Source organism: Lissotriton vulgaris, chromosome 5, assembly GCF_964263255.1.
Source record: "Lissotriton vulgaris chromosome 5, aLisVul1.2, whole genome shotgun sequence".
Lineage (NCBI taxonomy): Eukaryota > Metazoa > Chordata > Amphibia > Caudata > Salamandridae > Lissotriton > Lissotriton vulgaris.
Genome location: NC_141693.1, coordinates 1,845,049,972 through 1,845,122,060, shown reverse-complemented (window position 1 = coordinate 1,845,122,060; position 72,089 = coordinate 1,845,049,972).

Here is a 72,089-nt window from a genome sequence, read left to right as displayed (position 1 = left end):
AAAGTCATTTGATCTATATTTTTCAGAAAATGAGGGCTCTGTCTCGTCCGCAGTGTCTCTTTGGGAGGCCTTTAAAACAGTTCTCAGCGGTCAAGCCCTGTCTTTGATTGCTGGTGTTAAAAAACTGAACAATGAGGCGGTGGTGAATGTTGAAACCGAAATAGCGGACCTTGAGTTAGACCTGGAACAGGAGGTAACCCGTGCGAAGACGCATATGTTAAGATTGAAACAATTGGAATATAGGGCTCTAGTTACAGATGCTGCTAAGGCCATGATTCAAGAGCAACAGGGTCGTCTGTATGACGTGGGAGATAAAGCAGGTAAATTGATAGCATGGTTGGACAAGAAGGACAGGGCGGGTTGTGCCTGAGATTGAGAGGGTGAGTGGTGTGCGGGTCTCAGAACCAGTAGAGATTGTTGAGTGCTTTGCTGATCACTTTTGGACGGTATACTCCCCCGTGTCAGATAGGCCGGAGGAAGACTCATTTGTTGCTGCGTGATATTGCATTGCAGAGTCTCTCGGACGTTGATAGAGAGCGAATTGACAGCGCACTAACCGCCGATGAGGTTGCCCTCGCGATCCGCTCCTTGCGGTCTGGTAGGGCCATGGGTCCTAATAAGCTGCCGATAGAGCTATATAAGTTGCGACCCGATAAGATAGCTCCCTATTTGAGAGATATGTTTTTGAAGTCTCGTGAGTGTGGTTCTCTCCCCCGAGACCAGAGACTTGCGACGATTGTTCTTATACATAAAGAAGGGAAACCAAGGGACAAGTGTGGGTCGTATCGTCCTATATCTCTTTTGAACGCCGAGCCTAAGATTCTCGCAAAGGTGCTGGCCAATCGCTTGATCACTGTCTTTAGTGACCTGGTCCATCCGGATCAGTCCGGTTTTATTCCCCATCGTAACACCGCGTTGAATCTCAGGCGTCTGCATGGAGTTCTCGCGAGGGCTCGGACGTTGCGCGAGCCGGCCATCTTGGCGTCCTTGGATGCCACAATGGCTTTTGACACCATTGAGTGGCCTTATTTGTGGGCTGCACTAGCTAAATTTGGTTTTGGTCCTGGATTTATCGGTAGGGTCCGGCTTCTTTATGAAGACCCGCTTGCTCAGATCATTGTCAATGGTCGAGTTTCGGTACCGTTTGGTCTTGGGCGTGGTACCCGTCAGGGATGCCCCTTATCACCGCTCCTATTTGCCCTGGCCCTGGAGCCCCTTGCCACCTGGATCCGCTGGGAGCCCTCGATAAGGGGTATCCGGTGGTCTACTGATTATGAAGATCGCATTTCGCTCTATGCGGACGACATATTGCTATATCTCACGTCGCCCAGGAAATCGTTGATGGTTTTCTGTGATGTCCTGTCGGGTTTAATTATCAATTGGGCCAAATCCTATCTATATGTTGTTTCTGGCGATAACTGCCCCATACAGGTGACACAAACGGGATTTAAATATCTGTGTATTTGGGTCGCCACAGACCCTGTAGCCCGGTATGAGCTGAATCTTCTCCCACCTTTAACTCGACTGCGGCAAGATGTTGCGGGATGGCGTAGGCTTCCACTCTCGCCGTTGGGACGCGCGGCCCCTTTTTAAGATGATGTCTTTGCCTCGCTTCTTATACGCCCTCCAAAATACGCTTGACATAGTCCTCGCCAGTTATTTTCGTAACATCGAGCGTCTCCAGAGGAAATTGATATGGGACGGTCGACCTCGCATTGCGCTTTCCAAACTTACGCTCCCATGGTATGATGGGGGTATCGCCCTCCCGGACATCAAGCGATATTATTGGGCGTCTCAGTTGGGGGCCATTAACCACGGTATGTATGGTCCTGAACTGAAACCCGCGTTTGCTATGGACAAATGGTTGTTGCCGGGGGGCAATTACAATAGGGCACTGTACTTGAAATCAGCAGTCAGGTCATTATCTGGGCCTACTAGGACGGCGGTTAGTGTATGGCATGATGCAACTGCTTCTATGGGTTGAAAAGACCGCCTGACTTTAGCGACCCCACTTTTTGACTCAGATAGGCTTGATACTCTGTGGAAGACAAAAGGGTTCGATAGATGGGACCTCATTGGCATTAGCATGGTGGGAGACCTATGGGTCAAAGGACAAGTGAAGTCGTTTGATGCGTTAAAGAAGGAGTTCAAATTGGGGAACTCAGAATATTTCCTCTATGTTCAGGTCCGCCACGCTTTGTTGTCAGTCTTTTCGGTGGGGGAGGCGATACCCGAGTCGTCCCCGCTGGAAGATAGATTGCTAGATGGACACGTTCCGGATAGTACAATCTCCCTTGTATATAAAAAGCTGATTAATGATAGATCGGATCTCCTGTTGCCTTTGCGTGATCTCTGGGTCCGGGACGGTCTTGAATTAGATGATGAAGACTGGCAGTCGGCGATTTCCTCTCCCAAGGAGGTTGCTATCCCAGCGAGACTTCGGCTGGTCCAGCTTAAGATCCTTCATAGGGTGTACGTCACGGGCCCCCATCTGGTTCGCATGGGCTTCTCCGAGGAGGGTTTGTGTAAGTGGGGATGGGGTTTGGTGGGGACATTTCTACATATTATCTGGGAATGTCCTGACGTGGTGGATTATTGGAATGGGGTGTATGATGTAATGGAAGAAGTCACGGGTTTCCCTCTCCTACCGGAGGCCAGGCGCTGTTTGCTAAACGTCTGGGAGCCCACGGATTACAACGTGGCCCAGACCCAATGGGCGACCCTGGGGGCCATGATTGCTAAACGTGATATCGCACAATTGTGGGGGTCCCAAAAACCGCCTACGGTTGAGATGTGAAAGGAAAACCTGGATTGGTGCATGTTTCGGGAAAAAACGGTGTATCTGGCCCGGGGCCGCCACCGGAAATGGGGGAAAATCTGGGGGCAATGGAATAGGTTTCGAGGTGACATATGTACACCACCCGCAGTAGATGACATGGATATTCCACCTTCCCCCTGACCTCACATTCACTGTTTTTAATATCATCTGATTATCGTTTCTCCCCTGTGCCCCTCCTTCCCTACAATGATTGTTTATTATTTGATGTACTGTCTACCTGACCTCATGTAAGCGAAGCGCTGTACTATCGGAGTGGGATGAATATCAAATACAAACTCCATCACCATCACCATCTTCTCCACCTTCTGCGGACTCTCCGCCTGTAGTTATTGGGGGTTTCCATCTCATAATGGAAAGAACTACAAAGAGGTTTCTAATTCCTATGGAGACGAAAAAGGACAACTGTTTCCTTTATGATTTTAAGAAGCAAGTGAGAGCCGTTTCCATCATAGACTTCATCTGGAAAGATGGGCTGAAGATCATGTCAATGCCCAATTCTCTCCCTGCAGTCTTGCCTTGCTTGGACAAAAAGTATAGGGCACCAAATACCTCACCTGCATGCCTTATAGGACACTCTAAGACTGATTCAGTCGTCACTCAAGCGGCTCAGAGATGGGCCAGGAACCTCTTTTCACCGGTAAACTGAAATTGCGCCCCATCCTCGACCTGCGCGCCCTCAACAAATACCTAAAAAATTGTCCTTCCGGATGTTAATGCTTCAAGAAATCCTCCAGCTTCTTTCGGTAGGGATCACATGGCCACCCTCGACCTTCAAGATGCTTATTTTCATGTGCCGATCCTCCCCAGGCACAGTAAGTTCATACAGTTCAGAGTGGCTGGCAGGGATTTTCAGTTCAGAGACCTTCCCTTTGGACTACAGTCAGCACACCTTCGCTTGGAAGGCGTTCAAATCTTCCCCTATTTGGACGACTGCCTTATCAAAGCAAATTCCTTATGAAGGGCAAACACACACATGCAAAGATGTCTATCGCTGTTCCAGTCTCTCAGTCTTTCCATCAACTTCGACAAATCTCATCTAATTCCGTCACAAAGGAAGACTTTCTTAGGAGCCATACTGGATACCCAACTTACGCAGGCTTTCGTCTCAAGAGAGAGGCAACACATGATCCGAAAATTAGCCTGCCTTTTGCAAGAAAAAGAGTGTGTTTCAGTTCTACTATTCAAATCTTTTCTGGGGATGATTTCATCCTGCATCCCGTTGATACCAAATTGCCATCTCAGAATGAGACCTTTGCAGGAAGAACTCAACCGCCAATGGTTGCAGGTTTCAGGGTCGTTCGACGACATCATTCTCATAACTCCTCGAATGCAAAAAGCATTGCTTTGGTGGACTCGGATAAAGAACTTGCGAGAGGGATGTACATTCCTATCGGAAGTACCAAATTTCGCAATCACCACGGACGCTTCCCTCGAAGGATGGGGGGGCACACCTTCCGGGAATGACAGTCAATGGAAAATGGACTGTACAAGAAAAGAAATGGCACATCAACCTTCTGCAGTTGCAAGCCATTTTCTTGGCTCTGAAGTCCTTTCGAACCATCATACTAGGGACGTCGGTGCTGATTCAGACGGACAACACGACAAGTATGCACTACCTAAATAAACAGGGCGGTACAAGGTCGGTCCTTCTCTCTCAGCAAGCCCAGGAGATCTGGGACTGGGCACTATGTCTCGGGATCACTCACTCAGCTGTCCATGTTCCAGGGTTTCCAATGTCCTAGCGGATTCTCTCAGCAGATCTCAAATGTCCAACCACGAGTGGGAAATACATCAACCAACATTGGGTCGAGTTTTCCAGGAATGGGGCAGTCCCGAGCTGGACCTGTTTGCGCCCAGCCAGAACCGCAAATGCCCATACTTTGCAAGCTGACTTTCCCACAGGGACAGGTGCGGGAATGCGCTTTCCATGAACTGGTCACAAATATATGCCTACGCCTTTCCTCCGATTCCACTGATTCCCAGAATCATCTCCAAGATGAAGAAGCAGCCTTGTTGCCTCCTTCGCATTGCCCCAGATGGCCTCGCCAGTACTGGTTCACCAAGCTTCTCCTCCTTTTGGAGTGCGATCCCATTCAGTTTCCACCAATACTGAACCTTCTGTCCATTCAAGAGGGTAGTATCTGTCACCCTGACCCAGGATCTTTGAAATTAGCAGCATGGCTCCTCAACACCTTGAATTTGCACACTTAGATATCCCTGCAGAGTGTAAAGAAGTTTTAGCCAATTCTCGAGCACCTGCAACAATCAAGACATACAAACTCAAATGGAAAAGGTTCTGCACTTGGTGTCAATCTGTCAATTTACATCCCGTTCATGCCAAGCCAGAACAGATTTTACCGTTCTTTCTTCAATTGACAAAGTCTGGATTATCTCATTCCACGTTGAAGGGGTTTCTGGCAGCTATCTCAAGATTCTGTCCTGATGGTTCTAACTCTTTCTACTCTACTTAAGTTATTAAACAATTTTTTAAAGGGCTGTTTCGTATGTTTTCCCCTATTCGGCGTCCACATCCATCTTGGCATTTGAATGTGGTACTCGCTCAACTCATGCGACACCCCTTTGAACCTATTCATAAAGTGAATCTTAAGTTCCTTTCTTGGAAGGTATCTCTGCTCCTGACGCTGACATCAGCAAGAAGGGTCAGCGACATTCAAGCATTCACGATTAAGTCACCTTTTCTGCAATTCACATCTAATTCAGTGGTGCTTCGTATCAATCCCAGCTTCATGCCTAAGGTTCCTACGGATTTTCACCTCAATGAACCGGTAATTCTGAAAACATTTTTTTGCAAATCCTCAAACAGCTTCAGAAAGAGCTTTGCATTCGCTTGACATCAGGAGGTGTCTCAAGTTCTATCTGCAACGAACTGCTACAATTCGAAAATCAGATCAACTTTACGTAGCGTATGATAGACTACGTCAAGGTTACTCTGTATCCAAACAGACCATAGCTCGCTGGATGTCCTCGACGATTAGTCTGTGTCATCAACAGGCGGGAAGACCTCAACGCACCGCGGCAAGAGCACATTCTACGAGAGCGATCTCCTCATCCACCGCTCTCTTTGCTGGTGTGCCTCTCGCTCAGATCTGCAGAGCGGCAACCTGGTCCAGCAGACACACTTTTACCAAACATTACTGTTTGGACACTGCAAGAGATGCAGATTCGTCTTTGGGACGGACAGTTCTCCGCAATCTTTTTTAATTACGGTGAGCCTCTGTTCTCCCTTTTCCACTATGCTCTTTTTAAACGCTTATAAGTAGATTGTTTTTGATTTCCTACCCAGTATGCATATGTAAACACTATTGTATTTGTATACGTTTAAGATTTTATTTATTATGCATTGATATGAGTATGTACATATATACTGTGATACAACGAGCTTCTAATGAGCATTATGGTTTGTACTGCTATCTACTCTGATTCATGCTTGTGAATCTATGAAAGGCACCCCAATACTGGAGAAGAACAATAGTTACTTGCCTGTAATCTGTGGTTCTCCAGTATTGGTGTCTTTCATAGATTCACATGCACCCATCCACCTCCCCTCAGAGGCTCCTTAGGCTATGATGTTGGCTTCACTCCTGTGCGAGAAAATCTGAGAGCCTGAGCCTCTGGGGAGAACATTCTGGGGGGTGCTGTCGCCTGATTGGCTGCAGTTTGGACTATACAAAATGACTGATGGTCATGAGTGTGGAAGTTTTTACTCTTGTAGCTTAGGGCTACTTTACTTCCTGGTTGTTTATTACTAAGGTTTGTTGTAACGTATCTAGGGCTCTAGTGTAATTTTCCCGATTCATGCCCTTATATAGGTATAACTTATCATATCCATATATAGGCATAAGAATCATAACTATATTTAGGCACAGCCAATGCAGTCCAAATACGGCATGGCTACTTCCACTAAGCTCCTAGAGTACAATGAGTTCTTGAAGACAACCAGCCTTAAGCAGTATGGGACTTCCCCCTGCTTCAGTATTGATTTGTCCCAGAACTCCTGGAGCGTGTAAAGAACTTCGAGTTCTTAGTGACGTTATTATGTCCACCCTTACGTCAAACTCGGCACCTTCCAGGTATAAATATACCCACATCTGCCCTAGCGCACACACAGTGGTTTGGAGCAGATCGACTAATTACTTGCCCGACGCCCTGCTGTAGCAAGTGCCGAAGGAAGCTGACCCTCCAGCTGACGTACTGAGAGAGACGCTGTCTTTTCTCCTGCCGAGAAATCCAGCTCCAGTGTTTCCCTGCTACCCTTGCGGGTTACTGGTAGATCGAGTCCTGAGAGAGAGATACAAGACCTCCTTCATTCTATAACCAAGGTACGGAGCTGATTAGACCCCTAGAGAATTCTTGGATAGATTCTTGGCAGAAACTATTTAACTCAAGCTACACCTCACTTACTTCTTCCCTTGTACTAGGCTTAGGTTAGGTACACCGGGGTAGGCATATTTTAGATGCACCAGTTGAGTACTTTTAGTCATTATTTATCATTGTATGTATTTTATCTATTTTAAGTATCTTATGGCTTAGAAACATACAAATGCTTTTACAGTATTATTTCATAATACTCCTTTTACTGTACGCACTTTACTTCATAGCAAGTATTACGATTGTTGCAATTAACTTCTCTTGCATGAGAAAGAAGACTGCTCAATAAATAACCTTTTTATTGAAAACGCCCGTCTCTCTATTTCTCTGAAAAAACCCTGGTGAAACGAAGCATGCACGATTGACTGAGTGAAATAGCCATCTATTGTTTCCGCGACTCTGAAGATATATTTCTTATTCTTGGGGAACAAAGTTGTCATGTTATATGGTTGTCAGAAACTAATCCCTTCTTGTGTATTCGAGAGAGTTTCTAGTGACCTCTGAGCTAGCTGGAATTCACAATTAAGTCTAACATACTCAGTAGAGACCTAGTCGACTTCAGTCCTACGTCTAAAACTATTGTTTATGTTATTCCAATGCGCAGAGCCTATTGGGAATATAGGAACTACACTACATGGCGCCCAACGTTTGGTAAGGCGATAATTTAAAGCTAGATACTAGGGTAACTCAGTCGTGCTTTTCACACAGACCCCTTTTTCCGTAAAAACTCCAATAGACGTCTGGAGTGGGTAAAAGGTTAGTATACGCCAGAACTAAATATGACGAGAATCCTATGTATTAGTTTTTTGGTTTATTCAACGTTGAAGGATACAGTGTTCCAAAATATTGTGCACTTAATCTTTGTTTCCTTGAAACTTGCTCTACAAACTTTCTGTCAGCAAAATGACGGAGAGTGACGACGAAGGGGAGAGAGCTAGAATAGCAACTCAACTATTAGCAGATGACACAAGTCTTCAGCAAAATGACCCGGATGCAATAATCATCCCGGTAAATGTAAGAAATAGTGTAACTTACAAACTAATAAATAATGGTGTATCATCGAGAGGTGGTACAGTCATATTTGTGGTAGAGGCACATGGGTATCGGCAGACAGAGGTATTTTCCAGCAGCAAATGCTGTAACACACGAGTTCCACTACTACAAAGCAGAGGAACCTCCAGCGGAATACGTTCCTTTCTAGGACGTCGAAATTCCACTAACTTACCAGGAGCATCAGCTCTGGTTTAATGGCGCCCTAAAACATAAAAATCACATTTCCAGGCTCGGTCCACTAGGTAGACCAGGAGCCACATGGCCGGTTCTAGCCAGCTATACACCACATCCTGACATTGAAGTAATGTCAGACAGAGAACTGTTAGTTCAACTAAAACAATTAATTAAAATACATAGACAATTAGTCTAATATGTCATGCGGACTTTAACAGTCCAACCAGCATTAACAATTCCACAGCAAACCCCTCACCAGGGGAATACATAAAAATTACACCACAGACTATACAATCAGTCATTGGTAAATTACCCGCAAAACGGGAACAAATTCCGTTCTGGCTGGCTCAAAAGATTACTCAGAAGCAGTATTCCCTGATAGTACACCTCATGAAAAACACATAATTCTGACAATCTGTTTACCAATGGGGAGTGCACCACATGTGGAAGACTGTGACACTTGGGGAACAGTCTTTGCTTCAATCTACACAAAAACACCAGACATACTAAGACAGATTCAAAATGAATACGGTCCAGAGCCTGCTTTAAATCTAGGTATGAAATTACTGAAAGATTTTAAACAAGTCTCAGCTATTCTACTAGCCAACATAAAAGGAGAAGCAGCATCAGTGGCAATCCGCCAAAAATGAAAAGAAACAGATATAGCAGAACAACCTTTTCAACTTGCCAGAATAATTGAAAAATCCTATGAAGAATTAGGTAGAGATAGTTTGGGTGGGAAACCACTAAAACCACAACTAACAGAAAATCCCGAAAAAACTTTCATTAAAAATAGTTTAATTACTCCTAAAAAGAAATGGGAAACTACCAGACAGACGCTTCCTAAAGAGAAACTGTTTCAGTCCAGAGGAAGGTCTCCCCAACGGAGAGATAGATCCCCAGAACGGGGGGGGGGGGGGGGGGGAAGGTCGCCACAACAGGAGCCCTCTGAGAAAAGATATAACCTCAGAAATAGGGATAATTTGAAAAAACCTGACAGATATCAAGATAATGATACACGTTCCTCTCGATCTTTTCAGACTTCAAATCAGAAAGAAGAGGACGGTCAGAACATAAAGAAGAGCGCGTCAAGTCCAAAGACAAGGAACCCGTTCACCAAAGTAAAAAATCTCAATTTCCCAAAAAGAAAGTAGCAAGCATAACATGCCGAGGATCCTGAGGACACGACTCAAGGACGGAGAGTGGGCCCAAACAATGCTAGACAGCGCAGCAGAAGTGACCATAGCTCGCAAGATCCTGATGAATCTTCTGGAGAAAGTGGACACGAATGAGTACATTCAGGTGGAAACTGCAGACACCAGAGTTAGTGTACCCCATAAATTATATGAAATAACATTGCGTATAGAAGGGGACATAACTAGGAAAATAAAAACTCTCTTTTGGGAGAAGCTATCTAAAGGCTATGATATTCTTCTAGCTGAGAAAGACTGGCCACCCGAATTTATTAGGGAGTGCCCACATGGCGGAGAAATGATTATGCCTGCCTTCTCAAATCATATTCCAATTCATATAAAATGTACATATGCAAGAAAATCGGCAGTGGCCCAAGCCCCTGCATTATATAAAAATCATGTAGGATGGGATGAGGAATCCCCTCTCCATAAAATCCAGTTAAAAAATCAACCTACTGCACAAAGGCAGTATCCTGTTAAGCAAGAAGCTAAAAATCAAGTCTGGGAGATCTTAGATCAACTTGAGTACCAGGGGGTGATTGAAACATGCTCCTCACAAATGAACAATCCTTTGTTTCCTGTCTCCAAAACCAGACAATTCATATTGTCTAGTATTGGACTACAGACACTTAAACTCTTGTTGCAAAACATTTGCAGTACAAAATTCACACAGTGCAGCACTGATGAATAACATCGTGCGCAAAAAATATAAAACAACATTAGATATTTCAAATGGTTTCTTCTGTCAAAACATTGCACCAGAAAGCAGGTATTTGACCGCTTTTCCAAGTATGGGGGCCCAGAGGCAATTTTGGCCCAGAGGCAATTTTGCCGTCTCCCCCAGGGATTCAAGAATAGCCCAGGATTATTTTCAGCCAGAGTAACAGAGTTACTACAAATGTATGATGATGAGGCATTATCTTATGTCGATGACATCTATCTAACAAACGATGATTTGGACAGGCACTTGAAAAGAGTGAACACCATTATACTTGGGTTCGCATCTGAAGGGTACAAATTCAACTTTAAAAAATCACGGATTGCCCACCTCACTGTCCTATTTCTAGGATATGAGTTATCAAGTGAAGGGAAAAGCCTGGCAGCCAATTTCTTAGAGAAATGTGTGCTGCTCCAAGAACCAAAAACGGTGAAAAACTTACAATCAATTCTAGGTTTCCTGAATTTTGGAAGAACTTACGTTCTGAATTACGCAGAGAGGGTTAAACCTCTCTACAAATTAATAAAACCTGATTTCAAACCAACCAATTGGACTCAGAAACACAGAAATTTTACGTTCAATACAAACAGACATGTTAGCTAAAACAAAGCTGCAAACATGCGTAAACGTACGCAACCTTGAAATCCGAGTCATCCCAGGAAGATGCGGATTCACGTACCTGACCTATAACGAAGGTGAAACGGTACCAATAGCTTACAAATCACACTTGTACACATAAGCTTCAACTGAGAAAATTCTGACAGCGGTTCAAACAGCTATAGCAAAAGAAAGAGCCCTCGCACAGGGAAAACGCATACCGATCGTTACACCTGTACCAGCCTTAGAGGGAGTGACAAGAGCGAGCATTCCAAATGCTAAAGCTTTACATCCAAGATGGATACAATGGTTTAATTCTCTTGCTGCAACAGACGTTGAATACGTTTTTGACACTAGCTTGAAAACACAAGAATTTCTCCAATACGAGTACGAATGTCCTCTGCCGACCAAAATTCTGCCTCTTGAACATTACGGCTGTATAATATATACAGATGGATCAGCACAGCCAGCAATTGGGGGTAAACAAGCCTATAGTGCTGCTTGCGCGATTGTAAAAGGTCGCTGGCGCGAAGGTAAATTCAGACCTATGGTCACAAAAACTCAATCACTCGGAGACTGCACAGCTCAGCGAGCTGAACTACAGGCTTTCAAGATGGCGCTTGAGAATACTGATTGCGAATTCCCAACACTCATAGTGTGCAATTCCTATTACTGCGTCCAGTCTTACAATGAATACTTGCAGAACTGGGTTCAAAACGGTTTCAAAGATGCGAAAGGTGGCACAATAAAGCATAAAATGCTTTGGGAACAAGTAGTTCTTTTACAGAAAGAACTACAAAAGACTTGCGTGATCCATACAATGAGTCATCAACATGATGGCGTTCACGTTGCAGGGAATTCATTGGCTGATGAAGCCGCAAAGGCAGCCGTCCACACGGCTTCCGTAGCTACAATTAAGCGTTCTAAAAAAAGAATAGACGGTGAAACACTACTAGCAGTAAAAGCCTCAATGAAAGGCAATTATGCGGCGTTACCTCTAAACTATCCACTCGGAAATACGTACATAATTGATGCAAACTCTGTTCCTTTTGCTCAAATCCCTGGAGTGTGGGGACAGAGTAATTCAAAACAGGAAGCGGAGAGTTTTCTTGATTCAACTAGCACACATGGGAGAGGGTCTGAGGCACCAAGGGATCTTACCTTCTCTAATAGAATTACAACTAAAGTACTGGTGGCCGGGAATGAGCGTGCAAATGTATAACTTTGCAATGGATTGTCAGAACTGCAACAGAGATCGCAGTCATAAACCGGACCAGGCAACTGACAATAGCACAGTCAGTCCAGCCCAGACACCTCTGTTAGATAGCATTAGACTGTCTACACGCAGACGTCCCTATGGACGGATGCGGCCCCACAACTACTAAGACAAGATTCATTTGGATGTGGCCCCAGCGCTCGGCTGACGCCAGAACTGTTATAAAAGATTTGCGAGTCTTTATCGGCACATACGCAATCGGCACTCTACATTCTGACCAGGGTCCTGCGTTTAGCTCTCGGGCTTACAAGGAGGCCATGGCGAGAAGTGTGGCTCACTGGGTAGAGGAGGCAGACCTGGAAGCAGAGGTCAGCCCGGGACCAGGGTTCAATTCCCAGCTTGGCGGGGTCTTGAGTCCTAAAAATGTCCATGGACTCGACAATTCTCGCTCCGGTGCTTACTCGATTCACGGGTTCACACTCTGCAACTCTGGGCAATAGCTTGCTTAATCTCCACAACGGCCCCTCGCGGCGGGATGCCTGGCTTTCACCTTGCGTATACCCTGCCGGGGTTATATCACAGGGGAATACCAGGACGGGTTCCCTAAGCAAGTGCTTAGAAACCGCTCGGTGATTTGCGCTATATAAATTCCTGTACATTTACATTTACACATTTACATGGCCAGCTTGGACGTTGCATTGCGGTACTCTAGTCCCTTCCATCCTGAGGGTAATGCGGTAGTGGAAAGAAAAAAACCGTGACCTAAAGCAATCTATAACAGCGAGTGTATTAGGTTCGGGTGATGGGTGGGTCAAACATCTAATAAGTGTCCAACGTAGTCTAAATAATCTGCCAAGACATTTTCTGGGTGGAATCACTCCGTATGAACTTTTGTTTGGTACTAGAATGATAATCGAAGTCCTCGATAGTCAGACTTCAGTGGTGGAACAAAAAACCTTTGGTATCAAAGATCGTTTGTCTGTTTTACAGGACTTAAATGAAACAAGAAGAAGTCTGAGTAACACAAAGCTAAAGCCAACGGCCACTGAAGAAAAACCACCTGTCCCAGCAAGACCTGTCTGGATTCCAAAGATTGGGGATCTGGTCACAGAAAGTCGGTGAAGAAGGACTTTGGGCCTTCTCATAGAAAAGCAGTACCTGTCTTAGCAATCAACTGAACAAGATCAGTAGTACTACCGCCCCTTGCTGGTAAAAAGGAGAACAGATTTGTATCAATCGACCTGGTAAAACCACAACCATGTGGCCAATAATAAGTAGTAGGCCCAGTGGACTCCCAATATGTAGCAGAAGACCAAACCTTGCTACAATTCAAGAGGTTCAAACTGAGAGATTAATCACATTTGATAACCCTGCAGTGAATAAAAAAGGACTATGCCACAAAGCCATGGAACTTGTGCCTCTTGAAACCCAAATTGCAACAGTTCGTCTAGAAACACCTGTCTACAATGATGTAGCCTCTGACTATACTAATATGACAAAGGAAGAAGCAACTACAAAGATTAATAATAATCCTGATGCGATTCCAACAATTGACAGAACTGCCTCTGGCTATTTCATCAATTTCGATGACTTTTCTGAAGATCCTAGTGAACATGAAGAAAAGCCAGCAAACAAAACTTTCAAAGAAACAATAACAGAACTCTTTCATCAACTAGGAGAAATATATCTGATTTCACCATGGATTGAATTGTGGATTGTGTTAGGTGTACTTTTTCTCCTGCTCTGGCTCATTTTACTTTAAGCTTGGGAAGAATGATTGATGGAAAATACAGTACAATGGACACAGCAAGTCAGAAAATCAACTTGGTCCTAAAACCTCAAAAGTCATCTCATGTTGAAAAAAGAGACCTGTCATCAGTAAACATCACAGCCATTCCTATACCTGGTGGTTTAGCATGGGACGCTACTGATTACGACATCTATGGCCCGTTTGAACTCTTGGAAGTATCCACACCAGTTCAAGGTTTCATTAAGTGACTTTGTCTCACCAAGCACTTTATCTGATGATTGGGACTTTGAGACTATTAATAATATGATGTCTGATTTAGAAATGTCAGCAAAATTTACAGATCATGATTATTTAGAAGGTTCATCTGATTATGAAGAAATGTATTGCTTTAATCATTTTGGGCACCACTATTTGCATAAATCTGCAAAATCTAGAAATGTTTTAACTTATAATCAATGGGAACATTGTCCAACACAGCCAAAAGGCAGCTCGAAAACATTTTATGCGAAATTTCCGTACTTCTCAGGGTTTAATGTCACAGATCCAGAAACTTTTTATTTAAAAAATGTGAATAAGACAGGAATGAAAAATATGTTGACCAATACAAAACATATATTCTGCGAAATTTTATGAACAATTGTCTACATTTGGTTTTGAATTCTGGAAAGATAACATTGAAACAAAAACAATCTGGGGTTCAAAAGATTGGCAAGTACAGGGATTGGAATCATTATTCAGAGCCTGCATGATCCCAGAACAAATAATGTTCCTAAATGACACCATTCAACAAACAACCTGTCTTGGCCTAGCCAAGATAAAAGATTTAAACAACCCGTCTATACCAAAGCCTATGCCTGATAGAAATAACACTACAGATGAGGGATTAGACATGTTCCATATTTAACACCAAAACAGAACTAATCGTGATTGGTAAAAATTGTTTATCTGGCCCACAGACACTAATAACTGTCAAGATAGATTCCTGGACAAAACACAGGGGTTCAAACAGAACAGGTCAGACCCAAGATATTCCCAGAGACAACATCCAGGGATAATAACAACATACAGTGTAGGAAAACTATGCATCCAATGGCTACAGAAATCCACACTACCTGAAATTAACCAACACTTGACTTTACTTAAAGAAGGTGCTGACTTGCGGGATTTCTTTTTGGGACCTCGCAAACAGTGTCAAAAACGTTTCATATACGCGGTATATAGGCTGCTTACAACGAAGCTTGGAAAGTAACGCAAATTGAAACTGCTGAAAAAATACGAGAAATTGATCATATTCATTTGGAAAAAACACTGTCTGTAGTGGACAATGGGTTAACGACTCTGTCCTCCAGAATTTATTCTTTGGACAGCATTGTATCATCTGCTATTGATATAATAGAACAGGATATGCTAATGTTACAACATGGCCAGTCCCAATTACGTTCTATTGTACAGTTAGGCTGGACGTTACAAAATCTACGTTCAGGCCATGAGCCTTGGCGTCTAATCAACACAACGTCATTATTTTCTATCTTTAACCTTACAGATAAACAAATCTCTTTGGCACAAAAAGGAGCAGACTATACGGTGCTGAGCATTGAAAAACTAGAAAGATTACCATTAACAGTTTCCGAGAGGCCTGTTATTGAATGGATAATACATGGTACCATAACAATACCAATACCGACATTCCAGTTTCAATACTGCCTACAGCCTATACCAGCGGGCCTGTATGAAAGGTTGGGTAAAGAATACATTAAGTCGACCTGGAATTTGCCTTACAGACAAAGATGTTGGAGTGGGCGTAACAAAGAAGTATTTCTTAGTGGGAAAAATTGTGAAAACTCGCTAAGTGGTACACTTCTGTGTCAGGAAATTAATTTACATGGAGCCTGTGAGGGTTCATCTAATGACCCTTCTTGCCACTTGCACGGCACCCCAGTCACACAAATAGAACCTGTTTTCAGGCAGCTTTCCAACGGCAGCTACTTTATGTTAAGTGACCATAGCTGTTGTGGCATGTTGCCAGGAACTGCCTATCTCGTCAGTGTTACATCCAGTGTCACTTGTTGTATGCAAGTATTGTATCCAAACAGCAAGCCAGACAAGGAGGCAACAATTTGACCTTCATTGAATATCTCTTCTATTCGAATTGATACATTAAGCAGAATGAAAGCCATTCTTTTACAAAAAACTGTGCCTTTGACCTCGTCTAGAGAAACGTATGATCTGCAAGTTGCAAGGACCTCAGCAGAGATACATACATTATTATCATCAAACTGCCCCGTACATTTCATAGAAATGTTAGGTCAAATTTTAAACATGTCAGATACCAGTGGCATCGCACATGTATTTAAGACACTTTTTTCGGGATTGTTAACACCCTTTGAAGCAGTCCTGAGCATTTTTCCGAATTTCGTGCACTCTGTGTTCAGCGGCCTGCCTCTCATTTTGGGACTCGTAGCAGGAATTCTATTTTTATTTCTTCTGCTCTGATATGGCAAGTCCAGTCACCAGGGATACCCAGATTACCATGGAACAAATGATCCAGGCAATGCCGTACCGAAATAAGATTCATTTGTCTGTTAAAACCATTGGACCCCTCTTGAGGCGAGTAGCCGGGAGGTAGACTGCCCCTGTACTGCACTTTATATTTTCTGTTTGATTGCTGATTGCAAGCATTTTTAAACGGCGAAATTTTAACATTTGATTATTTTGACTGCACTAGCATAAATCTTGCCAACTTTAAAACGAAATCCTGCACATAGTCGGTAACAGCCGATTTACGGGCTGAATATCGATCTATTTGCCTTTGAGTTTCAGAAACGGCGGACATTTTGGGTGGGGGCGTGAGCTTGAACAGCGCTCCCTAATTAAGGAGCCCCCTGCTAAACAGCGCGAGATTCATTTGTCTGTTAAAACCATTGGACCCCTCTTGAGGCGAGTAGCCGGGAGGTAGACTGCCCCTGTACTGCACTTTATATTTTCTGTTTGATTGCTGATTGCGAGCATTTTTAAACGGCGAAATTTTAACATTTGATTATTTTGACTGCACTAGCATAAATCTTGCCAACTTTAAAACGAAATCCTGCACATAGTCGGTAACAGGCGATTTACGGGCTGAATATCGATCTATTTGCCTTTGAGTTTCAGAAACGGCGGACATCTTGGGTGGGGGCGTGAGCTTGAACAGCGCTCTAGCCATCCCTACTTAAGGAGCCCCCTGCTAAACATCGCGAGATTCATTTGTCTGTTAAAACCATTGGACCCCTCTTGAGGCGAGTAGCCGGGAGGTAGACTGCCCCTGTACTGCACTTTATATTTTCTGTTTGATTGCTGATTGCGAGCATTTTTAAACGGCGAAATTTTAACATTTGATTATTTTGACTGCACTAGCATAAATCTTGCCAACTTTAAAACGAAATCCTGCACATAGTCGGTAACAGCCGATTTACGGGCTGAATATCGATCTATTTGCCTTTGAGTTTCAGAAACTGCGGACATCTTGGGTGGGGGCGTGAGCTTGAACAGCGCTCTAGCCATCCCTACTTAAGGAAACGGAAATTCTCCGCGATAGCGGACGCGAATAGTGGACGCGCCTGCATCAGCGCCGGAGTCACGCCTAAGTCAGCCCGTCTGCGCCCGTCCGCGCCTCGGACGCGCCCAGTGGTCATGGCTCATTTTCCTCAGTCATCCTCACTGGTATGTGTCAGCAGCCCTACAACTATTGATACTATCACCACTTCTCCTATACAATATAGTTCGGAACAACTATTAGCCTTAAAAGGACCTAGACAACCAGGCTGTTGTCTCTTCGAGTTAAATAGAAACTACAACATCTGCCACGGCTGCTCTCTGGCAACAAACTCTGTTAAGACTAAACAATTTGAGACTCAAACAAAAATGAGATGCTCTAACTCTGACCCTAAGCTATTTACCTTCTTCAGCTTAAACTGTCGTCCCTTGACACAAAACTGAAATTTTTAACTTGCTAATAGATGAGGCTCCTGACGCTTTGTTCATTACTGAAACGTGGCTTCATGTAAGCTCCGGGCCCGATGTGGCCATGGCCCTCCCCGATTCATATGCGATCATACGCCTTGATAGGATAAATAAAGTAGGAGGAGGCATAGCGGTGATTTTTGAAAAAATCTATATTTGTGAGTTCTCAAAACTCCCCTGTCCGGGGTGTGAAGGTGCTACTTTTAAAATTATACTTTCCTCCAATTTTACTTTTTCCGGTGCACTTATTTATCGTCCACCTGGAGCAGCATCAAACTGGTTAAATAATATATCGGAACTCTTAGGCCCTTTCGCCATGAACACTGCTAATTTCACAGTCATAGGCGATTTAAACCTTCATCTGGACAATGAGCACTGCATTAAGGCCACTGAACTCATTGCCGACCTTTCGTCCCTCAATCTAAGCCTAAAAAACTCAGGCCCTACACATACCGCAGGTCATCTATTGGACCCGATCTTTTCCAATATTCATAACTCGAACACCTTTCTGGCTCTGCCAATTCCCTGGTCAGATCATTTTCCTATCAAATTCTCATTTCAAACGCAACCATCTAATAAAGATTTTCCAATGGCCCAAATCCCCACTGTTAGGAAATGGAAACAACTTGATATCAACATTCTTAATACTTTACTAGAAGATACGGTACCATGCACTAACTCAAGAGTGCAAAATCTATCAGCCTCTATCCAAACATGGCTTTTGGCAGCCATCGACTCATGCCTGCCCCAAACAAAGTTAAAAGGTATAAATCAACGTTTACCTGCCCCATGGTTTAACGACTCCTTAAAGTTAGAAAAGACCAAATGTAAAAACGCTGAGCGTCAGTGGAGAAAGTCCTATTCCATGGAAGCCAAAAAAGAATATAAAAATCAATTAACACACTACCAAAAGTTGTGTGGTAGAGCCAAAGCCAATTTTGTCTGCACTAAAATCACTTTTCAAAACAGTTAAAGAGCTGGCCGGCTCAAATACCTCACCAACTCCACCTGATTTAAATAAAACACAATGCGATCAACTAGCTGCCTTTTTTGTAGACAAAGTTGATAAAATTTACCAGGCCATCAAACTCAATCAGAATAAATACGACGACGCTCACAGTGACACACGTAATACCCCTCCAAACAGATCATGGATCCAAGAGGCCATTTTAGACACCAATATATGCATAACCTCCACCTTTTCATTAAACACTTGGCCTACGCTTAATGTTGAAACTGTCACCGACCTCTTAAATACGATTAAATCGGGCTCACCGAGAGACCCTTTACCATGCCCCATTTTAAAATTACTCAGCAAAAAAGCCTTATCTACTATCACGGATCTTTTAAACAGCTCTTTGCAGGAAGAATATGTGCCTCAGGATTGGAAACATGCAATGATTCATCCACTTCTGAAAAAAGCTGGCGCAGACCCTAAGGTACCTTCGAATTTTCGGCCAATATCTCTCCTCCCTATTTTTGCCAAAATTCTGGAGAAACATGTCCATCGCTGTCTCACGCATTTCATAACCACAAATGACCTGCTACCTCCCCATCAGTCTGGCTTCCGGGCTGGTTTCTCAACGGAGACCACCCTACTAGGTGTGACAGAGAATATCTGTTCTATGATAGATAAGGGTGAAACAGTGGCACTAGTGCTTCTTGACCTCAGTGCCGCATTTGACACTGTGTCACATGCGGTACTAATAAAAACTCTTCACTCACTTGGCATTTGTGGTTCTGCCTTAAATTGGATTAAATCCCTACTCGAGAACAGAACATTTCAAGTCTTTTCCCAATCTGCTTGTTCTGAAACCCACACTTTCAAACACGGAGTTCCACAAGGCTCAATTTTAAGTCCACTACTTTTTAATTTATATATGAGCCCGCTCGCAAAAATAGTTGAGGAGACCGGCTTAATGATGTTTTCCTATGCTGATGATTCTCAGCTTCTCTTTTCCCTTCCACCATCAGGCAACAATAATCCCTCCACATTAAATCTAGGATTAATGAAAATTGCAGGATGGATGCAAAAAAACTTCCTGAAACTAAACGGTGAAAAAACCGAACTCATCATTTTAGGAAAAAATAAAGAACTCTGGGGACCCCAGCATTGGCCCTCTGTAATGTGCTCTCCTCCAACTCCGACTAACCAGGCCCGAAACTTAGGCTTTGTTGTCAATGACACACTCAGTATGCACCAGCAAGCTGTCAAAACATCGGCCACCTGCTTTGTCATCTTGAAGTGGTTAAATAAAATTTGTTGGATGCTACCGGACCACACTAAAAAAACTGTCATTAACGCCCTAATGACATCAAGGTTAGACTACGCTAATGCGTTGTATTTGGGGGCCAACAAAGCCACAGTCCGCAAACTGCAAACTGTGCAGAATGCAGCTGCGAGACTGTTAGGTAAAATTCCTATCCACTCGCCCACCACCAAACTCATACGTGAGTTGCACTGGTTAAAAATCGAGGACAGAATCAAATTTAAATCTTTATGCTTCATGCACAAGATCTCCACAAACAAAGCCCCTAAATACCTACAAAATCTGGTACAATGCTACCATCCATCTAGGACCCTGAGATCTGCAACAGCTAATACATTTGTTGTTCCTAAAATTAAACTATCACGAATGGGCGGCAAATCCTTTGCCTACCTTGGTCCCTCCTTGTGGAACTCTATGCCACAAGCTCTGCGCTCAGAAGCTAATTACATCAAATTCAGAAAGGCCTTAAAAACCTGGCTATTCAACATCTAAGTCAGTCGTCTGATTAACTAACACTGGATCACAGCGCCGGGAAACCCTTTGCTGGGTAGCTGTTTGCGCTATACAAGATAAATAAATAAATAAAAGATAACACAGGTTCTCGGCTTGGCTCGTCTAAGAGATCTGAATACCACATGGTTTCTATCATTCAGACCAATCTGGCAAGATTGCATCTTAGCTGTTCTACGATGCCTGCTCTGCAGAGAAGAATGCGTGTTAGACATCTGTCTCTCACTTCGATCAGCAGTACCTATGGATGTCGATTGTTTGCTTGGTTCAGTAACGGCTCATGCAACGTGTTGTCCCCAGCGGCTACCAATTCTGATGACTCTTTAAAACAACAGTGGTCCCATGCAATTTTCAATTCACACTCAATAAATATAGACGAAATCAAATCTATATTTTTAGAATGATATGTCCAGCCGGACAGAGGTCATTCACGTTTACTTAATAGACAAAATTCATAGATAGAACAGGGATACCTTCCACAGAGCCCCTGTGAGGTACACAAGCCTGTGCCCAACACTAGCGGGGTGATTTACAGTTGGAGGGGATAGGAAAGGTTTTAAGGCAAACAAGCGTTTTTCTGTTTACATATACATTGCACAGAAAATATCAGACAGCACCATTACATCAGTTTCAACAACCAGATATATATGTATAAGGTGCATGAGCAAGTCGACGGCGTTTCGGTTCCCTTAAAGGGTCATGGGAACCATCATCAGGACAAACAAATAATTGCCTTATTACACTCAACCTCAAATTGCCTAAGGAAAAATAGGGGAAAATAAGAAAGGAACAATCTTTAAGAACAAGACATCAATATTTAAAATTACAATAGAGTGACTCTTAGTGCAAGGTGCAAAAAAAGGGGCTTACTATTCCGAAAAATTATCGCATTCTTACTGCATGTGAAAAGGTGGAGGCAGCAGTGAGTTTAATTAGGCTTTGCTCGCGTGTTCAACCATGCTATATAGTGCCTCTTATCAATGTTATTTCAAGGCAGAAGCCAGTGGATATGCGAGCATGCACACGAGACGAGGTGCACGTGATGTGTTAACCCTGCTAGTGAGCGTCTTAGAGCGAAGGGATTGCAGCAGCAGGCACACGGAATGAGTTGCGTGTAACGTTTGGCCCGGTGGCAGTAAGAATGCGATAATTTTTCGGAATAGTAAGCCCCTTTTTTTGCACCTTGCACTAAGAGTCACTCTATTGTAATTTTAAATATTGATGTCTTGTTCTTAAAGATTGTTCCTTTCTTATTTTCCCCTATTTTTCCTTAGGCAATTTGAGGTTGAGTGTAATAAGGCAATTATTTGTTTGTCCTGATGATGGTTCCCATGACCCTTTAAGGGAACCGAAACGCCGTCGACTTGCTCATGCACCTTATACATATATATCTGGTTGTTGAAACTGATGTAATGGTGCTGTCTGATATTTTCTGTGCAATGTATATGTAAACAGAAAAACGCTTGTTTGCCTTAAAACCTTTCCTATCCCCTCCAACTGTAAATCACCCCGCTAGTGTTGGGCACAGGCTTGTGTACCTCACAGGGGCTCTGTGGAAGGTATCCCTGTTCTATCTATGAATTTTGTCTATTAAGTAAACGTGAATGACCTCTGTCCGGCTGGACATATCATTCTAAAAATATAGATTTGATTTCGTCTATATTTATTGAGTGTGAATTGAAAATTGCATGGGACCACTGTTGTTTTAAAGAATTGTTCCCCGAGGTCCCTAGCTGACTGAATTGGGGTCCCTTGTTGTTAAAAAGATGACCAATTCTGATGACGGCATTCGTTGAGACCTCACCATTACGACTAGGTGGCGGTGAGGTACGAGATGAAAGCGGCACACAGGTACAACTTTCTGTGAACATTACTGATCCAGATCACGCTGACGGTAATGCATCTCACATATGCACTATTTCTACTTTTTCGGAAATGGCCCAACTTTCACCTACTGTGGTAGACAAATTCTTTGCCAGCCTATCTGAGTTAATGTTTTCTCCTAACAACGAGAATAACTCTTGAGAAACAAGCACACAGCGTTCCCTGAACTTTAGTTTCGGCCTTCTGTTTTGATAAACAGAACTTCTAAAATTTGGAACTATTTTTTACTACAACGAAATTATTTTTTCAATACCATAATATTTACCTTTTTTTTGGCACAGAGTAATCTGCTTAATGTAGAACTATTCTTAGAGAACAAGATTTCTATTTTTGAAACCTAGAGACAATATTTAAACTTAGCCTCTAGCACATGTACAGTATTATATAAATCTGTGATGAAATGTTCTCGAACTTCTCTCTGTATTAAGAGCCATTTCATAAATGTAATTTCGTGAATCATTCAGCCAGCATTTCAAATGTAAAACTATATGCATTATTTGAATGATACCACTGCTTAGAAAAGTACAATACAATACTCATTTTTTGTGTACAAACCATTTCAAATGCATTTTATGTATTTTTGGGGTGGGATTGTAAACATATGCTTAGAAATGTTATAACTGCTTAGTATTTAGTAAAGATGGACATTCTACGTGGAGTGGGTGTTGTAACGTATCTAGGGCTCTAGTGTAAATTTCCCGATTCATGCCCTTATATAGGTATAACTTATCATATCCGTATATAGGCATAAGAATCATAACCATATTTAGCCACAGCCAATGCAGTCCAAATACGGCATGGCTACTTCCACTAAGCTCCTAGAGTACAACGAGTTCTTGAAGACAACCAGCCTTCAGCAGTACGGGACTTCCCCCTGCTTCAGTATTGATTTGTCCCAGAACTCCTGGAGTGTGTAAAGAACTTCGAGTTCTTATTGACAATATTATGTCCACCCTTACGTCAAACTCGGCACCTTCCAGGTATAAATATACCCACATCTGCCCTAGCGCACACACAGTGGTTTGGAGCAGATCGACTAATTACTTGCCCGACGCCCTGCTGTAGCAAGTGCCGAAGGAAGCCGACCCTCCAGCTGACGTACTGAGAGAGACGCTGTCTTTTCTCCTGCCGAGAAATCCAGCTCCAGTGTTTCCCTGCTACCCTTGCGGGTTACTGGTAGATCGAGTCCTGAGAGAGAGATACAAGACCTCCTTCATTCTATAACCAAGGTACGGAGCTGATTAGACCCCTAGAGAATTCTTGGATAGATTCTTGGCAGAAACTATTTAACTCAAGCTACACCTCACTTACTTCTTCCCTTGTACTAGGCTTAGGTTAGGTACACCGGGGTAGGCATATTTTAGATGCACCAGTTGAGTACTTTTAGTCATTATTTATCATTGTATGCATTTTATCTATTTTAAGTATCTTATGGCTTAGAAACCATACAAATGCTTTTACAGTATTATTTCATAATACTCCTTTTACTGTACGCACTTTACTTTATAGCAAGTATTACGATTGTTGCAATTAACTTCTCTTGCATGAGAAAGAAGACTGCTCAATATATAACCTTTTTATTGAAAACGCCTGTCTCTCTATTTCTCTGCAAAAACCCTGGTGTCAGGAAATTAATTATTATAGTTGCTTTAGTTGCACTTATTAGCTCCTTGTTTTGCCGCCAAATATATTGTTGGGTATACCTTCTGATAACAGCCTTACATGTGTCCCTCACTGTTGTAGGGGAAGCCGATCCTACATTTCCTTACAAAAAGTCTTCAGCTGAGATGTTTAAAATTCTTTTTATAAAGTACTAAACACTTTCGCAAGTCTTATCAACTCTTTGTGACTTGCAGTCTGCCATGGATGAGTTATTCTCTTTCTAAGCAAGGTATTTCCCAATGGATCTCAAGTTCCATTCGCTATTGTCATTAAGCAGCCGGTAAACTACTACTAATTGCGTCAATGCACAATCACTCTTCTGGAATTGTTTCTGCCTCAACTGCGCTGTTTGCTGCTGTGTCACTCCAGGACATCTGCCGTGCAGCTACCTGGTAAAAAAACACACACCTTTACAAGGCATTACTGCGTCAGCGACACAGCAGTGGGTCAGACAGTACTGCAACATCTTTTCCAGTAACGGTGAGCTTTCCCTTTCTTCAGAACCCAACCTTTACTGGCTATGCACATTTTTTTTCTGTACACTCGATTCTTGTTATGCATGTATATACATAATATATACTTTGTGAATAAAGGTGTTCATGTATCTTATCCATTCTCGACACTTTGAGAAAAAATGAAAATGTGCTTTATAACTGCTATCTAATCTGATTCAAGCATGTGAATCTATGAACGTTCCAAAACTGGAAGTAAGAAAATAAGTTACTTACCTGTAACTGTACTTCTCCATTATTGGAATCTTTCATAGATTCACATGCGACCCACCCTCTTCCCCTGGAAATCTCACCTTCTTTTCTCTCTTTCCCTCCCTCCCTCTCTCTCTCTTTTCTAGGTGTATCTCCTACACTTGTGCTTTGAAAATCTGAGGTACTAGAGCTTCTCACTGGAATTTTCTAGAAGGTAGGGCAATCTGATAGGTTCAAACCTATGTTTGGTCTGTTTTTTAAACAATGAATGTTACGTTGCAAAATTATAGGGCCTAAGGCATTTCTAGGCTATGTTTAACTTTGCATTGCTACTATAATGTAGTGTGAGACTCCCATCTCGATGACAGGGAAGGATTCAAGCATGTGGATCTATGAAAATTCCAATACTGGACAACAACAGTTACAGGTAAGTAACTGATTTTCTTCCCCGGAGTTTACTCGTTGGATTGATTTCTATGTCATAATATCTCATTGTCCGCCAATCATTGCCTTGACATTGTGCTATATGTTTCAATGTTGCATTACGTTGGGGCATGATGTTTTACTGCCCTTACGTGCTCCAATATGCGTTTTTTAACATGCAAATTGTACTTCCCACATAGCGTAGACCACAGGCACATTCAATTATATATATACTGCCTATTGTGTGTTGCATGTTATTTTTTTGGGCTTTAGATAGTCTTATGGTCTAAGAAGGATGCTTGTTCTTTGTGATTTTGCAAGCTTTGCATCTATTGCATTTCCTGAATCCACACTGTCGCTCTTCTAACCAATTTTTTGGTTGAATGTCTTGAAAATGACTCCTGACCAATTGATCCTTTATTGATTTCCAATAAGTCACTTATGGAAGTTATCCTAAAAGAGTATCAATATTCAGATTTTTAGATATTAAATGCCATTGTTTTTAAATTATATTGATGATTTTGCTACTCTCTTTGCTGTATGTCAACATTAATCTCTGAGCCTCTTGTTTTGTTGTTATTATCGAGAGCTCTTTCTGAGTGATTAACGTTTCTGCACTGGATTTTATTTGTACTTTTTGCAAATTCTTTTGTAAGTCTCTGTTTGTATCCTCTTTGCTTCAAACGTTGTATTGTTTCATCAAATCTTTCTTCTGCCTCTGTATCTCTGGAACAGTTCCTCCTCATCCTTAGCAGCTCCCCATAGGTTATGCTTCTAATCAGTGTATTAGGGTCGAAGCTTGTCCCATGCAGGATACTATTTGTGGACGTTTCTTTCCTGTGTAGTGTGGTGTGATTTTGCTTGATCATCCAGAAAGTTGATACTTTTTTGTATTTCTTTTTATTGGCATTTAGTGCATTAATACAATACGAGACAACAGCCTCAAAGGATTCACAATAGGCTGGTAACTGAGGAGGAAGGAAGGGGTGGGAAAGGGTAAGAAAAAAAGGAGGGGGTAAAGGGGAGACAGAGCGAACATATCAGGACATCGGAACGGAATACATATTATGGACTTTGCTTTGGGACTGGCATTCCAGAGTTCAGATAAAATCTATGTAGAGGGCAACGTTAAAGGGTATGTGTTAGAAATGGGATTTTTGGCAGGCTAGGGCAGGTGCCAAAGCCAGGCAGAAACCACCATTCTAGTTAGGATAAGGGAGTTACACTCCTAAAATAACCCCTGCTCACCCCCTTGGTAGCTTGTCACGAGCAGTCAGTCTTAGAGGTAGTGTGTGTGAGAAGTTGGCCTGATATATGATGCTCACTAGTTCTAGTGATCACCTTGTATCAGTCCAAACAACCCTTATGGTGATTGGTTGTAAGTCAACCTTATAGACCAGCTATCCTAATGGTAGCATGGACAAAGCAGTCTTAGGCTAAACTCTTTTGGCATGTGAAGCCAGCTGTTTTACCACATATAACCCCTTGAATTCCAAATGAAAGGACACCACACAGGTAGTTATGAAAATAAACAAGATATTTATTAACTAACATACACCTCTGAACTCTTTATGAGGTCAGAGAGCTAAGCACATGACAAGACTTTTAAGAAAAATACGTTAAGTTGCACGAGTTACAATGTTGCCCTAGGGGCGCAACAAACCAAATACTAAACAAGTGGTATAAGGAAGTCGATAGAAGGAATGGAGCTGTCCAGAGGCTGTAGAATCGCTGGGACTACACTACCCTAACTTTAGGTAAGTAATAGGATGCCCACGGAACGCATGTGCAGAGTGTGAACTCACACGCGAGATGTGGCCTGATATATGATGCTCACTAGTTCTAGTGATCACCTTGTATCAGTCCAAACAACCCTTATGGTGATTGGTTGTAAGTCAACCTTATAGACCAGCTATCCTAATGGTAGCATGGACAAAGCAGTCTTAGGCTAAACTCTTTTGGCATGTGAAGCCAGCTGTTTTACCACATATAACCCCTTGAATACCAAATGAAAGGACACCACACAGGTAGTTATGAAAATAAACAAGATATTTATTAACTAACATACACCTCTGAATTCTTTATGAGGTCAGAGGGCTAAGCACATGACAAGACTCTTAAGAAAAATACATTAAGTTGCACGAGTTACAATGTTGCCTTAGGGGCGCAACAAACCATATACTAAACAAGTGGTATAAAGAAGTCTATAGAAGGAATGGAGCTGTCCAGAGGCTGTAGGATCGCTAGGACTACACTACCCTAACTTTAGGTAAGTAATAGGAGGCCCACGGAGCGCGTGTGCAGAGTGTGACTCACACGCGAGATGCGTAATAACGTCTATGGACAGTACAGTTCAAGAAAAAGGTGAGTATGGACAATCCTGACTAGTTAGGACTAAAACAACTGTGAATCTGGACACTAGGAGAGTCAATCTACCCTAGAGCACCGAAATACTCTTGTTACCTCACCCACTGGCTGCAGGTGCATTGGTGTGCAGCGGTTGGGATTTGAGCTTGCTGTTGTTTTTACCAAATATAATCTTGAGATATCATTTGAAAATCACATAAGGTACCATAGGTACATATAACAAAGCTTAGAAATACTCTGTGTTCTACTGAACCAGCTGTTGTATTAGAAAGGGAGTAGCACACCCTGACTAAAACGCTTAGCAAGGGATCAGTAGGAAAACACATAGTGTAGGTAAGTGCACCACTTACACCTCACTAGAAAGCATGTCTGCCACAGGAGAGAACACAGTGGCTCCCCTTGTGGCTATTGACCCTCCACAGGTCATTTCAAGATATGCAGCCCTCCGCTTCCAGGAGATGAAACAATTGTGTACCTCCAGGAAACTGAAACAGGGTTCTAACCCTACCCTTCCTTTTCTGATGGGTCTCTTAGAGACATATGATGCTAGAAGGGCTTCTAATCCAGGCCCCTCTAATCCTACAGATGGAAGCATACCCCCTGTAGAAGATGACTCTAACCCCCCTGAAACAGAAGATGTAGAGGAGGAGGATGGAGAATCATCTGAAGGAGAGGTAGAAAATGGTCCAGTGATAGTCAGTAGACTTACCAGGGCCAACTTAAACCTGCATGGGGATGGAACTGGGGGAGCCCCAGACCTATCCACAGGTAGGCCTAACCTTGGGATTAGACGAGTTAGGTCTCACTCCAGAGGCTCTAACAGATCTATTCATACCCATGTCTCTCAAGCATCTTCTCAGAGAGGGATGACATCCCCTCAGAGAAGAGAGCATGAAGCTAAGATGAGGGAAGTGAATCTGAGGATTGAGAGGGAAGAACTTGCCCTTGCCAAAGAAAAACTTGCCTTTGCCAGAGAGCAGAAATTGAGTGGGTTAGAACCCACTGGTGGCAGCATTATCCCTAGAGATAAAGACAGGAGTTTTTATAATAGACACCTGAGTAAAATAGTGCCCCCCTTTAAGGTAGGGGATGACATCCACAAATGGATGACTGCTCTGGCGAGGGCCTGCAAAGTACAGCAGGTACCCCAGAGTCAGTGGGCAGCTATATTGTGGCTCTCCTTTGAAGGTAAAGGAAGAGACAAGCTCCTAACTGTTAGAGATGAGGATGCTAATGATTACCAAGTCCTGAAAAGTGCCTTGATCGCCTAACAACTGAACAGTACAGGTTGATGTTCAGAGACACCCAGAAAACTCAAGCTCAGGATTGGACTGACTTTGTTGATTGTGCCACTAAGGCTTTGGAAGGCTGTCTACTGGGAAGTAAAGTTACTGACTTCACAGGATTGTATAATCTTATTATGAGAGAGCAAGTCTTAAATAATTGTCAGAACCAGTTATTACACCAGCACCTGGTAGACTCTGATCTGACCTCTCCACAAGAATTGGGTAAGAGGGCAGACAAATGGGTCAGAACCAGGATTAGGCCTAAGAACCAGGGTGGTGACCAAAAGAAAGAATCAACCAAGCCTCAAGAGAAGGGTGGGAATAAATCTACAGATCAAACCACAAAAGGGCCCCAAACATCCTCTGAAGGGGGTGGGTCCCAGAATCATTCCAATACCCAAAAGAAACCTTATTGCCATGCCTGCAAACAGGTAGGCCATTGGAAAACTGACAGCAGTTGCCCAAAGGCCGACAATAAGGAAAATATTCCTCCAGGTAATATTCAAACACCTCCTGTTACTACTAGTAGTAATCCCCCAAGTGTTGGGAGTGCCCCCAAGAAATTGGTTGGGTATACTTGGGGAAATCAGGTGGACTATGGCCTAACCAGGTCCCCTACCACAGATACTCCTGTTTGTGAAAATGGCATGGGGTTTTCCAACTTCACTGCATGTCCCAACACTTTGGACAAGTACAGACAGGAGCCCCTCATCAATGGTCTAAAAGTTCAGACCTATAGAGACACAGGGGCTAGCATCACTATGGTGACTGAGAGCATAGTCCCCTCAAGGCAACTTTTACCTGGTGCCACATAACAGGTGACCAACATTGATGGAGTACAGAGAGATCATCCCATCGCAGTGGTAAATCTCAGCTCGGGAGGTGTCACTGGTCCCAAGAGAATGGCAGTGTCATCAAACTTGCCTGTAAATTGTCTACTGGGGAATGATTTAGAGATCTCAGCCTGGGCTGAGTTAGAGCAAGAAACCCATTTTAAAATAGTAAATCTCCATGGAAAGGTTAGTGGGGATGTGATGGCCACAGCCCCAATCCAAGATGTCCTCCCTGAACAGGTCAGGAGGGCTGTGCCAGTCACAGTCCAATCTCAGACAGATTCCTTCCATAAACCGGTTAGCAGGGCTGTGATGGTAACAGCCCATACCCAAACTGAGTCCCTTCCTGAAAAGGATGGTGGGGTTGTGATGGCCACAGCCCAAACTCAGACAGATAATAGTGTTGTGAAGCCTGAAACTGTGGATCACTCCACTCAAACAGAGAGCATTGAGGAGGAAGAGAAATCTCCCTCCCACCAGACTTTAGGAAAGGATCAGTCTCCTCAGGGAACTGATCTGACCCCTTGTGAAGAAACTGCCCCAGAGGTAGTCAGGCCTAGCCTGGCAGACCCCTGATGTCAGTGGACCCTTCCAAGGTGAGACCCAGTCTAGAGCAGGTAACCTGCCCCTCTCTAACCTGCCTCAGTCAGCCCAGGGCTGTAGAGGTCAAGGAGGCCAGTGGTGTACCCCAAAGGGCCCCTGTCAAAAAGAACTCCCCAATCAGCAGATTAGGGACACCAAAGCTAGCAGTCCTAGCCAGGTGAAAATAAAACAGACTCCTGAGGGAACCCCCTTAAACTTAGTTAGGGACCTCCCACAGATAGACACTGCTGGGCACAGCCAAACCTGGGACCTAAGGGCCCCAAACCTGACCTGTCCCCCCAGTAAGCCAAACAGAGGGACCCAGCCTCCAGCTTTAGGTAGCCAGAGGTTGACCCTGAGAGCACACTGCCACTCAGTCCTGGAAAGAAAGGCATATATGGTGGATAGTGATTGGAGGAAGTTGAGCCCAACATTAGTGGAGCCTCACTTCAGTACTCCATCTCAGCACAAGCCTTTTACTTTGCCAAAACACACCACGGGTAGAGATTCCCTATGATGGAGACCCTCAGATACCCTTAGGGTGAGGGATTGCTTAGTGGACCATGAGATAGGGGGTAACCATGCCAGAGCATGCACCTCCTCATATGGCCACTCAGGCAATATAAGCTTACCTGGTCAAGGATAGCCTTATCTCCTTTCGTTTGGGGGGGCGGAGGGGGGGGTATGTAGGAAGGTGGATATCTGACTATGGTTGCCCCCAACTTTTTGCCTAGTGTTTTGCTGGTTTTCGACTTAGTTGGCCTGGGATCCTGCTATTCAGGACCCCAGGATTCCTGTTCTCTCTGTTAAAATGGATTCCATGTACCTTAGGTACATATCTAATTGGTATTGGGTCACTCTTGTAAGTCCTTGTACAGTGTACCATAGGTACCCAGGGCAAATATGAACTCAAGGCCTACCAGGGGCTGCAGCATGTATTATGCCACCCCTGGCTGGCCATCCAAATCTGACACAACTGGCTGATCAATCAGCTGGGGCGAGGTGGTGTAATCACCCTTTGCTTTAGATATAGTATACCTATATCTAAACCTAAAATGGACACATATACTCCTATAAGTCACTCCTATGGCAGGCCTTAACAATCCTGGAGGCAGAGTGCTTGGAATTATGTGAAATAGTGCTCTAGCAAGAGCTGAGCCTGTCTGCAGCTTTCGGAACCAAGTCCTTTAGCTGTTTCCATGATAACGCTATACCATATACTCTTAAGTGCATTATAATCCTCGCGGTTATTGCTAACATTGGCATAGCATTATCAAAACATGTCGGGTAAGGTGTCATACGAATTGGAATACTACCCCCTCGCCAATTCTGCAATGGGGGGACTTCTGAGGTATCCTCGACGAAGTGCTTTGGGGATTGAGAAGCCCCAGCCCCGAGTAGCTCCTGCACAGAAGACCAGCCCTCCAGCATCCACAAGATCTGCGTGGGGCCCTTTTGCTTGATTGCTGCTCGATCGTTGTCTGGTCACTTGCCGGCTGGCTAGTGGCCTCCTAGGCGTCGGTTCCGGAGGTCGGTGCAGGAGTCAGGAGCGTTGATGTCGGCAGGCGTCGTGTGCTGCGGTGCGAAGTACAGCGGTGCGGCAGGCGGTGCCCTCAGGTCGCAGTGCGAGCAGAGGCTCAATGATGGCGCTGGATGGCGTCATTGTTGATACCAGGGTCACAGTGCAAGATAAAGGCGGTGCTCGTCACAGTGCTGGCAGTTCACGGTGCAAGCAGCGGCGGCGTCGTTGCTGAAGCGCTGACGTCAGCTGACGAACTGGAGTCGATGGCACCCGCCTCGGTAGGCCAAGGTTGCGGTGTGGGATGAGGGTGGTGCGTCGTGTAACTTTACGAGCGGTGTCCCCGAACCACGGTGAAAGCAGCGGCATAGATTTCGGCGTCGGGTGGTGTCGTTGGGGAGGCCAAGGTGTTGTCGTGTAGCGAGGCAGTGCGGAGTGTGGTGTCCATAGGTCGCGGTGCGAGCAGCGGCTCAGTGGCGGCGTCCGCAGGCGTCCTCGGTGAGTCCAGGGTCGCTCTCCCACGTTGCGGTGGTGCCCTCTGCTGTGCCAAGGGGCCATCGTGCAGCCAGGCGGTGCGGAGTGCGGTGGCCACACATCGTGGTCCGTTCAGCGGCTCGTGGCGGCGTCAGCAGGTGGCGTCGGTGAGACCAGGGTCGCGTAGTGGCGTCGTAGATGTTGCCGAGTTGCTTTTCTTCCATTGCAGCACCAAACACACAGTCCCCAGTGCTGAGGGCTGAAGAGCTTGAAATCTTTGCTGATCCTGAGACTTCTTGACCAGGGGGCAAGCTCTACCTCAAGCCTTTGGAGAAACTCATAAGGTAGATTGCAGAAAGTTCAGTCCAGTCCTTTCACTGCCCAAGACAGAAGCAGCCACTGCAGGCCAACACAGCAAAGCACACAGCAAAGTGGTAGTTCCTCCTAATAGCTTCTCCAGCTCTTCTTGGCAGTCTTCTTGATCCAAAAGAATTCTAAAGTTCAGAGGTCTGGGCCCAAATATTTATATTCCCAAATCCTTTGATCTCTTAGGCAGAGAGTGTCTGTGCCCGGCCAAAACCAGTTCTACCTTCTCTGGTGTGATTTCCTGGCAGGAGGTGGAGACGGCATTGTCAGAGGCAGACCAGGCCCTTTGAGGTGCAAGGAAATCACCTCCCCCTTCCCCCATCGCAGCCCATGTTTATTCAGCCCTTTCCTGACACACATAGACTATCTGGAGCCACTCCTGCTCCCCAGCCTTCTGTCATCCAAAACCCAGACAGGCAATCCACATTTCAGCAGAGGCACATGGGATGACTGAGCAAGAAAATACCTACTTTCTAAAAGTGGTATTTTCAAACACCGAATGTAAAAATCACCTTCACTAAAAGATGCATCTTTAGATTCTGAGTTCAGGCATACTAAATGTTATTTTCCTACCTGGTTCCCAGGTCCAGGTATGTTTATAAGATGTTATAAACAAACTTCCCATTCTGTCCTTTGGAAAACAGGTAGCCTTGCAATAGTGAAATACGAAATAGGCTGTAATTCACTATCAGGACATGCCACACACACCAGAGCATGTCCTACCTTTCTCATACACTGCACCCTGCCCACAGGGGTACCTTGGGCCTACCTTAGGTGTGACTAACATGTAGAAAATGGAAGGTTTAGGGACTGGAAAGTGTGTGCACTTGCCAAATCGACATGGCAGTTACAAACTGCACTCTGACTCTGCAATGGCAAGTCTGAGTTCACCTTTTTAGGGCTACTCATGTGGGTGGCACAATCAGTGCTCCAGGCCCACTAGTAGCATTTGGTTTACAGACCCTGGCACACTCAGTGCACTTTACCAGGGACTAACAAGTAAATCAAATACCCAATCATCGAAACACAATCCATACCACAATTTACACAGAGAGCATATGCACTTTAGCACTGATTAGCAGTGGTAAAGTGCCCAGTGTCCTAAAACCAACACAAACACATCAGGAAAAAATAGGAGAAAGAAGCAAAAAGTTTGGGGATAACCCTGCAAAAATGGCCATTTCCAACAGTATGGCAGAAGGACATGAACCTCGCTAGGCAATTTAAAGTGAGTGATGAGAAGGCAGTGCAGGAAGTTGATGCTTGATCTGCTGGTGGCACAGGAAAATTGTAATCCTAGTTCATTTTCATTAAGTCTTCTAAAATATTCCATGAACTTACTGGTTTCTCCATTCCAAATTAGAAACAAATCATCGATGTACCTGACCCATAGAATTATTTTCTCTAATTCCTGTTGATTATCTTGTCCACCTCGTTGCCAAGACATGGAACACCCTCCCACTGAGCCTACAACAGACCCAAGACCTGCCGACCTTCAGGAGGATACTAAAGACCTGGCTGTTCGATCAGTAGAGGCCACCACCTCCTCCCCTAGCGCCTTGAGACCCTCGTGGGTATGTAGTGTGATTAACAAAAGACTGATTGATTGATTGATTGTCCCCATGTGTGTTCCTTCTCCCACCACCCCATTACTACATTTGCATAGTTTGGAAAAAATTATATGCCCATGGCAGTCCCAAATTGCTGATGATACATGTCTTGGTTGAAGATAACACATCATTGGTTAGGCACATCTGTATCATGGTTAACAGCATGTGTGAATGTGATAATTTCTCTACATGTCTTTGTTTAACCCGTTGACCGCGGCGCAAATTCTGATGCGGTGCGGGCAAATTAATCAGTGGACGGGGTTTGGACGGCCCCCGGACGTCATCCGCACACGCCCACTGTGACATTCGACTCATCAAACGGGTTAATAAAATATGCTGATACTTGTAGACCTATTCCATGTTTGATATTTATTTGTATTTATTTGAGGAGTTTTATATCGCTCTAACATGACCTGAAGGTATCGGAGCACAACCAGATAACACAAGAAACATAAAGAGTAAATAAAAATACATAGTATCGATAAAAAGAGTATCCGATGTACAGAGGGATATGTAAACAAAATAGCAGCAATTACTCAGGCTATATAATTGTAAATAAAAATACAACGTAACAGACTATAAAAGATGTTTAAAAAAATGTGGAATATGTGTTTGCTAGGTTCTGAGGTAGAAGAGGGCGGAGTTACAGGGCGGGTAGAGTAGAGGCATAGTTCTCCCCAAGGTAGTGATTCACCGGTTGTGTTCGAGGTGTGGAATAAAGGTACCAGTGGCCTAGTCCTAATGAGAGAGGGATTTGTTGGTTAGCAACATTTTTTCTTCTTTCTGAAGAGGAATGTGGATGGGTTGCATCTGATCTTCGTGGGTATAGAGTTCCAAATGTTTGTGGCCATTCCAGAGAGGGAACGGTTGTAGGTTTTATTTTTCTTTAATTTTTGTGGCTTGGGAAGTAAGGAGCTCTTGCTTCTGGAGGATCTATCTCCTCCCGATAGGTACAGTTTCTAGGACAGGTAGGAGGGGGTATTGTGGTGGATTGCTTTATGGGTCATGCAGGCGATTTTGAAATGCATCCTGGCTTCAAGTGAAGACAATTCAATGACCGACAGTCAGGGGTGATGTGATCACTTTTTTTTTTAACCCTGTGATGAACCTAGCAGCAGCATTAACAGTAGCCTTCAGAGGTCCACGTGAGGTTTTTGGGAGTCCCAGAAGGGTAATTCTACTGTAGTCTAATTCTGAGAGCACAAGTGTTTGGGTCGCGGTTGTGAGATCAGACACAGGGAGGAAAGGTTTTAGTTTCCCAAGGATATGCAGCTGATGGTTAGCTCCTCTAGCGATGGTGCTAATGTGTTGTAGCATGGAGAGGTCTTTGTCTGGTGTTATATCTAGGGAATTGGCAGCGCAGACAATGTGTGGAGTACAATTCAAGGCAGAGAAAAGAGGGAGCCAGTCGTGATGTTAGGTGTGGTAGTGGGGGGGAGCGATCAGTAAGAATTACTTTTTACGGTCATTTAGTCTGAGGTGGTTACGAGTTAGCCATTGTTGTGCTTTTGTTAGCGTGAGGATAAGGGTGTGGATGTCCTTGATGGAGGTTATTCTCATGTACAGCTAAGTGACATCATCATACAGATGGTAGAAAATGTGTGAGAGTTTGAGGACTTCAGTAAGGGGCTCCGTATAGAGGTTGAACAGTGTTGAGGAGAGGATAGAACCTTGGGGACGCCCAGCGATAGCTGAGACTGCTCAGAAAGAGTGTGATTGATTAGGAAGCACTGCGATCTGTTGTGCAAAAAGGAGGAGATCCATTTTAGCATTGTGCAGAAGAAGACAATCCTATGTTCTAGGACGACAAGTAGGGTAGCATGGTTCATGGTGTCGAAGGCTGCAGACATATCCAGCAGGATCAGATGATATGATTAATTTTGGTCCAGTGAGAGCAGGGCATCGTCGACAATGTGGACCATGGCAATTTCAGGGCTATGACCCGAACTGAAGCCGGATTGACAGTGGTTGAGGAGTAGGAATTGTTCAATGTGATTGTGGAGCTGCAAGCTTACACATTTCTCAAGGGGTTTGGCCAGAGTAGGGATGTTGGAAATTGGGCATTAGTTTGGTCAGAGCTGGGGGTTTTTAGGATGGGGGTAACCTAACCAATTTTGAGGCAGTTGGGTAGGAAGCCCTGGGTTAGAGAGGCATTGATTATCCTGGTCCTTCATGAGGGTATGGGGTGAATGGACTCATTAAGGAGTTTGTAGGGTAGAGGATAAGTGAAGTGGTTTGAGTATTTCAAGGAGGTCAAAAGATTGAGAGTTCAAGGACTATGAAGCTAGACCAGTAGTGTTATTTTTTGGTGAGATAGGGCGATTATACAGGCATGCTTCATTATCCATTCTGGAGGGGCTGGTGTGGGAGTAGATTGAGAGCGATCTGGATGTTGGTGATTTGCGATGTTTTCTCAGCGAAAAAGGAGGCAAAGGTTTCACACTTGGGGGGAGGGGTGCTAAATTGTTAGTGGAATCAAAGTTGCTCCTGCAAGAAGATTGGTTTCTGATAATTTCGAACAGTTTCTTGGGCCTGTTAGAAGCATTGTCTAGTTGGTTTTGAAAGAAGGCTGCTTTGGGGTGCCTGTTGTAGCTGCCGCACCTTTGACGCAGGAGTAAGAGGTTAGCAAAGGAGGTGGAGTGTCTCCACGCTCTTTCACAAGACTGAGGTGTCGCTGTTCTTCAGTCCCCTCACCGCCACGCAGCCCCCTGTGTGTCCTGGTTCCTGCTGCCACTGCCGCCCTTGTTAGCTGCCTCTAACTCGGCTAAGTACTGCGTTTGCCGTTCTTGATTGTCTGCTCGTCTTGGTTGTTGTTATTATTGTTCCCTTGATTGCCCCCCTGTGCCACTCTTGCCTTTTGTACCCTTTTGTACCCCTGTGCTATGTTTCCACATTTGTGCCCCCTTTGTCGCTTTCCCCGCTGCCTCCGTTTCCCCCGCTGTTTTTCTCTCCTGCCGCTGCGTTCCTGCGGCCCGCCCCCTCGACTCCCATTGGCCGCCCCGCTCCCACCTCCCAGCTGCTACTCCCTCCCTCTGTCCCTCATATGGAGGCCACGCAACGGTAGAGAGAGCGACCTTTGACCCTGCCACTAGGTAGGTCTCTCCCCTCACCGCCACGCAGCCCCCTGTGTGTCCTGGCTCCTGCTGCCACTGCCGACCTTGTTAGCCACCTCTAACTCGGCTAAGTACTGTGTTTGCCGTTCTTGATTGTCTGCTCGTCTTGGTTGTTGTTGTTATTGCTCCCTTGATTGCCCCCCTATGCCACTCTTGCCTTTTGTACCCTTTTGTACCCCTGTGCTCTGTTTCCACATTTGTGCCCCCTTTGTCGTTTTCCCCGCAGCCTCCGTTTCCCCCGCTGGTTTTCTCCCCCGCCGCTGCGTCCCTGTGGCCCCACCCCCTCGACTCCCATTGGCCGCCCCGCTCCCACCTCCCAGCTGCTCCTCCCTCCCTCTGTCCCTCATATGGAGGCCACGCAACGGTAGAGAGAGCGACCTTTGACCCTGCCACTAGGTAGGTCTCTCCCCTCACCGCCACGCAGCCCCCTGTGTGTCCTGGCTCCTGCTGCCACTGCCGACCTTGTTAGCCGCCTCTAACTCGGCTAAGTACTGTGTTTGCCGTTCTTGATTGTCTGCTCGTCTTGGTTGTTGTTGTTATTGCTCCCTTGATTGCCCCCCTATGCCACTCTTGCCTTTTGTACCCTTTTGTACCCCTGTGCTCTGTTTCCACATTTGTGCCCCCTTTGTCGTTGTCCCCGCTGCCTCCGTTTCCCCCGCTGGTTTTCTCCCCCGCCGCTGCGCCCCTGAGGCCCCACCCCCTCGACTCCCATTGGCCGCCCCGCTCCCACCTCCCAGCTGCTCCTCCCTCCCTCTGCCCCTCATATGGAGGCCGCGCAGTGGCCGCGCTGCCTGGACCACGCCCAGCGCCAGTACCCCTGGCCCCCACAGGAGCCAGAAGCATCGACTGAGATATGACCCCGCCGCCCTCAACGCACTCAACACCGGACGACCACCTACCTGCTACAGAGCCACTCCGAGGCGCACCCAGGGACCCTTCACCTGCCAAGTCTGCAATTTCACCTGCCTCCGAACCTTCTCCCCGCCCGCCGGACCAAGCAACGACAACAATCACCTCAAATGCATCCTCCTCAACACCCGCTCCGTCCACAAGCATGCCATCGAACTTTGGGACCTCCTCGACACAACAGCACCAGATGTCGCCTTCCTCAGGGAAACCTGGACGAACGCCTCCTCAGCCCCCGACATCGCCATAGACATCCCGGAAGGCTACAAGATCACCCGGAAGGACCGCGTCAACCAAACCGGAGGAAGAATTGCCATCGTCCACAAGAACACCATCAACGTCACGACCAACACCGAAGACACACTCTCCGCCGCAGAACACCTACACTTCCAGATTCACATCAACCCCAAGACCACCCTTAGAGGAACACTCAGCGAAACCATCACCCACTTCATCAGCCCGTACTACCTAGCGTCACCAGAATACCTCCTCTTAGGGGACCTGAACTTTCACCTGGAGAACAACAGCGACAGCAACACCACCACCCTGCTCGACAACCTCGCCAACCTCGGACTCGTGCAACTGGTGAACACCCCCACCCACCTCGCTGGCCACACGCTTGATCCCATCTTCTCCGCTAGCAACCACGTCTCCTTCAGTCACTCCACCGGACTACACTGGACCGACCACAGATGCATCCACTTCACCTTCCAAAAGAATACATCCCACCACCGTACGCAACAAATCCCCCGCAGAAGCTGGAGCCAAATCACCACAGACCAGCTCCTCTCATCGCTGAGCCTCAACCCGCCAGCCAACACCGCTGACACCAACGACGCAGCCCACAACCTCGCACAGTGGATCACCAACTGCGCCGACGACCTCGCCCCACTGAAGAAACCCCCTTGCATGACTGGCAACAGGAAAACCTCATGGTTCACAGATGCCCTCAATGAATCAAAGAAATCCTGCCGTACCCTCGAAAAAACCTGGCGCCACGAACGTACTACAGAGAACATGACAGCCCTCAAGAACGCCACTCGCGAATACCACCAGCTGATCTGCACCACCAAAAGGTCATCGTTCAAAGAGCGGCTCGACAGCAACACCCATAACAGCAAGGAACTCTTCAGCATCGTCAAAGAGCTCTCCAACCCCAGGGCCAACAACAACAACATCACACCGTCACAAGATCTCTGCATCTCCCTCGCCACGTACTTCCACCGCAAGATCGCAGACGTCCACAACAGCTTCGGACCCCAGACTTCGCCTCCAGTCACCGAACCAACAACACCCACCACCACTCTCAGCGCCTGGACCCCCATCAGCACTGAAGAGACCACCTACATCATGAACACCATCCACTCTGGCTCCCCCTCTGACACATGCCCACATCATATCTTCAACAAAGCTGGCATCATCATCGCACCCCACCACTGGAACGTCATAAACAACTCCTTCACGTCAGCCACCTTCCCTGAGAGCTGGAAGCACGCAGAAATCAACGCCCTTCTGAAGAAACCCATAGCGGACCCCAAAGACCTCAAGAACTTCTGCCCCATCTCTCTTCTGCCCTTCCCGGCTAAAGTCATCGAGAAGACTGTCAAAAAACAGCTGTCTGCATTCCTAGAGGCAAACAACTCGCTCGACCCGTCCCAGTCCGGATTTCGAGCCAACCACAGCACCGAGACCGCCCTCATCGCAGCCACCGACGACATCAGGACCCTGTTGGACAATGGAGAAACAACCGCTCTCATCCTCCTAGACCTCTCGGCAGCCTTTGTCACTGTATGCCATCGCACCCTAATAAACTGCCTCTTCAACACTGGAATCCAAGGAAAGGCCCTGGACTGGATCACCTCGTTCCTCTCCGACCGAACCCAGAGAGTCCGCCTCCCCCTTTCCGCTCAGAGGCCACCAAGTGTTAAAGAACGGTCCTCAGGATCGGTTTGTTGTTTAGTGTGTCCACCTCTAGATCTAACCAACGCCTGAATTGCCGTGATGGCACAGAGCATTGGGAGGATCAAGCGGGGGAAGAAGGGTTGGAGAGGGGGAAAGAAAGGAAGGGAACAGCCGGGAGGGAGATCTGAAAAACACAAAGAAACAAGATACAATGAGAACACTAACTCTCTTGGGGTGTATAACCCATTTCCTTACACCATTAAGTATCTAATTCCATATACCTGTAAAGGAAAATACGTAATCGTAGATCTGCAGAGCTGCCTGAATGAGCTGTGGATTGCTGGTGTAGCACTGCATAAATACAAAAGGTTAGTAACAGATGAACAGAGTTGTCAACATCCACACCGGACACCACACGGTCCCATAAGATTCCCCCTCAGGCAACATTAAACATACCCATGTCTAAACTCCCAATCGCATCACAGGGGTAGAGTGTAGCCACTACCACTCATAAGGAACCCCTATTAAATAAAGGAGTTAAGGACAAAGGTTAATACACAAGCTACCAATGCTGTCACATCAATACTGGATAGGTGTAAAGAAAACACTTCATGAGAGATACTCCATATAACCTGGGATCAGGAATTTCCAATATAATACGCTTTATATGTTCCTGTGTGAATCCCAGCATGAATAGACAAATATAAGCCTTGTCTGTGTACAGTACGTAATACAAAACAAATAGGGGAATAGCCTAGTGGATCTCAGAACATCCACTTCCCTGTCGACCGGCAATACTGACCGAGTCAAATCCAGAAACAGTAAGTAAGTGACCCCCAAGCTGAAGGTGTCACTTGTAACAAAACGCGGTACTGGGTCCTCTGAACTCAGCGGTGCCGCTGAGAACACAAATCGGTGCAAGGCACCCTTACCGCACCACGCAGAAGACTCTCAAGGCTGCAGCAGGCGATCTGGCGTTCGGACTGGAATTCCCGACGCCGAGCCCGGGCTGCATCTGGTTTTATGCTTCCTCTCGCGAGTGCTCGCTCGCGTCGAGGAGGCTCATGGGAATTGTAGTTTTCATCTCTAGGCCTGCCGGGAGGGGTAGTTCGATCGCGGCGCGATCGTGACACCAAGATCATCTGTGGCGTACCCCAAGGCTCCTCGCTCAGCCCAACCCTCTTCAATATCTACATGAGCCCCCTCGCCGCCATCGCACCCATACACAACATCAACATCATCTCCTACGCCGACGACACCCAGCTTATACTCTCCCTTACCTCGCCCTAGACTGGCTGAGCTCCTTTCTCAGCAACAGATCTTTCCAGGTCTTCGACGGCGACTCTCACTCTAAAAACCTACCCCTAGATTGTGGTGTGCCTCAGGGCTCCTCACTGAGCCCCACGCTGTTTAACGTGTACATGAGGCCACTGGCGGGTGTCGTCCAAAAATACGGGATCAAAATCATATTGTACGCAGACGACACCCAGCTGGTGGTCTCCTTGACACAGAAAGGCAGCATGCTCCCCCAACCCAATCTGGCAGCATGCATGGAGGAAGTCAAACGATGGATGACAATGTCATCCTTAAAACTCAACGGTGATAAGACCGAAATTATGATCCTCGGCCCCTCTCCTCCTACCACCTATCACCAGCTGTGGCCCTCAAGCTTGGGACCAATGCCAATTCCCAAGGAAAACATAAAGAGCCTAGGAGTTTGGCTAGATAACCAACTCACACTAAACACTCAAGCAACCAAAACAGCTGCAACCTGTTTCGGGATTATCCGAATGCTGAAGAAAATCCTACCACTACTACCCTTCGAAGCCAGGCAAGTTGTCATTCAGGGCCTGGTACAATCTAGGCTGGACTTCAACAATGCTCTATACTTAGGAGCCCCAGAGTATGTGTTGGAAAAACTGCAAAGAACCCAGAACTGTGCCGCCCGCACTCTTCTACAGATCCCTCGTAGAGAGTCAGCCAAGGCAGGGATCAGATCTCTTCACTGGCTCCCAGTCAGAGAGAGAATAAAGTTCAAGGCGCTCTGCATATCACATCAAGCATTTCACAGAGCAAGCCCGGAAATTAACCATTCTCTTCTCTCCCCCTACTGCCCTGGAAAAATCCTGCGCTCCACGAATGCACTTCTCGCCGTAGTCCCAAGAATAAAAAAAGCCAGAGCAGGAGGCAGGTCCTTCTCTCTGAACGCTGCCAAACTCTGTAACTCGCTCCCCTTCTCACTTAGAGCCATCCCCACCCTTCTACACTTCCGCAAAGAACTTAAAACACTCCTATTCAGAAACTAATCCCCCCCTACCCCCTCCCCTCCTCAGAATCTGTTTTTTTTTCCACTACCAGCGCTTGGACGCCTTCGGGCAGCAGCCGCGCTCTACAAAACCCCTTCACTTCACTTCACTTCACTTACCAAAGACCCAGCCACCGCCAAAACCAACCTCCAGGAAGGGATGAAAGACTTCGCAGAATGGATGAAGCTCAGTGGCCTGAAGTTGAACTCAGACAAGACGGAAGTCCACATCCTCGGACAATCCCCATCTGCCTGGGACGACTCCTGGTGGCCCACAGCGCTGGGCACCCCTCCGACACCCACGAACCACGCACGCAACCTGGGATTCATCCTGGACTCCTCCCTCACGATGACCATGCAAGTCAACGCTGTTTCATCCTCTTGCTTCAACACCCTGCGCATGCTCCGAAAAATCTTCAGGTGGATCCCCACTGAAACCAGAAAGACTGTCACCCAGGCCATCGTCACCAGCCGACTAGACTACGGAAACGCGCTATACGCAGGAACCACTGCCAAACTTCAGAAACGACTCCAACGCATACAGAACGCCTCCGCACGACTCATCCTCGACATCCCTCGCCACAGCCACATATCCGCCCACCTGAGAAACCTTCACTGGCTCCCCGTCAGCAAGAGGATCACGTTCAGACTCCTCACCCACGCACACAAAGCGCCACACGACTTGGGCCCCGAATACCTCAACAGCCGCCTCTCGTTCTACACCCCCACCTGCCAGCTCCGCTCCGCCAACCTCGCCCTCGCCAACGTCCCACAGATACACAGAATCGCCACCGGAGGAAGATCGTTCTCCTACCTGTCAGCCAAAACATGGAACTCCCTCCCCGCACACCTACGACTGACACCGGACCATCTCACCTTCAGGAAACATCTCAAGACCTGGCTATTCGAGCAGTAGCAGCACCCCCACCCCAGCGCCTTGAGACCCTCGCGGGTGAGTAGCGCGCTATATAAATGTACTGATTGATTGATTGAGTAAGGTTACTGTTGAACCAGGGGTTCCATTGTTTTAGCGGGCTTCTTTTTAAATGCTTTGGGGCCATAGAACCCTCCTGAAGGAACCTTAGAGCCTCAGATTTTCTACTGCACGTTGTGCTTAGGGAGTCTCCTTTGAGCTCTGCTCAATCTCTACCCTTTTCAGAAGTTTTCTACAGGATTTCTCTTCAGAATTGTTGGCTGTTCCTTCCAGGATGTCTGATAAGGGGAAGAAGAACGCCCTTTTCAAGCCATGTTCCACCTGTGGCAAGAAAAGATTGTTTGTTGAGGATAAAGATAAAGATTGTATTTATTGCCTCTATCCAGATCATAAGGCTGCGGACTGCAAGATCTGCGGCACCTTTTCTACCAAGACCCTCCGGGATCGTGAGGGTAGGCTTCTTACCTGGCTCCAGAAGTTGAAGTCCAGAAAAGACACATTATCTAGTGACAGTGAAGACTCTTCTTCAGCCTCATCTTCAAGAAGGTCAGTCAAAAGGGGTAGGGTTTCCCCTTCTCCTTCCATGGAGAGTCCTTCTAAGGCCTCACAAAGACCCCCAGAGAGTCTGAGAGCCATGGTCCGGTTGAAACTCCTCACCATGGTGAAAAGGAGAGGGAAGGACCATCTAAACCTTCGTCTGGTAGGAAGACTGATACTGTAGTGTAGTTCCTATTTTCCCAATAGGCCCTGCGCATTGGAATAACATAAACAGTAGTATGGACGTAGAAGTGCAGATCTTCCAGGTCTCCACTGACTATGCTAAACTTAATTGGGTATGTTACTGTAGGAGAGTAGGGTCTGCAATCCTATGATCACCCCAGATTTTTGCTTTTTGCTTCACTGGTTTACGACTTCCCTGGCTGTGGGCCTGCTAATCAGACCCACAGCCTAGCTGTTCTCTCACTAAATTGTCACGTGTACCTTAGGTGCATATACCAATTGGTACTGGGCCACCTTATCAGTCCCTGTACCCAGGGCATAGGTGTACCCAGGGCCTACCAGGGGCTGCAGCATGTATTATGCCACCCCTGGCTGGCCATCTAAATCTGACACAACTGGCTGCACGACAGCTGGGGCAAGGTGGTGTAATCACCCTTTGCTTTAGATATAGTATACCTATATCTAACCCTAAAATGGACACATGTATTCCTATCAGTCACTCCTATGGCAGGCCTTAACAATCCTGAAGGCAGAGTGCTTGGAATTATGTGAGATGGTGCTCTGGCATGAGCTGAGCCCGTTTGCAGTTTGCGGAACCAAGTCCTAATAGCTGTTCCATGATAACGCGTACCATATACTCTTAAGTGCATTATAATCCTCGCGGTTATTTGCCAACTCTGGTATCGTTTTATCAAAACATGTCGAGTAAGGTGTCATACGAATTGGAATACTAACCCCTCGCCAATTCTGGCGACGGGGTTAGCATTCCACCCTTCTAGAGGGACACGACATGTATGTAACTGTGAACCCCGGTTAAAGTTAACTCGAGCCTCAGCATCACAAAATGGATGCTGCCACCACAGACACAAGTCTGACCTCCTGCTGCTGGGAGTCCTTCCAGCGAGGAGAGCTTGGACAAAGGGTTTCCTGTCAGGGGCGGTGCTAGCACCATCCCAGACAGGGTTTTGTGTATCCCAGGTAGGCAGGGCTGAGAGTAAGGTGACTGCAAGTGGCACCCCGGTGCTCACTGTGCATATGCCGGCTTGAACCAGTTCCAGGGGCACACCAGCCCCTGAGCTGGGGAAAGTCCGGACAGGGGAGAGGGGTGTAACCACCCCTCTTCCTGGTCCCACGCATGGGCAGGACCTAGTCGCGTGCCAGCCCCTTTCCTTAGTATAAAGATAGGAGCGGGCCCCCTTCCCAAATTAGATCATCTTTGAATCCTGAAACTACTTTCTACGAAAGGAGCTCTAGACTTCTTCTCAAGATTTCTCCCTTGTGACTAAGGAGTAGTCACCCTGCTTCAGCAGGCACCAACTAAGTATCTTGCGGTTTGCTGCACGTCCTTCCTCCGGAATCAGACCGACCAGCACGACGAGACCCAGACTCCCTGCCCTCTCTGACCTCTACCTGCCTCTACAGCACAGCTGAGAACCGTGGGTGCGACGAGACCAGAGGAACCGGCTATCATCAGAACCTGCACGACACTGATCCAGCACGACAGCCGAGGGACCCTCGAGTGGGTGCACTGGGGTAAGAGAAGCCCCAACCCCAAGCAGCACGAGCACCGAAGTCCAGCCCCCCAGTATCCCCCAGATCTGCGTGGGGCCCTTTTGCTTCTGTGTCGCTTGCCACGTTGTCCGGTCACTTGCCCGTTGGCTAGTGACCCTCCAGACGACGTCCTACGTTTGTTTCACCGCTGGTCTAGCTCCTCTAGACTGGCCCTTGTCTCCTTTTGAAGGGGAACTTCCTCGGACCCTCCTGGTCCCCTCCTGACGCCATTTTGTGTCGCCACGTGGGCTTGCCTTAGCCAAGGCTTGTTGCCTCCTTCAACGGATCCAGCATCGCCAGCAGCAGACATCCGACGTGGGACAGCTCGCAGTCCTCCAGCCTGGTCGACATCAGCGCCCTGGTCAGTGCAGCAGCAGAATCCAGTGTCACTTCTTCACCTGGCTGAGTGACCTCGTCCGGTGCCATCCTGGTGCCCACCTAATCACTGGCTAGTGATTCAGAACTCTGTCCCCTCTGCTTACAGGTATCCCTCTTCACTGATCCATCCTTGGATCAGCCCGGAACATCTTCACTGGTCGCCTGCCAGCAACTACTTTCTTCAGGCTCCTGAGCATCAACGAGGATTCCCGACGTCACTTGAACCCTATGCAGCCGCAGCCCCTGGGCTAGGTAAACCGAGTACCACGGTGCTCCAGCACAGGACCACTCTCTAAGTGTCCGGATCCTTTTTCGTTTCAGCTCTACCTAGTCGGGTTCGCCCGATAACACTAACTTTGTATTTTACTAGCATCCATAGACTTTGTCCCGCATCCCGCGTGAGAGTGCACACTCTGCACCCGATCCCCCTAGGCCTCCTGCTCCTAACCTGAAGGTTCTGTAGTGTAGTCCTAGCGATCCTAAAGCCTCTGGATTGAGTTACTTACCTGCTAGTATTTCGCATTCCACTTTTGTAGTATATGGTTTTTCGTGCCCCTCGGGCATTTGTGTAAATTGTGCAACTTGAAGTATTTTCTTAAGAGTTTTGTTATGTGCTTAGCTCCCTGACTCATAAAGAGATCAGGGTAGACTTGTTATAAATAAATATCCTTTTATTTTCATAACAACTTGTGTGGTGTCCTTTCACTTGGTGTTCAAGGGGTATATGTGATGGTATAACAGCTGGCTTAACACGCCCTCTAGAGTTTAGCCTAAAGACTGCTCTTGTCCATGCTACTAAGATAGCTGGTCTATAAGGTTGACTTACAACCAATCATCAATAAGGGTCGTTTGGACTGATACATAGTGATCACTAGAATAGTGAGCACTGCATATCAGGCCACCTTCTCACAGTTACCAACTAGCTCAGAGGTCACTGGAAACTTTCTTGACTGAATAGGAAGTGATCAGCTTCCCTGGTACAGACAAGAAGGGATTCAGTTTTCCAACAACCGCATAAACATGACAACTTTGCTCCTTAGAATAAGAGTCAATCTCTAGAGTCGTGTGAAACAATAGACAGTTATTTTACTCAGTCAGTTTTGTGCAGATTACTTTCACCAATATGCAGAGAATAGAGAGACGGGCGTTTTCAATAAAAAGGTATTATTTATTGAACAGTCTTTCTTCTCATGCAAGAGAAATGAATTGCCACAATTGCAAGACTAGTTATTATAAAAAGGGCGTACAGTAAAATGAGGATTGCGAAATAATACTGTAAAAGCATTGATATGGTTTCTTAGCCATACAATGGTTTAAAATGAATAAAACATATATACATTCATATATACATTAGGCTAACGTACTCAACTGGTGCTTCTAACTACGCCTACCCCAGTGTACCTGACCTAAGCCTAATACTTGGGAGGGAGTAAGTAAGTAGCAGTTTAAGTTAAGTTGGTTTTGCCAAGGTTTGCTTCAAGAATTCTCTCTAAGGGTTTAGTCAACACCATACCTCTGGAATAGAATGTTGGAGGTCTTGTATCTCCTTCCAGGACTTGATATACCTGTCACTCGCAAGAGTAGGCTGGAAACGCCAGAGCTGGATTTTCTCGGCAGGAGAAAAGACAGCGTCTCTCTCAGCGCGTCGAGGAAGAGGAGGAGGGGCAGCGTCCGTGGGCAGCCTGCATCTGCTGGGCTCTGAAGGGGGACAGCTGTTCTGCTCCTATGTTCACCACACCATTGTTCGCTGATGTCGTTGAGGCAGCGATAGCATCAGTATCAGCGTGGCAGCGTTTGCTTAAGGCAACGTTGGTAATATTTATACCTGAAAGGTGCCTTGTTTGACGTACGTTTTTGGACATAAGACGTCAATAAAGATGTCACTAGGAAGTGATCGTCTCTTAGTGCTCATTAGAGTTCTATTGCTAATCAAAACATAGCAAGTGGGGCTTTCCTAGGTTGCTGAGTTTTTATCTTGTTGAAGAACTCGGAGTGTAATCTAGGAATCTTAGATAGTGGCTTCTGCTGTGTCATTTGCTCTAATGAGCTGCAGAGGAAGCTGCAGAGGAAGCAATTCTGAAATGTGGCTCTGATCGTGTGAGGCCAGAGATGAGTTTTCTGAATATTGCATTTGATCGATTATGCCAATATAGGGGTACAAAGGGATTATAGCCGTATAGGGGCATAAGGTCACAGTATTGATCGGGGTCCTAGATTAGCCTGCAACACCCACTCCACGAATTTATGTCCATCAATTTACTAAAACTATATAGCAAAAGATGCATGTGTAACATTACCCACCCCAAAATACATATATGCATTTGAAATGGCGTATCTGAAATACGTGGTAATTTCGGTACTGTACGTCTTTAAGCATAGAAATCATTCAAAATTATAGCATATGCAATCAGTGAACGATTTTGCGAAAAAATTACACATGAAATATCTCTTAATACAGAAAAGAAAGGTGAGATAATTTCATCACATATAAATGCATTTGTTATAAAATGTGCTAGAGGCTGATGTAAAGTTATTATGTCTCTAGATTTATCTAAAAATAGAAGCTTCTGTTCTTTATGAATAGGTCTACTTTAAGCAAAGAATTTCGTGCCAGAAAAAGGTAAATATTTTTAAAAAGTGTTCAATTAAAAAAAAAATTCTTGTTGAACGGGGGAATAGAGTTCCAACGCTTTTCAGCAGTTTTTGTTGATCAAAACTGAAGGCCGAATTCAGAGTTCATGGGAACGCTGTGTGTCGGAATGTTTTTCTAAAATTATTGTTTCTGTTCGGGGGAGAACATCATATCAGACAGGCTCTCAAAGAATTGGTCTACAAAATCAGGTGACAGTTCGACCAAGTTCGATAGTGCTGTAACTTGGCAGTTGTGAGAATGATTGCTATCATCAAAGTCTGGATCAGCAATGCTCACAGAAGGTCGTACCTGGGTGATGTTGCTTTTATTTTTCGCTCCACTGTCACCACCTAGTCGTAGCACAGGAGTCTCAACGAATGCCGTCATCAGGATTGGTAGCCGCTGGGGACAACACAATGCGTGAGCCGTTATAGGACTTAGCAAAGTATCGATATCCATTGGTACTGCTGATGGAAGTGCAAGACAGATGTCCAACACGCACTCATCTCTGCATAGCATACATCGAAGCACAGGTAAGATGCAGGTCTGCCATATCGGTCTGAATGAAAGAAAGCAGGTCATGTTCAGATCTCTCAGCCTGGCCAATCCAAGGACTCTATTATTCGGTCCCGGTAGCGTATTGCTAGGATCGTTTCTTCCATCCTTGTAGGAGTCATGTCTGAGTTTTGGCTTGCCATATCGGAGCAGGAGGGTCAAAAATAAAATGCCTGCTACAAGTCCCAAAAATAGGGGTATGCCGCCAAAGACTGAATGGACAAAATTAGGACTGATTCCTAGAATTGCTTTGAATGGTGTTAACAGTCCCGTAAAAATTGTCTTAAATATGCCTGGGATGCCTGTGGCACTAGACATGTTAAGGAGTTGGCTAAGCATTTCTGTGAAATGCACGGGGCAATTTGTTGATAAAAGGTCATGAATCTCTGATGTTGTCCTTGCAACTTGGAGTTCATACGTCTCTTTTGATGACGTGATGGGCACTGTTGTCTGCAAAAGCACAGACTTCATTCTGCTTAAAGTATCAATTCGTATAGAAGAGAAATTCAAACAAGGCCATATGGGAGTCTCAGTGTCTCCAGGGCCGTTTGGAAACAATGCTTGCATACAGCATTTGACCATGGAAGTTACGTGTACGAGATATGCTTTCCCTGGCAAAAGGCCACAACAGCTGCGATCCGTTCTTAGAATGTAACTCCCATTCGAGAGCTGCTTAAAGAAAGGCTCTATCTGCGTTGCAGGTGTGACATATTGGTGGCATGAAAGGTTGTTAGAATTTCCTTCACAGGCCCCGTGTAAATTAATACCCTGGCACAAAAGTATACCGCTTAGTGAATGTTTACAATTTTCACCACTAAGAAATACATTTTTGTTGCTGTCACTATAGCATGTGTGTGTGTATGGTAATTTCCATGTTGACTTAACGTATCCTTTACCCAATCGTTCATACTGGCCAGTAGGTATGTATTCAAGGCAATTTTTAAATTGGAAAGTTGTTATCGGAATTGTGATAATCCCGTGTATTATCCAGTGAATATATTCTGGAGGACAGAGTCATTAACCCATTGTCCACAACAGAAAGTGATTTTTCCAAATTAATACAATCAATTTCTCTTATTTTTTCAGCTGTTTCAATTTGTTTGACTTTCCAAGCCTCGTTGTATGCCGCATAGATACTGGTCGCTATGAAACGCTTTTGACGCTGTTTGTGTGGTCCCAGAATGAAATCGCGCAAATCAGCACCATCTTTAAGTAAAGACAAGTGTTGCTTAATTTCAGCCAGTGTGGATGATTCTAGCCTTTCAAGGCACAGCTTCCCTACACTGTATGTTGTTACTATCCCTGGATGTTGTCTCTGGGAGTATCTAGGGTCTGGTCTGGACATTGTTAACCCCTGTGTTTTATTCAGGAATCTATCTTGACAGTTGTTTGTTGAATTGTTTCATTTAAGAACATTATTTGTTCTGGGATCATGCAGGCTCGAAATAATGCTTCTAGGCCTTGTACCTGCCACTCTTTTGTACCCCAGATTGTTTTTGTTTCAATGTTATTTTTCCAATAATCAAAACCAAATGTCATAATTTTTTCATAAAATGCTTCTGAATATATCAATGTAGTATTTGTCAGCATTGTTTTCAATCCTGTTTTATCTAACAGTTTGTAATAAAACGTTTCTGCATCACTGGTGTTAAACCCTGAGAAGTACTTGAATTTCTCATAGAATGTTTTAGAACTGCTTTTAGGTGGTGTAGCACAATGTTCCCATTGGTTATACTTAAAAACATTTCTAGGTTGTGCAGATTTATGCAAGTAATGATCACCATAGTGTGTGTAGCAGAATATCTGTTCATAACTAGACGAACCTTGTAAATAATCATGATCTGTGAATCTAGCTGACATTACTAAATCAGACATCATATTATTAATACTTTCAAAGTCCCAATCATCAGAGAATGTACTAGGTTTTACAAAGTCACTTAATGAAACCTTGAATTGATAAGGATACTACAGGATTTCGACCGGACCATATATTTCATAGTCAGTTTTGTCCCATACTACCCCCCCCCCCCGGGTATTGGAATGGCTGTGACATTTACTGTTGACAGTTCTCTTTTCTTCACGTGGGATGATCTGTGTGGTTTGAGGACTAAGTTGATGTTCTGACTTGCTGTGTCCATTGTATTGTAATAAACTTTCCTAAAATTAAAACTAAAATTAGGCATAGTAGGAGTATGAATACCCCTGAAATAATCCAATGCTCAATCAATGGTGCATCCAGATATACTTCTTTGATTTGTTGAAAGAGTTCTGTTGCTTTTTCTTTAAAAGTCTTTTTTGTTTCTGGCATCACTTCGGGGTTGCTTTGATCCTCAGAAAAGTTATCGAAGTTGATGAAGTAGCCAGAGGCAGTTCTGTCAATTGTTGGAATTGTTCTTTCAATTTGTCTTTCGGTAGCACATTCTGATGCCACATCATTGTAGACTGGTGTTTCTTGACGAACTGTTTCAATCTGTGTCTCAAGAGGCACGAGTTCCATGGCATTATTGCGTAGTCCCTCTCTGTGCACTGCAGGCTGATCGAATGTGATTAGTCTTTCAGTTTGAACCTCTTGGATTGTTGCAAGTTTGGGTATTCTGTTGTTTCTCGGGAGTCCACTGGGCCTGCTGTTGATTATAGGCCACATGATTGTGGTTTTACCAGGTCGATTGATACAAATCTGTTCTCCTTTTTACCAGCAAGGGGCGGTAGTACTACTGTTATGTTATGTTATGTTAAAAGAATTTGGTACCGCGCACATACACCAATTGGTTTCTTGGCGCTCAAAGACCAGTGGTTAAGGGCACAGGGGGGTGGGTGCAGCTAGCCATGGGCAAGGCGGAACAGATATGTTTTAAGGGATTTACGGAAGGAAGAATAGTCGGGGCTGAGCCGGATGGAAAGAGGGAAGGAGTTCCAAGTGGACGGGGCAAGAAAAGAGAAACAGGCACCACCGTGCTTCTTGCATTTGAACCTAGGAGTGATCAAAAGATTGCAAGCAGAGGATCTGAGGTGTCGAGAGGGAACATAGGGGTGCAAACAAAGGGAAATAAAGACAGGAGCAGAGGCAGAGAGAGATTTGAAGATGGTACATCCCATTTTGAAGATGCAGCGTTGCGCAACAGGGAGCCAGTGTAGGGTTTTCAGCAACGGGGTGACATGTTGGTGTTTGGGCTGCTGAAAAATTAATCTGGCTGCCTGGTTTTGCACCAGTTGGAGGCGTTGGAGATGGTATGCCGGAATCCCCACGTATAGACAGTTGGCATAGTCTAAACGTGAGGTGACCAGGGCCATGATAACAAGGGTGCGAGCCTCTGGTGATAGGAACCTTCGGATCTTCCCGATTCTGCGGAGATGGTAAAAGCAGGCCGAGGTAACAGCGTTGATGTGCGGCCGCATCGAAAGGTCGCTAGAGATGGTAACACCAAGGCTCTTCACAGAGTTAACTGGGCAGGGAGGGGGACCAAGGGCAGGGGGCCAAAAGTTGTAAGTCCAAGGATGTGGGTGCCCACCAATCAGGACCAGCTCTGTCTTGCTCGGATTGAGCTTCAGCTGGCTGAAGTTCATCCACTCATAGATGGTAAGCATTGAGGTTTGGAAATTAGAGCAGGAAAGAGGGGAGGGGTCGATAGGAAAGATAAGTTGCAGATCATCTGCGTAGTTAAAAGTGGTAACAGAAGAATGACGAAGAGAAACAAGGAGGGGCTGCATATAAAGATTAAACAGGAGGGGGGACAAGGCAGAACCCTGGGGAACACCACAGGAAAGTGAAATACGAGGAGCAGAAAAGGAAGACAGATGTACCGATTGGGAGCGTAGTTGGAGAAAGGACACAATCCAAGACAGGGCCAGGCCAGAGATGCCAGCATTTCTGACACGGTCGACCAAGATGTCGTGGTCGACCGTGGCAAAAGCGGCCGAGAGATCAAGTAACACTAGGGCCTGGGCCAAGTTCTTATCAGCCCCCTGTCTCAGCGTGTCCATAACCGCCACCACCACTGCCTCCGTAGAATGGAACGGTCTAAAACCTGCCTGTTGATCATCGAGGAAATGAGTTTCCTCGATGAAAGTACTCAGGCAGCGGGTGACGTAGGTTTCCAGAACCTTCCCCAAATAGGGGAGGAGGGAAATAGGTCGGTAGTTGCCCAGGACCGCAGGGTCAGAACCGGGTTTTTTTAAAATAGGTACCACAACAGCGCTTTTGAAAGCGGTGGGGACAGTGCCTGTGGAGAGTGAGCGGTTTAGAAGGTCAAGGGGAGGGCCTGGACAGGCCATAAAGGAATCTCTTAGGATTTGAGGAGGGCAACAATCATTAGGGGAACCGGAGCCAACAACCTGGAGTAGTGAGCGAAAAGTATCCAGGGAGATAGGGGGGAATGCATGCAGGGAATGAGGATTCGGAGAAGGGAGGGCGCTGGCCTGAGACATGGTAGTAGGGGGGATATTGTTTTTAATCATGGAGATTTTATCAGAAAAAAAGCATTAAGGGAGTCACACAGAGTTTGCGAAGGTTGAGGCTGAGGTGTAACACCGTCAGGTAGGGAAAGTTCAGCTACAATTGAGAAAATTTCTTTTGTTCTGGATGCAGAATTAATAACTTTCTGAGAATAGTGGGAAGATTTGGCCAAAATAATAGATTTTTTATAGGATTTTAGTAAATCGATATAAATAGATTTTAATAGAGGATCATAGTTACGCCTCCAACGGCGCTCAGCCTGTCTAAGAAGGAGTTTGTCAGCCTTCAGTTGATCGGTAAACCAGCGCTGAGCATCGTGAGGGCGTTTAGATTTAATAATTTTAACGGGAGCGACCACATCACTGGCTAGAGACAGCCATTGGTCCAAAGAGGCTGCTTGAGAGTTCAAGTCAGGGAGGTCAAGAGGGAGTGTGGAAGTAAGGGTCGAATGAAAAAGGGAAATATCGGCGTGCTTCCAGTTACGTGCCGAAAAGTTGGAGACTGGTGGGGGGCGGGTAGGAGCTAATAATTTTAGGGAGAAAGAAATGAAAAAATGATCAGACCAGGTGCAGGGATAGACCACAAGAGAGGAGATATCCAAATTGGTGGTCCATACCTGGTCCAAAGTGTGGCCCTTGTTGTGGGTAGCGACAGAGATATGTTGTAAAAAATTTAAACCAAGTAGCAGATCAGTGAATTCAAGAGAGACAGAGGATTCAAGGGGGTCTAGTGGCCAATAATTGAAATCGCCAATGATCAAGACCCTGGCAGAGTTGATGGTGAGTTGCGAGATTAGATCGCTGAACAAGGATGGGAAGGAGGGCATATTGACAGGGGGACGATACACTAAGACACAAATAAAAGAGTGTGTGGGAGAAGTGAATTTCAACGTAAGAATGTCGGAATTTTGTATGAGGGTAGTAGTTAAGGTAGTGAATTGTAGGTTCGAGCGGATGATGGCAGCAACTCCACCGCCAGGTCTACCGGATGTCCTATTGGAATGAAGAATATAGTAGCCCGAGGGTATGGCGGCCAAGATGTCAGGATAAGAGCCAGCATGGAGCCATGTTTCAGCAAGGAGCAAGATGTCAATATTGCCACCATCCAAGAGTTGGAATACATCCAGGTGATGTTTCGGGAGGGAGCGGGTATTGAGATACACTAGAGAAATAGGATGACAACCAGAGGAGCTAGGCTTGATAAATGTTGGAGCGGCAGCGTTAAAAGGAGGGGTGGCAGGTGGAGGAGCCAGGGGGATAGTAGGAGGGGAGGAGGTATAAATGCCGTATTTCTGGGTGATAGCGATAATGTGAGGAGCCAGAGGAGCGCAGGGAGAGAAGGAACGAAGTTCCTGAGAGGAGTAGGTGATGAAGCGGACATCATGCGTAGCCCTGGGCCTCGGTCGGCCGCGGACGGGCGCAGACGGGCTTGACTTGTGCGCGACTTCGGCGCGAAGTCGGCGCTCCCGCTGCGCTCGTCCGCTGCGCTTCCTCCAGACCCTCATTTATACTGGCCAACGTGAACCACTAGACCGCTCACCTGCACGGTGGAGAGGCAGGGCGGAAGTGGTGCAGAACCAGGAAGTGGCGCTCGTGCAGGGACCCTCCGCACAAACGGCACACTGCCGGGGCGGACCGGGGTCAAGAGCGAGGTAAGTAGAGTAGGTGTCGCAATTGGCAAATAATGCGGGGCACTGTGGGCATAACACACAATAGCAGTAAGTTATTAAAAGTATGTGCAAGCAGCTCGTAATCAGCTGGGTTGCACGCAAAGAACCGATAATGATTTAAAAATGGGCAACAGCTCTAAGTCAGCTGAGATTTAAAACGGAATCCTCGGCAGCGCTGGTGCACGCCCGTGGCCTTCAAGCCACGTTAGTCTACCCGCGGGGCCAGGTTGAATGTGAGATATAGGCTCTGGTTCTGCAACCACTAGACCGCTCACCTGCACGGTGGAGAGGCAGGGCGGAAGTGGTGCAGAACCAGGAAGTGGCGCTCGTGCAAGGACCCTCCGCACAAACGGCACACTGCCGGGGCGGACCGGGGTCAAGAGCGAGGTAAGTAGAGTAGGAGTCGCAGTTGGCAAATAATGCGGGGCACTGTGGGCATAACACACAATAGCAGTAAGTTACTACTGATCTTGTTCCGTTGATTGCTAAGACAGGTACTGCTTTTCTGTAAGAAGGCCCAAATTCCTTCTTCACCGCTATTTTTTCTCTGACTAGATCCCCAATCTTTGAAATCCAGACAGGCCTTGCTGGGGCTGGTGGTGCCTCGTCAGTGGTAGCTGGCTGTTGCTTTAACTTTATGTTGCTTAAGGATTGTCTTGTTTCATTCAAGTCCTGTAAAACAGCAAAACGATCTTTGATGTCAAAGTCTGTTTTCTTATCTTTTACCACTGATACCTGACTATCTAAGTCCTGAATTCGCATTCTAGTTCCGAACAATAGTTCGTATGGGCTGAAACCTTTTAGAGAATGTCTTGGCAAGTTGTTTAGACTTAACTGGACACTTATTAAATGTTTGACCCACCCAGCACCTGAACCTAACACCTTCGCTGTTATAGATTGCTTTATGTCCCGGTTTTTTCTTTCTACCACACTGTTACCTTCGGGGTGTGACGGACAAGAATACCGCAATCCAACGCCCATGCTGGCCATGGCCTCCTTATAAGCTCGAGAGCTAAAAGCAGGACCCTGGTCAGAATGGAACATGGCAATTGCGTATGTGCCGATAAAGACTCGCAGATCTTTTATAGCCGTTCTGGTGTCAGCCGAGCGCTGGGGCCACATCCATATGAATCTCGTACAGGAATCCACTGCGACCATGATATATCTATAGTTGCCGTCCCTTTGTAGGGGACCACAGTGGTCCAGGTAAACACATGCAAATGGTTTATCTGAGATGAGAAGGGGTGTCTGCGCTGGTCGTTTTACTGTTGATACTTTCATTCTTTGGCATATTTCGCATTCTAATACATACTTCTTAGTTTGTATTCTCATGCGAGGCCACCAATATCTCTGTTTTAATAGTGATATTGTTGCGGAAACGCCAGTGTGTGCAGAAGCAAGCCCTTCGTGTGCCGCTTTTATTAGTCCTAACCTGTGTTCCATGTTTGGAATTACTCTATCCCCCACTCAAGGGATTCGAGCAAAGGGAACATTATTCGTATCTGTTAAATATAAGTACTTTTCTGGAAAGCCTTTTGGGAGTGTTTTCTTATCATCTTTTACTGACGCACTGACAGCTTGTAGAATGTCGCTGTCTATTTTTGTTTGTGACCGAGTAATCGCAGCTACGGAAGCCGTTTGCACAGCTGCCTTCGCGGCTTCATCAGCCAATGAATTCCCTGCAACGTGAACGCCATCACGTTGATGACTCAGAGTGTGTATCACGTGAGTCTTTTGTAGTTCTTTCTGTAAAAGAACTACTTGTTCCCAAAGCATTTTATGCTTGATTGTGCCACCTTTCGCATCTTTGTAACCATTTTCCACCCAATTCTGCAAGTATTCATTATAAGATTGTACGCAATAATAAGAATCGCACACTATTAGTGGGGGGAATTCGCGATCGGTATTTTCTAGCGCCATCTTAAATGCTACCAATTCAGCTTGTTGAGCTGAGCAATCTCCTAGAGATTGTGTTTTAGTGACCAATGGTCTAAATTTTCCTTTGTGCCAACGACCTTTAACAATCGCGCACGCAGCACTGTAAGCTTGTTTGCCCCCAACTGCGGGTTGTGCTGATCCGTCAGTATATATAATACTTCCGTACTCTTCTAGAGGCAGTATTTCAATTGGCAGAGGACATTCATATTCATATTGTAAAAATTCCTGTGTCTTTAAGTTAGGATCAAATTCGTAAACTACGTCTGTTGCAGCAAGAGAATTAACCCACTGGATCCATCTCGGATGCAAAGCCTTAGCATTAGGAATCCTTGCTTTAGTTACCGCTTCTAAAGCCTGTATAGGTGTAACGAATATTATTCGTTTACCTTGTGCTAGGGCCCTTTCTTTTGCTACAGCCGTCTGAACCGCAGTTAGAATTTTCTCAGTTGAACTGAATTTTATTTCAGCCTTTGTGTACAAATGTGATTTGTAAGCTATTGGTACTTTTTCTCCCTCATTAGAGGTCAGGTACGTGAATCCGCATCTTCCTGGGATGACTCGGATTACAAGATTGTATGGGTTGTCACGTGTATCTAATTTTGTTTTTGCTAACATGTCTGTTTGAAGTGATCTCAAAATTTCTGTGTGTTTTTGAGTCCAATTGATTGGTTTAAAATCAGGTTTAATTAGTTCGTAGAGAGGTTTAACCCTCTCTGCGTAATTTAGAATGTAAGATCTACCGAAATTCAGGAAGCCTAGAATCGATTGTAAGTTCTTCAGCTTTTTGGTGCTTGGAGTACAGCGCACTTCTCTAAGAAGTTGTCCGCTAGGCTTTTTCCTTCACTTGACAATTTGTATCCTAGAAATAATACTGTCAGATGGGCAATTCGAGACTTTTTAAAGTTGAATTTGTAACCCTCTGCTGCGAACCCAAGTATAATGGTGTTCACTCTTTTCAAGTGAGTCTCCAAGTCGTCGTCTGTGAGATAGATATCATCTACGTAAGATAATGCCTCATCATCATATATTTGTAGTAACTCTGTTACTCTGGCTGAGAATAGTCCTGGGCTGTTCTTGAATCCCTGTGGGAGCCTACAGAAATTTTTCTGAGACCCCATTACTGAGAAAGCGGTCAAGTATCTGCTTTCTGGTGCAATGTTTTGACAAAAGAAACCATTAGATATGTCTAATGTTGTTTTATATTTTTTCCTAACTATGTTATTCATTAGTGCAGCACTATGCAAATGTTGTACTGCAAATGTTTTGCAACATGCGTTAAGGTGTCTGTAGTCCAAAACTAGACGATATGAATTGTCTGGTTAGGAGACAGGAAACAAAGGATTGTTCATTTGAGAGGTGCATGTTTCAATCACCCCCTGGTATTCAAGTTGATCTAAAATCTCCCTGACTTGTTTTTTAGCTTCTTGCTTAATTGGATACTGCCTTTGTGCAGTCGGTTGACTTTTTAACTGGATTTTGTGAGGAGGAGAGTCCTCATCCCATCCTACATGATTTTTATATAATGCTGGTGCCTGGGCTACTGCCCATTTCCTTGCATAAGTATATTTTTTGTGAATCGGAATGTGATTCGAGAAGGCAGGCATAATCATTTCTTCGCCACGAGGGCACTCCCTGACAAACTCTGGGGGCCAATCTTTTTCAGCTAACAGAATATAATAGCCTTTTGAGTGTTTATCCCAAAATAGACCCCTTATTCTCCTAGTCTTATCACCCTCTATACGCAATGTTATTTTGTATATCTTATGGGGCTCGCTAACTCTGGTGTCGGCAGTTTCAACCTGAATGTATCCATTCGTGTCCACTGTCTCCAGATGACTCATCAGGATCTTGCGGGCTATACTGATTTCTGCTGCACTGTCTAACATTGTCTGTGCCCACTCCCCGTTTTTCAACTGTGTCCTCAGTATTCTCGGCATGTTCGATTACTCTAATACTGGCTACAGGCCCGGACTGGCCGTTGAGGGCACCGGGCAATTCCCCGGTGGGCCGCATGGTTGGGGGCCGTTTTTGGGCCCCTGGGGCCGTTTTTTTGTTACAGGGCCGTTATGCTGCAAAAAAGGCCCTGTAACAAAAACGGCCGAAAACCGGCCCTTTCACGGAGCGCGGTCGCACCTCTCCCCCCTCCCCTCTCCTCCCGGAGACGGGGGGGAGGGGGCCGGCCGAGCACTTTGCCAGGGCCGGTTCTGGTTCCCAGTCCGGCCCTGACTGGCTACCTTCTTTTTTGGAAATTGAGATTTTTTACTTTGAGCAGGTTCCTTGTCTTTAGACTTGGTGTGCTCTCCTGGGTCTGACCGTCCTCTTCTTTCCGATTTCTGCGAAAAAGATCGAGAGGGACCTGTATCAATACTTTGATATTTATCAGGCTTCTTCAAATTATCCCTATTACTAAGGTTATATCTTTTTTCAGAGGGCTCCCTCTGGGGAGACTGGTGTTCTCGAGTCGGAGTTCTTTCCCTCCGTCGAGGAGACATTCCTCTGGACTGGAAAACTTTTTCCTTGGGAGTGGATTGTTTATTTCCATCCCAGCTCTTTTTAGGAGTGTTTGAATTATTCTTAATAAATAATTTTTCAGGATTTTCGAGCAGTTGGGGCTTTACTGGTTTTCCACCCAAGCTGTCTCTACCTAATTCTTCATAGCATTTTTCTATGATTCTGGCAAGCTCAATTGGTTGATCTGTTATATCTGTTTCCTTCAACTTCTGGCGGATCGCCACAGATGCTGCTTCTCCTTTTATATTGGCTAGTAATATAGCCGAGACCTGCTTGAAGTCTTTCAGTAATTTCATACTTAGAGTTAAAGCAGGTTCTGGTCCGTATTCATTTTGAATCTGTTTTAGCACTTCTGGTATTACCGCCATTGACGGAACACCATGTGTTTTTGTGTAAATTGAAGCAAAGACTGTACCCCAAGTGTCACAGTCCTCCACGTGTGGTGCGACCCCCATTGGAAGGCAGATGGTCAAGATCCTGTGTTTCTCAATAGGGGTAGTATTCGGAAATACTGCCTCTATTTGAGTAATTTTCTGCGCTAACCAGAAAGGAATTTGTTCCCGTTTTATGGGTGTTTTACCAAGACATGACTGTATGTTCTGTGTTGTAATTTTATTTGTGTTCCCCTGATGAGGGGTCAGCTGTGGTACATTAACAGCTGTTTGGACTGTTGCAGTCCGCATTACATATTGGACCAATTGTCTATGTATTTTAATTAATGTTTTTAGCTGTGCTAAAAGTTCTTCTCTAGACATTTTTGCAATGTCCGGATGTGGTGTGTAGCTGGCTAGAACCGGCCACGTTGCTCCTGGTCTACCTAGTGGACCGAGCCTGGTAATATGATAATTATGTTTTAGGGCGCCTTTAAACCAGAGCAGGTGCTCTTGGTATTTTAATGGTATTTCAATCTCCTCGAAAGGAGCGTACTCTTCCGGTGGATCCCCTACTATATAGTAGTGGAACTCGTGTGTTGCGGTGTTTGCCGCTGGAAATTTTATCCAAGAATAGAATACCTCTGTCTGCCGATATTCGTGTGCCTCTATCACGAAGACGACTGTGCCACCTTGTGTGGTCAGTCCATTGTCTATAAGTTTTGACGTTATAGATTTTCTTAAATGTGCCGGTATGATTATTGCACCCGGTTCAGTAGTACCGTCGGGACCCTGCTGAGTCGCATCTACTGCGGCTGCAGCGGTTCCGTTTTCTCCTGGCATTGTATAAATGCAAGGTTTGCAGAGCAGGTCTCCAAGGAGACAAAGATTAGGTGCACAATATTTTGGAACACTGTATCCTTCAACGTTGAATAAACCAGAGCTTTACATAGGAATCTCTTCCTACTAAGGTCGGGCGGATTTTAACCTTTCACCCACTCCAGACGTCTATTGGAGTATTTACGGTAGAAAGGGGTCTGTGTGAAAAATGCACAATTGAGTTACTCTAACGTCTTGCGTTAGTTTATCGCCTTACCAAACGTTGGGCGCCATGTAGTGTAGTTCCTATTTTCCCAATAGGCCCTGCACATTGGAATAACATAAACAGTAGTATGGACGTAGAAGTGCGGATCTTCCAGGTCTCCACTGACTATGCTAAACTTAATTGGGTTTGTTACCAACTAGCTCAGAGGTCACTGGAAACTTTCTTGACTGAATAGGAAGTGATCAGCTTCCCTGGTACAGACAAGAAGGGATTCAGTTTTCCAACAACCGCATAAACATGACAACTTTGCTCCTTAGAATAAGAGTCAATCTCTAGAGTCGTGTGGAACAATAGACAGTTATTTTACTCAGTCAGTTTTGTGCAGATTACTTTCACCAATATGCAGAGAATAGAGAGACGGGTGTTTTCAATAAAAAGGTATTATTTATTGAACAGTCTTTCTTATCATGCAAGAGAAATGAATTGCCACAATTGCAAGACTAGTTATTATAAAAAGTGCGTACAGTAAAATGAGGATTGCGAAATAATACTGTAAAAGCATTGATATGGTTTCTTAGCCATACAATGGTTTAAAATGAATAAAACATATATACATTCATATATACATTAGGCTAACGTACTCAACTGGTGCTTCTAACGACGCCTACCCCAGTGTACCTGACCTAAGCCTAATACTTGGGAGGGAGTAAGTAAGTAGCAGTTTAAGTTAAGTTGGTTTTGCCAAGGTTTGCTTCAAGAATTCTCTCTAAGGGTTTAGTCAACACCATACCTCTGGAATAGAATGTTGGAGGTCTTGTATCTCCTTCCAGGACTCGATATCCCAGTCACACGCAAGAGTAGGCTGGAAACGCCGGAGATGGATTTTCTCGGCAGGAGAAAAGACAGCGTCTCTCTCAGCGCCTCGAGGAAGAGGAGGAGGGGCAGCGTCCGTGGGCAGCTTGCATCTGCTGGGCTCTGAAGGGGGACAGCTGTTCTGCTCCTATGTTCACCACACCATCGTTCGCTGATGTCGTTGAGGCAGCGATAGCATCAGTATCAGCGTGGCAGCGTTTGCTTAAGGCAACATTGGTAATATTTATACCTGAAAGGTGCCTTTTTTGACGTAAGTTTTTGAACATAAGACGTCAATAAAGATGTCACTAGGAAGTGATCGTCTCTCAGTGCTCATTAGAGTGCTATTACTAATCAAAACATAGCAAGCGGGGCTTTCCCAGGTTGCTGCGTTTTTATCTTGTTGAAGAACTCGGAGTGTAATCTAGGAATCTTAGATAGTGGCTTCTGCTGTGTCATTTGCTCTAATGAGCTGCAGAGGAAGCTGCAGAGGAAGCAATTCTGAAATGTGGCTCTGATCGTGTGAGTAATAAATAAACAAGAAGAATCCTACTACCAGTGTGAAAAAAGGGAAAGAGGGGGGAACGCACAGTGTTGTGTAAAATACCCCTCACACACCAACAGGCCCCTTGGTGTCATGCTTCATCATCGGGGTCTTCGCACCCCGCTAAAGGGATGCGGCACGCTGCGACCTGCGACTACGCGGGAGCGTTGACAAATTAGACTATGTGTGGTGTGTGTTGAGTGTAAGTGGAAGAGGGATAGATGTGAGTGGGAGGTGTGGTGAAAAATTTAAAAAGTACCTGGCTAGTGGGTAAAATGAAAAAAACTTTATTTCGTACCCCTGGCTGGTGCTGTTAAAAAGTGTGCGAAAGAACGAGGTTTTATTGTCTTAATTAGGGACAAAACCTCTGGTGTGCGTCGACATGTTTCGGTACTGGTGTACCTTCTTCAGGACGGGGCACAACTTCCCAACCCTACTCACGTTTTTCTAAGAAAAATCGGGGTTATTTTAATTTTTCTAAAAAGTGATAACACTCATTACAGACGGCTACAATGTGCCTACAGCGGTTATTTGGATCATGTAATCACATGTCTCATGGTCTTTGCTGTCTATTGCCTCATGAGCAAATCCTGAGCATCAAGGTAGGTAGGTGGATCCACAATGAAATCCGCCTATATTGGCCTCCTTCTACCACCTTGTGCTGCTCCGCCGTGAAGTCTGATCGTGTGAGGCCAGAGACGAGTTTTCTGAATATTGCATTTGATCGGTTATGCCAATATAGGGGTACAAAGGGATTATAGCCGTATAGGGGCATAAGGTCACAGTATTGATCGGGGTCCTAGATTAGAACGCGACAATACAGCCTTCAAAAGACATTCTTCTCAGTCTTCTGGGAAGCCTGACAAGAGTTCCAAATCGTCGACGACGCAGATGAAGTCTTCGTTGACAAAGGCTTCGTCGACAAAGGCGTCGAAGCCTAAGCTTAAAATGGTACCGTCGACGGGCCCGTCCACAATACAATCGACGTTGACGGGATCGTCGGCGACGACGGAGTTGTCGACGACAGTGTCAGCGACGTCAACGAAGATGACCACGGCAGCGACGACGAAGAGCTTGTCGACGGTGGTGACGACCGTGTCGGCGTCGAGGGCTTCGACGATGACGACATTGACAATGACGACAGCAAGAGCGTCGACGGTGTCTTCATTTGACGAAGTCTACTCCATCGACGACGCCGATGACAGCAGTTTTACCAGCTCCATCGTCGATGGGATCGTCGCCGATTTTATCGTCGACGGAAGAATTACTATTTCTATGAGACGAATCATACTTGACATGACGTCTCGCAGGAGAGTTACCCCCTTGCCTCCAGCATTGCTGTTAGAGGAGGATGATGACGACTCAGAGGATGATGATCAGGACTCATGTGGTTATGCCAACAGTCCATCTCAGCTTCTGTTTAAATGCCAGGAGATGGATTCCGAAGGGGACTACCAGCAGGAATGTCCCTGCGGCTCCTGCAGTTGTTTCTCCACAATTGCCGGCTCAGGTGACATCTCAGCCGCAGACACCGGTTCCACAGATACCTTCGATATCACTGGACACTCACAATGATTCCTCGGATGAGGATCAAAACTTCGATGGCAGACCTGATCAAGGTGTAGAATGGGACGAGTATGTCATCCCAGACCCAGCTTCACCATGTCCGGATCCGGTGGACTCCCTGCCAGCGGATATAGGGGGGGTTCCATAAGCTGATGGAGAGAGCGGCTGGCAGATTCAAGCTAGCAATGCCTTCTGTTACCACCGAATGTTTTTTATATGACTTTAAAGAGCCTTATAAAAAGACTACTAGATCTATCTCTATTGTCCAACATGTTTGGAATGAAGACCTTAAAGCGATGAAGAATCCAGCGACGGTGGTCCCTGTTCTACCGCGCCTAGACAAAAAATATAAAGCACCTGAGGATGGTCCGGCGTCTTTGACGGGACACCCAAAACCGGACTCAGTAAGGAAGTCACGCAACCCTTCAGCTCCTTTGACAAGTCCTCCAGATAAAGAAGGCAGTAGGTTAGACAACGCCGGGAAGAGGTTCTCTTCAATGGCTAGCCTTCTGGTCCGGGCAGCAAATGCCTTGGCAATATTGGGCAGGTACGATCGCCAATTATGGTGGAATGTTTCGCCACATCTGGATCTACTTCCTCCAGAATCAAAAACAGAGGCGAAGAAGATTTTACGGGAAGGGGAAGCAACGTCAATGGAAATCATAGACTGTGCCATGGACATCGCCACAACAGCTTTTCATTCATTGGCGGGTGCTGCAGTCCTTCGTCGCCAGGGATGGCTCAAGGCAACTTGGTTCAGACCTGAAATCCAGAATAAGATCCTGGATCTACCTTTCGATGGAGAAGCTTTGTTTGGAAAGTTAATAGATGACACTCTCCAGGATATTAAAAAGGACACTGAGACAGCTACGTCTCTGGGTACGCTTCAGTACCGTAAAGCTCCACTCAGAGGTTCCAGAGGCAAGAGTACCACATACAGAGGCTCTTACCAGCAGCAACATTACTCATCCTATGGCTCAGGTTCGCAACAGTACCGCCAACCTTATCAGCAAAGACAAGGCCAATCCTCGAATTTCTCAAGATCTAACAATAGAGGAAAGCAAGCTCGCCAAGAACATGGCACGTCCAAGAGGCAATATCGGCCTCCTGGCTCTTCCTACTGTGCCCACCTCTGCAAGATCATCAGTAGGAGGCAGGGTATCCCAATACCTTCAGAATTGGTCCAAGATAACATCAGACTGTTGGGTGCTAAACATCATTTGAAAGGGCCATACCTTGGAATTTACACAAATCCAACCATCCAAGCCAAGGCCGCCATCCCATCGAAACATCTGCGTCTTCTGCGGGTCGAAGTTCATCAGATGCTCCTGAAAGGTGCTATAGAGCCGGTCCCCTCCGCCCAAAGAGGAGATGGATTCTATTCCAGGTTCTTCCTGATAAGGAAGTTGCTAGAGAAATGGTGCCCCATTTTAGATCTCAAGGAGCTCAACACCTATCTCGCCTCCCTATCTTTCCGGATGGTCTCACTTCAAGACATACTACGTCTCTTCAATCCAGGGGATTTCATGGCCACGCTCGATCTCGAAGATGCGTATTTTCACATACCAATTAACCCGTACACAGAAGGTTTCTACGATTTACAGTAGCCAAGAGCCACTTTCAATTCAGGGTTTTACCCTTTGGACTTCGCTCAGCCCCAAGAATCTTCACAAAGGGGCTGGCACCAGTGGCAGCGTTTCTACGGAAGAATCACTTTCAAGTCTTCCCTTACCTGGACGACTGGTTGCTGAAGGCTCCGTTCAGGGAGGCAGCAAGGGAAGCGGTCGACACTTGTACAAACCTGTTTCAAAATTTGGTTTTCACTCTAAACAAGGAGAAGTCATCTCTGGTTCCATCCAGGACTGCATGCTTCCTGGGGGCCATCTTGGACTCGAATCTCAAAAAAGCTTTCCCAACCTTGGAGAGGCAGGAAAAACTGCAAACCATGGCGCTAGCCTTAAGAAGAAGAAAGTGTCTTTCAGTATGCCGTTACAAGTCTCTTCTAGGAGTGATTTCTTCATGCATTCCTCTAATTCCACACTGCAGATTGAGGATGCGTCCTCTTCAGGAGCAGCTGGACATTCAGTGGAGACAGGTTCACGGTTTGTTCGACGACAAAGTGACCATCACCTCGGCGATGAGAAAAGCGGCCTTGTGATGGACAAAGCAGGAGAACTTGTCCCAAGGTTTATCCTTTGTAAGCGATCCGTCTCCTCTGGTTGTGACGACGGATGCGTCATTGGACGGCTGGGGGGCAGTACTGCAGGATCTGCATGTCAGTGGACATTGGTCACCTCAGAAGCGTCTGATTCACATCAATCTCTTGGAACTCAGGGCAATCAAACTGACTCTACAAGCTTTTCTCCCTCGACTAGGAGGTTCGAAGGTTCTCATCCGGACGGACAACACCACGGCCATGCATTACATAAACAAGGAAGGAGGAACCAGGTCTCTCCCGTTATCTCAGGAAGCTCAAGAAATCTGGGAATGGGCGATTCTTCATAGGATCTCACTGCAGGCGGAACATCTGCCAGGGATCTTAAACGCAAATGCCGACAGACTAAGCAGGCTATCCTCAGTCAGTCACGAGTGGGAACTGAACCAGCGTGTTCTGGACAAGGTTTTCCATCAGTGGGGCAAGCCTGCGATAGATTTATTTGCCACTCCGACCAACAAGAAATGCCGGTCTTATGCAGCAGGCTTCACCATCAAGGATCATTGGGGAATGCACTTTCGATAGCCTGGTCAGGGACATTTGTTTATGCTTTTCCCCCCATTCCAATGATCCCCAGACTTATCAGGAAAATAAAGGTGGAGCCATGCAAGATGATTGTGATAGCCCCTGCTTGGGTGAAACAGTTCTGGTTCACGGAACTCCATCTGTTGTCCCTTGTTCCTCCTCTTCCCTTGCGAACCATTCCGGACCTGCTCACAATGTCCAAGGGGCAAATTTGGCATCCGGATCCAGCTTCATTGCACCTGACAGCATTGCTCCTGAGCAGCGAGAATTCATGAACCTTCCCATCTCAAATTAAATAAGAGAAGTTCTCTCCCAGGTTAGAGCTCCTTCCACGAATAAGACCTACCGTTTCAAATGGAAAAGATTTTGCATTTGGTGCACGAAAGAAGGTGTTGACCCTTTCTCTTCTCAACCTCATCAACTTAAGCCTTATCTTTTGTCCTTAGCTAAGACGGGGCTGGCCCATTCATCCATAAAAGTTCACTTGGCAGCGATTTCTCGGTACAGACGTTCTGCGTCTGGACCTTCTCTTTGGTCTTCTAGGATAATTAAACAGTTTCTTAAAGGATTGTTCCGTCTCTATCCCCCGGTGAGGCCTCCGCCTCCTACTTGGCAACTGAATTTGGTCCTCACACAGCTCATGAAAGCCCCATTTGAACCAATACATCGAACGGACATGAAATTCCTTTCACGGAAGTTGGCTCTCCTTCTTGCCCTCACATTGGCAAGACGCACTGGGGAGTTGCAGGCTATCACAATTCAGGAACCGTTTCTCCAAATAAAAAAGGAATACAGTAATTTTAAGGACAAACCCGAGGTTCATACCCAAGGTGCCCTCTGACTTTCACTTGAATGAGCCAGTTATTCTTAAATCTTTCTTTCCTCACCCTTCCACACCAGCGGAGAGGTTACTGCATTCTTTGGATGTACAACGGTGCTTAAAATTTTATTTGGATCGCACCAAAGGATTTCATAAATCTTCCCAATTATTTGTTGCTTTTGGTGGTCCTCGCAAGGGCCTCCCTCTTTCAAAACAAAGTATTGCGAGATGGATTTCCAGTGCTATTCTCCATTGCCATTCGACAGCAGGGAAGCCACTGACCAGCAGAATTAGAGCGCATTCCACAAGATCGGTGGCTTCTTCAACAGCTCTCTTCGCGGAAGTGCAAATCAGAGACATTTATTTGCAGGGCTGCGAATTGGAGCAGCGTGCACACCTTTACAAAGCATTACTGCTTGGAATCCTTGGCACAAGAGGACACAGCTGTGGGCCAGGCAGTCCTGAGGAACCTCTTCCACTAATTGGTGAGCTTTCCTTTCTATCCCACCTTCCTTTTTTCTGCACATTTTGTATCTTCATGTTATGATGGCTATAGCAATGTTTGTTTATGCCACAAAATGTGTTTTTATTGCTGACTGCTTGCTACTCTGATACAAAAGCATGGGAATCTATGACAGTTCCAATAATGGTGCAAGAAAACAAGTTACTAACCTGTAACTTTGGTTCCCCAGTATTGGTAACTTTCATAGATTCCCATGCGCCCACCCACCTCCCCGAGGAAAGCTCAGCCTTCAGCAGATATGGTGACTGTTACACAACAGCTACGAAAATTTGAGGCTCTGAGGTTTCTTCAGGAGGGGTTCTATGGGGTGAGGCTCTTCTGATTGGCTGGTGCTTGGTTTGGTCTCTTTTACAAAAAGAGGCGGATATGCTACAAAAGGGAATGAGGCCTTTTTCTTTCTCTTTTGTACCTACTGCTATGTTATTTGGTTACCGAGACTCCCATTCCGACGACGGGGAATGATACAAAAGCATGGGAATCTATGAATGTTACCAATACTGGGGAACCAAAGTTACAGGTAAGTAACTTGTTTTCTTCCATCTGCATAAGAATGATAAGGTCCTTGTGGAGGATAAGAGCAGCTATGTCAGTCGTATATTTCAGGGCTGAGCGGTAGTTTAGTAGTGTGCATTACAGGGATGTATTAGAGGTGGTCCTTTCAGAGGGCGTATGAGAGAGCTGAACTTAAGTGAGGTTAAATTAGTTCAAAGACAAGGTATACGGGATTGGAAGACCTAAAGGAGTGCAAGATAATAGTCTTGATTTTGGGGGCAGGTTGGGTGAGAGCAGCAAGGGTACGGTTATAGGAGTCTAGGAGGTCAAGTAGGTCGTCGTTTGATATCTGTCTGACTAGTCTATTGAGTCAGGAGGAGTGATTATGGAGGAAGCAGTCATGTAGCCAGGCTGGGTGCTCCCTCTGTAGGCAGGTATGCGGTCTGAGTGGTGGCTGGAAATTCTGGGTGCTTTGTTAGATAGGTGTTGAGCAAAGTGTGAGGACCACTTGTGTTCGAAATTTGAGGTGATGCAAAATAGCTAGATAATGTCTGCACGTATCTTATGTAGGTCCCAGTTTATAAAGTCAAGCTTTATGTCATGGGATAGGTTTCTGAGGGGGCTCAGGTTGGGGAAGCATTGGAATTTCGAGGGGTGTCCAAGTGGTATGGGCAGCTGGTAAAGTTCACCAACGGAGCTTCAGAAATGGGTGGTTGATCGGAGGAGTTGTCAGGGTGGAACCTGTCAATGGGATTGTGGATGTGGGAAGCACTAAGGGAGTTGGGAGTGGTGGTGTCCGATAGGTGTCGATTGGGGCGGTTGGTGTTGGGTGGAGTTGTCAGTGGAAGGTAGTGCAAAGGGCAGCGATGGAATCTGTGGATAGCTGGGTGACCACCCGGTATGAGGGGTTGGAAGGGTGGACTGGCAGGGTAATACGGGAGAGGGCGTTTTTAAGGGGAGGAGGTAAAAAAATCTGTTTGAAATATTTCAAAAACAATTTACTCTGCGTCCTATTGGCCAAGAGATATTTACCAGCCTTTTTTTTCAGGATTTTTTATTTTTTGCTGTCACAAATGCCTTTTTTGTAAATAAATAAACCCAGTCAGATCTTCACAACCTCTGCAAAGTGTGGCTCCCGTAAGACCATCGTCCAGAAGATTGCGAGCACTACAAGAAGATGTCAAGGCTAACTCTAACGGACAGGCAGAGAATCAGACTTCAGGAGAGGAGTAAACACCCAGCCTCCAGTCGCCTAGACCGGTGAGCTCTTTTACCACCTACCTCTGCACATCCTTAATTCCCATTCCCAGGGGCTGCATCTCCCCTCCTATTCATTTTAAGATCCATACATATTATAATAGCGTGGGTAGCAGGCGTGCAATGCCAATAGGGCAAAAAGGGTTTCACTCCTCTCCCAACCCCAGCTCGAGCTGCTGTGGGCTCCGCTGGGCAGTGTCTGCAGTCTTATCTCTAACACGCCCGAGCTGTTCACATGTCTTTAAAGATCATTTGCATATTCACACACCTATATAAACTGGTTACCAAGGTTTAGTTTTTTTTCTGGTTCCAGTACCCTCGGGGCCCCCACTCGGCCTTACATTTGTATTTTACATTTACTACCGTAGTGTGCAAATACATTTCATGAAAAGGAATATAAATTAGGGTTGCCAAAAGAAAAAGGCCAGCCATGTGTTTAACCACATGGCTGCTGGGCGTTTTCCCCCCCCTGTGCTGGAAAATGCCATTTTAGTGGCACCATGACGAGCTCAGCTCGTCACCAGCACACGACACCCGTGGGTGATGACGAGCTGAGCTCGTCATCAGCATCGAAAGGGTTAAAGAGTCTGCAAAGACCTCGTCTTTACACTAAATAAGGTTATAAATAAACAAGTATGTATTCATTTGTAATGTGGCTTTTCTGTCTTTGTTCCCTTTAATTATCAGTCATGGATCATTCAGGCAGCCCTAGAACACAATTAAAAGGGCTTTCTATTTATACTTACTGTTCCCATTATGCACGGATAAGTGCTGAAAATACTGCTTTAGATGACTGCTTACTTTTGTACCATCTGTGACATCAAAATAATGAGCTGGCAACCCTAATCATAAGACTAGAAGTTTGTTGCAAGATCAGCACATTATTTATTTCCGTCAACCTCGATCCCTTAGTAATGCCATAATAGCAATAGTTTAACTTATATCATAAACCCTATGCTGCTGTCAATAACATTCTGAGATACTTTAAGTGTCTGGGAAAGCACCCTGTATTCAAACAAAGGTCTTGGGGCCGCCTAGGAAGGTCTGCCGGGCCCACGGGCTGTACTATGAGTACCATGGCACTAGAGCATCATATACTTTTACGTGGAAAAGATGTTCCTACAATACTTTCAGAATAGCCTTAACCCAGTTTCCTGCCAAGAGGAGGCAGTTATTCCATACTCTCTTCCTTTTGCAAAATCTGGCCTCTCATTTTCTTCCATAAAAATTCATCTTGCAGCGGTAACTGCATATGGGAAATCTGCTTCACAAACCTCTTTCTTTAAAATACCGCTAGTAAAGGATTTCTTAGAAAGGATTAACATGTTTTCCTCCTTTTAGATCTCCTTCTCCTCAATGGGAGCTAAACCTAGTCCTTTCCAGATTAATAGGACCCCCAGTCGAACCCATTCACAAATCTACTATACAACATTTATCATGGAAGACAACATTTTTAGTTGCCATTACTTCCGTTCTCAGGGTTAGTGAAATTCAAGCTTTATGAGCAAAAGAACCTTATACTGTATTTCATAAAAATAGGGTTGCAATGAGAACTCCTCCCTCTTTCCTTCCAAAAGTAATACCAGATTTTCATGTCAATCAGACAATTTATGTGCCAACTTTCTTCCCATACCCCTTTTATCCAGCGGAAAAGGCACTGCAATCTTTGGATGTAAAGATGGTATAAAGATTCTATTTCGTTAACTATGGTCCTCTTAGAACTGTTTTTTTCTACTTCTCAACAATCTTCTTCTAAATGGATTGTTTTGTGTATCATTCGATGTTACCAAACCCTCGCTGGTAAACCTAAGGCACATTCTAGAAAAAAAACAGCTACTATGGCTGTTTTAACCCCTTCGGTGCTCATGACGGAATAGTTCCGTCTCGAGCACCG